The 72,089-nt window shown below is 37.8% G+C and overlaps 2 protein-coding genes, 1 long non-coding RNA gene and 3 pseudogenes across 3 annotated transcripts in view; all 6 read left to right on the top strand.

Moving 5' to 3' along the window:
* Window positions 1-913: 913 nt before the first annotated feature.
* Window positions 914-7,596, top strand: LOC131330665 (protein DETOXIFICATION 40-like). The gene is made up of 7 exons (XM_058364329.1): window positions 914-1,381; window positions 2,834-3,465; window positions 3,586-3,642; window positions 3,977-4,215; window positions 6,173-6,291; window positions 6,390-6,476; window positions 7,284-7,596. Exons 1-7 carry the CDS (start codon window positions 1,028-1,030, stop codon window positions 7,347-7,349), a joined length of 1,554 nt encoding a protein of 517 aa, XP_058220312.1. The 5' UTR covers window positions 914-1,027; the 3' UTR covers window positions 7,350-7,596.
* Window positions 7,597-15,516: 7,920 nt separating this feature from the next.
* LOC131330681 (protein DETOXIFICATION 40-like) lies at window positions 15,517-18,570 on the top strand (annotated as a pseudogene).
* Window positions 18,571-30,531: 11,961 nt separating this feature from the next.
* Window positions 30,532-37,743, top strand: LOC131328647 (protein DETOXIFICATION 40-like; annotated as a pseudogene).
* LOC131330707 (aconitate hydratase, cytoplasmic-like) lies at window positions 37,021-52,671 on the top strand (annotated as a pseudogene).
* Window positions 40,403-41,497, top strand: LOC131330712 (uncharacterized). Its single transcript, XR_009201173.1, has 2 exons — window positions 40,403-40,437; window positions 40,542-41,497. It is a non-coding gene; the product is annotated as an uncharacterized LOC131330712 (long non-coding RNA).
* Window positions 52,672-66,441: 13,770 nt separating the features above from the next.
* Window positions 66,442-72,089, top strand: part of LOC131330664 (protein DETOXIFICATION 40-like) — a 10,247-nt gene continuing 4,599 nt past the window's right edge. The window contains exons 1-4 of the mRNA XM_058364328.1: window positions 66,442-66,970; window positions 68,827-69,458; window positions 69,579-69,635; window positions 69,970-70,208. Coding sequence (XP_058220311.1) covers window positions 66,611-66,970; window positions 68,827-69,458; window positions 69,579-69,635; window positions 69,970-70,208 — 1,288 coding nt within the window. The 5' untranslated portion in view covers window positions 66,442-66,610. The remainder of the gene's footprint in view (window positions 66,971-68,826; window positions 69,459-69,578; window positions 69,636-69,969; window positions 70,209-72,089) is intronic.

Below are 72,089 nucleotides of genomic sequence, written 5' to 3'. Positions count from 1 at the left end.
CATATTGTAGACTTTTCCTTTCTTTTGTATACACAAACAAACTAGCTAGTGTTGTGTTGCTAGTGTTATGGTACGTATCACATGCAAAAATCAACAACCAACAAATGTCACAAGATTAAATATAAAATTACTGGTGATTCTCGATGTACGAAAATTAAAAAGACTTATAACGAATTAATAACTGGGACATAGCAGATACACTACAAACGTACGTATAAGTTCTATGTTATGAAAATAACAAATAGAATCACGCAAGCACACGAAAATTTACGTGACTTCGCTTAAGCTTAAAGCTGGAACATACTTCATTTACAGACAAAGGATGACGATAGTTTACCATATATGAACTAACTAAAGTGATTATAAAGAACCGACGATAATCTGTAAGTACTTTTGATTGAGGCCGCAATGACCAAGAAATAACCAAAATATACAGGATTTCATATCCGAAATAAACTGATTTCTAATCCGCAATTCTCGACTCCCGTACGGACGGCGGCAAGAACAAAATTCAAGGAATTCTTTAACATTCTACATGCAACTCCTATTTTTTAACAGTCCCATTCCCTCACTCCACTGTGTTAGTAATTATTACACTTGACTTGATATTCAATATTTAATCCACCACCAAGTCCTTACAATATTAAATTACTCCCTTCGTCCTATAATATTTGTTCAGTCCCCAAAACAGAGACATAAAAATAATACTATTTTGTAAGAAAAGTTGAAAAAAAATCAACAATTTACTAGATCTCGACGAGCTCTTTTAACTTATGAAAAAAATTTAAATTTTTTCTCGAAAGAAATGCATTATTTTGTAGTCCTCGTTTGGCGGACCGGACAAATATTATGGGACGGAGGGAGTATGTTGTTCTATATATAGCCATTATTATATACCACCGCATGAGTCACCAAAAGGTTCTACAACTTCCCAAGTACTTGTATATTCCCACCAGTACGCTTCGGTACTAGATCTCTCACAATATCACACTCTCCACCAAAACAGTACTGTAGTACTAGATCCACTATGGGATCACTCCACGGTCAGGACCTTCAAAAACCTTTGCTCCAATCCGAAGAAACGCCACCGCCGCCGACTTTGTTATCGGATCAATCATCAGATGGTCACAAAGAGGTGAGCGATGAGCTCGAGATGGTATTGTCTAGCGCAGACTTGCCGTTTCGTCAACGCATCCTGCCCGCAGTTCGGATAGAGCTGAAGCTCCTGTGGCAACTGGCTGCCCCTGCCGTGTTCGTTTACTTGGTGAACTACGTCATGTCCATGTCTACCCGGATTTTCTCCGGCCACCTTGGGAACCTCGAGCTCGCTGCCGCCTCCCTCGGTAACAGCGGCATCCAATCCTTTGCTTATGGTCTCATGGTATATCCGCATTTCTCTCTTTCTCACATTCATACATGAGAATTGGAATTAAAAATCAATTAATAGTAGGTATAGTAGTTTTTAGATTTTATTAATCAAGTTTGGATGATATAAATGAGCGATGTGAAATAAAATCTTGCCAACACAAATGTGTAGATTCCACCCAAAACGGGTGCCGAGAAAGAACCGGTGATGTGCTTGGGCGCCGAAAAATTTCTCGTTTGAAACCGTGTTTTATTTGTTGAATACTCCATAAGACATACTAATGGGTCCCAAAGGGCACAGACCCACTTGTGGATCTAAATTCATAAAATGTCTTCTTTTTTTTTTTTTGGGAGAATAGATGTTACTAGTCGTTTAGTTTGTCGATGTTAATTCATCAACTTGAACCCAACAAGAATTACTAGTGTGTGTGTGTATATATATATATATATATATATACCAAAAATGGTTCTATATATACGATTGAGCCAACTGTCTTGAACTAATTCCTGTTTTTTTTTTACCTGAGAAGGCATATGAAAACAAAATAAATCTACGAATCACTTCAATTAAAGAAGTTGCAAAATTTGCCAAATCTTAAATCTATAAAAAATTAATTTAAGGTTCACTATTGATGTTTGGACCAATGCCTAATCCACTAACATTTTTGACATGGGATTTGGGTCCATTATTGTAGTAATTTTTCAAGTGTGAGGTCCACTCTTTGTTTGTAATAGGACAAAAATACTTTTACGTAAAACTTTCCCGCCACATCGGAGGTCCATGGGGAAAGTCGCCGTCGCAGGCCATAGTGACTAGAGATGGGGAAGAAGATATTGACCGACAAAAATGTTGACCAATGAATGTGTTGACTATGTAATAAAAATAATTAAATGAAGTTTTACAGATTTGGACATATATCATTACCCGTTGATCTTGTTGGCCTAATACAGAGTCCAGATTTTCATATATAACCATATTTGTCTATATTATTGGCATGATATATATGAAGAATAGATCTGTATAGATATCATTACAGTTGATGTTATTGGCATAACACAGAGTCCAGATTTTCAAAGATGTCTGTGTTGTTGGCAAAATAAAGAGAACATATTTGGACAGATAGCATCATTTGATATTATAGGCACAAGACAGAGTCCAGATTTTAATCAATAACCATATATTCGTATTATCACGATTTTTTTTTATTTTAGTTTATCAAATTGTCACTATCACCGGTCAACATCTTATTCTCAATTGGTCAAACATTTTCTTTCCCACCAGTCACCATCTCTGGTGCCAACAACTTTTCCGGTCAATTTTCCGGCTCCGACCAATTTTCCCATAAATCTACACCATATATCTTCATTTCCCGAAATTGTTTTGTCACCGGAATTTCTTTCCAAACGTAACATTTTTTGTTTCTATTTTTCGAGTTTCATAAGGTTATGCTTTATTTGCTATCAACAGTTAGGAATGGGAAGTGCAGTGGAAACCCTATGCGGACAAGCATATGGAATTAAGAAGTACCAAATGTTAGGCATTTATCTCCAGAGATCAACCATTCTCCTTACTGCAACTGGGTTCCTTGTCTCTTTAATCTACGTGTCTTCCAAGCCCATTCTCATATTACTTGGCCAATCAACAGAGATCGCATCGATGGCCGCTATCTTCGTCTACGGCCTAATCCCTCAGATATTTGCGTACGCCGTGAATTTCCCGATACAAAAATTCCTGCAAGCTCAAAGCATCGTCAACCCAAGTGCCTACATTGCCGTAGCAACATTGGTTATTCATCTGGTTCTGAATTGGGTTGTGGTCTTCAAACTTGGGCTTGGGCTTTTGGGTGCGGCCCTGGTATTGAGTTTTTCTTGGTGGGTAGTTGTGATAGCCCAATTTATGTATATTGTGCTGAGTGAAAAGTGTAAGTACACTTGGGCTGGGTTTAGTGTAAAGGCTTTTTCAGGCTTGCCCGATTTCTTTAAGCTATCGGTTGCTTCGGCTGTAATGCTGTGCTTGGAGACTTGGTACTACCAGGTTATGGTGCTGATTGCTGGGCTGCTAGAAAATCCAGAATTGGCTTTGGATTCTCTCTCTATCTGGTGAGTTTGGGCCTTTTTCTTGCTTTTTGTCTAAATTATTTGAGGCTAATTCTGATAATTGCTTGAGTTTCAAGTTTTGTTTCAATCAAAGTTTTATTGTTTTGTGGTTGTCAATTGCAGTATGACAATTTCGGGATTCGTGATCATGATCTCGTTCGGATTCAATGCTGCAGCAAGGTTAGCCTAGTTTTCTTTCACTACACGGTTATGCTATTGATAGTCCACTGCATTGTCAATAAGACTAGAAGAATACAGAAAAACACAGTTTTCGATACACATTTCAAGGGCACTTTAACTCGTAGAAAACTGTGTTTTTCTGCCTTATCGATAGCCCATTAGGATGTTATTAGCATTTTTCTTTTCTATATATGAATCTTTTATCTTCACAAGTGTACCTCTATTTTGGCTCGCCTAAGATGCTTTTTCTTGCATGTTATACGCAAAAACTTTATCTTTTGCTGTTACACACAATGTGTAACGATTTTCTTTGATTAACTGTATGACTGACCAGTGTGAGAGTAAGCAACGAGCTAGGAGCAGGGCATCCGAAGTCAGCTGCATTTTCTGTAGTCGTTGTCAACATAGTCTCTTTCATTACATCTGCGGTGTTGGCAACTATTGTGATAGTGTTTAGGGATGTTATAAGCTATGCTTTCACGGAGGGTGAAGCTGTGGCCAATGCTGTCTCAGACCTTTGCCCGCTTCTCGCCATTACCCTCCTCCTCAATGGTATTCAACCTGTTTTGTCAGGTGAGCTTCTATGAATTTTCTTTTCCGAATCAGTCATCCAATCTCAATTATGATCTATGTATAAAATAAGGGTAGACCTATGGTACACACCCCTTAATAAGTGTGTATCGTACGCACTCTTTATATATTCCCTTGGATTTGAGATAATCTAATCTTAACCGTTCAATTTTTTAATTAAAAAAAGGCAACCTATCTAACCGGTCATCACTTATTTTATTGTTGAGTTTCTCTCTCTCTCTCTTCTATCTTTAATGTGCTTTCAAATGCGGTCCATTATCAAATTGGGTGGACTAGAAATTGGCATTTTTAAGAATATATATTTTTTACTTTCTAAACTATTAAATTTAAAATTATGAAAACAATAAAAATAATTTAAAACTAATTTAATAAACCGATAAAGTTAGACTGTTTGATATGATCAATTTTTTATTCCAATTTGATCAACATGACATTATTAAATTTTAATGTCTTCTGATACGTACTTGTCAATATCCGATAATCTTTTATTTTAGTAACAATGTTGAATATCATAAGACTTGATATTCTAACGGTTTAGATCGATCATCCTAACAAAAAAATAAAAAATAAAACTTAAGTTAAAAATTGGAGGGATTTTGATTTTTTGGATTAAATTTTTTATAGAGAGAATTTGATTTGGAGAAATATTTTGAGAAGAAATTGCAATTGTATTAAAAATTTTGGGTATAGTAATTACTTTTTGGTGAATTTCTTAGATGAAAATTTTGAGCGAGAATTTCATTTTTAGTTTAAAATTTTGAGATATTGTATAGGAAAAAAAATAAAATTTCAAAAAAATAATATGGATGGAATTGAAAATTAAGATAATATGGCAAAAAATTTTAAATTTTAAAAAAATAATGTGGCAAAAATTAAAAATAATTTTAGTTTAAATTTCGTATAACATATTGTGCTTAGGTAATGACAATGCACGTTATTGTTACTGAATTTGTGATTTTTTAGACATGTATTTTGCTTGGATATAATTATTATTGATTGTGGTAATACATATTTTGGTATTATTACCGAATATTTTAATCGATTTCTTTGGTAAGACACGTTGTGGTAAGAAAACATCAATTTGTAGTATTGTCATAACAATTGTGGTAATTATATAATTTGTGGTATTTACATAAGTTTTCTTTTGATACGTTGTGGTAAGAAAATGACAATTTTAGGTGTTTTCATAACAATTGTGGTTATTTTATAAAATTTATGGTATTTTACAAATATTTTTGGCTTGGGTATAATAATTGTTGATTCTGGTATGACATATTTTGATTTTGTTATGGAATATCATAAAAGTCAAAATTTTTTTGGTACAACTCATTGTGATAAGATAATGCCAATTTATGGTGTTGTTATATTTGGTTGGGGTATAAGTATTATGAATTCTGGTACGAATAATTATAGTTACATAATAACAATATTTTTTAACTATAGGTAACTTGCTAATGACCTGTTTAACAAGTAAATTTTAAAGTACAAATAATAACTAACATTAGAAATATGCATTAGAAAATCAAAAATCGGCATAATGAAAACCTATCATAGCTTTCTCCATAAAATAAACTTCAATTTCCTGACAAATGCGGAGCTCATTGCCATGACTTAGTACTGAACAGTTCGACTCATGGAGTTTACATCTCGTTTTGTTTATGCCAATTAACCACTAATTTAGAGTCTTTCTGACTAGATGAATTTAAACCAGCGCCTAGAAAATGAACAATCAAATCATCAAATCGAATCTGAATATGAGCGCTCACTGGGCCAACCATTCATTTCTCTCTGTTTTCTCTTTTATCTAGTTTTGTCTCTATTGCTCACCTAATTCTTGTTGTCCCTGTATGTTTCTGATTAATTAAGATATGTTAACATGAAGCTGTTAATTAATTTTTTTAAAATTGATGTCATATATGTGAACTGTGCACATGTGAAGGTGTGGCTGTTGGGTGTGGATGGCAAGCTTTTGTTGCTTACGTCAACGTCGGATGCTATTACATGGTTGGAGTCCCATTGGGTGTTTTACTTGGTTTTTACTTCAAATTGGAGGCTAGGGTAAGCAACAAAATTAGAATCTCACCATGCATTTGTACTATTTTATATGTGATGAATGTCAAGAAACTTGTTGTACTAATTATTTATGGAGTGTGCAGGGGATATGGACAGGGATGATAAGCGGAACAGTAATACAGACCTTCATTTTAATATGGGTCACCTTTCGAACAAATTGGACAAAAGAGGTAATTCTCAAGTCATTTTTTATTCCAAAGATTTAGTTAAATAATACTGTAGAGTCTTATATGATTTATTGTATGCTTGGGGATAGTACATGAGATTTGCACCTATATATGTGATATATTTAGATTAGGATGAGGTAAAGGTTTTTCAAGCATTACTTTTGGTTGTCGGAGAGAAAAGGTTAGATTATCAAAAGACAAGCTACTTCTAGGGCTATATTCAGCAAGGTGATATAGAATAGTATCCACGGATTTAAATATTGGCCGCTGCGTTGCGGTTGTACAGTTTATTGATAACGATACACCCTGCTATATCAGTGGTACAAAATATTCACACCCGTGTTGGCCGATTCCCGATATGTAACGCTTTGTATTCGGTTTTTTGTCCTCTTCAAGATCGCTACAGCTGCTTTAGGTTCCCTGGTGCCCTACATAATGTTAAAAAAAAATTCACAAACGTTATGTCTGATTCCTGCTGTGTATGTAAATGTTTGGGTGGTGGGTGGACTACATGAAATATCCCTCAAATAGTAAGCTTCACATGTTATTTGAATAGTGCTACGGTAAAACAATTCACACTAAGACTCTCGATATTCTTCAACCGCGCTACTACTTGTCCGAATGCTTTCATTAAAATTTTAAGTTTCTCAAACAGGAAATATATTTGGAAGGACAAGAATTTTATTGTTAGTAAAAGTCCATCAATTTGTTGTTGCTAATTTAGTGTCGTATTATTTGAAAAGAGCATGAATGATAATACTCCACATGAACAATAACTAGTTTTGGGTGAAAATTGGAAATCAATTGCAGGTGGAAGAAGCCATGAAGAGGTTGGATAAGTGGGAAGACAAGAAGGAACCAGTTTTGGTGAATTAAAAGACACATTTCTCATTGATCAACGCTTTCCTTGGATTTCACGATGGGACAACTAGCTTAATAAGTTAACAGTTTAAAAGGAAAAAAAGAGAGAAAATACACTATTTCATTTCGGTGTTGCATTTTTCTAGGCTTATCAATTGATTCGTTAGAAAAAAGGTATGTTAAGTGTGAGGTTATTGTTTGATGTACAAGAAACCAGAATAATTAAGGCAATGTAAATTCTCGTTGAGCGTCTTCGGTTGTTATTGTGATGTATGTGGTTTAAGTACTTGGTTAGTCATTTTTCAATTTCGTTTGACGAAATGCTTGTTAATCTGACACTGGTATTGATGACTAAAATATGAGAGGGAGAGGGGGAGAGAGAGCGGGGGGGGGGGGGGGGGGGGGGGGGGGGGGGGGGTGTGTGTGTAAAGATTTGTTTGATAAGGGTACTCGCATCCGGTTAGGGGATGGGATGTCCACTTCCTTCTGGTTTGATAATTGGACAGGTGAGGGTACTCTCAGATCCAAAATCTTTGGGCCTCTTACTCGCGATGAATCTAACCTCACAGTTAGAGAGTATTGGTCCCAGTTCCACAATGCTTGGAGTCTTGGCTCTCTTTCTTTCACCTTAATCGATGATATTAGGGGGAGCATGGTCCGGATTGATTCGCTTTTATAGTAAACAAAGAACCAAATTTGTAGGGAGGTATTCCCGAACAGGTAGATCTAGATGCCGAACACGTGATGTATAAAAGCACGTGAGAAATTGAACATGATTGATCGCCGGTCAGAGTATTGAACAGCAATAAGGGCCAATGACATAAGAAGTCATGGGTATAAACTGACTGCTTGGTGGATAGAGACATTCCGACTACAATGGACCAAGTTACATGTGAAGTAGCTGGTCCAAGCAGACTGTTCGACTATGATACAGCCGAACAAATGAAGTAAGAACCAAGCACGAGATACGAAGGATGACGGTTTGAAAGCAATGTAATTGATATCCGAACAAATGGTACGTGGGACCATAGTTAAAATATAGACAGGACAGTCATCGTGCTAGACAATGTTCGGCAATGAGGAGGTCGAACAGGAGGAGAGCTCCTTATAAAGGCAATGGTCCAAATTAAATCGATAAAGGACTAGTCACATGTGAAGTGATTGGTCCAAGCCGTCTGTTCGGCCAAGAGACGACCGAACAAAGAAAGAGCTCCAATTAAGAGTAGGAGCAGAGGGAATACTCTGGAAGATTTCAGAATAGTCATGTCCCGTAAAGGAATAAGATCCCGGGAATATAGGATCAGGTTAAGATACCCAATGGGAATGGGATATTCGGCCCGTAATGAAAAAGAATCCTGAAAGGACTTTTTTCCATAAACTGATAAAGGAAACGAGAATCCTTGATATCCTGGGTTTCCTATACGAGTTAGGAATCCTATGGCAACAGAGATGCTTGGGCAACAAGCATACGAAAAATCTATAAATATGAGATAAACCTTGAGGCAAGAGGTACGCAATACATTGCTTTCATATTGCTTTCCTACTGATAATTAGGGTTTGATTGCTAGTACGTGATACTAACTTTTGCATCGGAGGGCCTTTGCCACGAAAGGCAAAGGTGCACTCACCCCCCTGTCTATTTTGCAGATTAGGGTTCCGACGACGAATTAGTGTTCCGGTGAAAAGGCACGAATAAGCCGTTGCAACCCAGTTGATCCGAAGTATCAATTATTTTCATCCCCCTACAAAATTAATTCCTACGGATTACCAATTCCTGTCCATTAATTGCTTGACGATTTCCTAGTCATAAATTAATGGATTTCCACAAGCGTAGGGCGGAGACCGACTCAGCATATTATCCGGTAAGTCCGAAGTCGAATCCACAGAGACAGTGATGTGTACTGACTAAAAACTTAGGTTCTACTAATTTAACGGGCTCTTTGGTAGCCACCCCTTGTCGATTGATTGAGATTTAATTAAGCTAAGAAATAACAAGTTCTTTCCGAGAATTAAAAAGGAGGTATGGTCGTAGGGTTCATAGCTTTCGTAACCAGTTCGGATTAACCTGCTCCATTCGGTGTTTTCTTAAAAATGTTCAATTTTAGATTGAAAAAGATACCCCGTAAGATGCGAAATCTTAGGGTCGCCGTTTATCTATGTGCAACGGAGAATGAGTTTTGGACCCCCATTCCCCCGTTCACACATGGGTCCGACAATGCCCGGGTTCGTCTACGGGAAGTATTTTTCCAATCTAAAATTATTTTTTTATTGTTGAAAAAAGGAGCAGTGCCCGAACTGGCTACGATGTGTTAATCACCCCGTGACCCTACCTATACGACTACTCACTAATTATTATACATGAAAAAGAAGAAATCCTAATTTGAATCATACTTCTATTTCTTGAGATGGAAAAATAAATGAAAGATTTGAACTAAGCAAGCACAACCGAATAATTTTAATTAAGAACAAAAGTTGAAACGAGTTACCGAATACTCGAATACTTGAACAAATGTTGAAAACTTCAAAGGAATAGCTCTTGAAAGAAAAATGAACGTCTAAAAACTGCCACAATAAAATCCGAACCCTAAAAATGGAGTTTTTAAGGGTATTTATTCATGACCCCTCAAATTCGGATTTAAGAAAACGATGAAAACAATTTTTTCTCGCTATGAACTTCGGTATCGATACAGCCCTAGCCTGTATCGATACCCATTTCTTTGCCTCGGCTCTGGATCACATTGTATCGATATAGCTCTTAGCTGTATCGATACCGCTTGCATTAGTGGCAAATCTTTGAGTATTGCATGAGATTTTGGCCACCCGACGCTTCAATGACGTCACCCGATGCCACATGCCCCGGCTTTGACTCCCCGGTGACATTCAAGTCGGCCTCAAGGCCACGCATTCCAACCTTGGCGCTAAATCCGCCTTATTAACTGCAAAAATAACCAAAAATACAAAACACGGGAAAACACGTCATCAAGTAGTAAATTGAATAAAACGCGCCTCTAAAGCGCTAATTTGCCCTACTTAGGCGCTTATATCCATGATATCACGCTCCTATCATTAATCCCTTTTTCAGAGTCTACTGGTACATTTTCCTCTGGTTCTGGTCCAACTTTGGACTTATCAGCTTGTCTTCTAAGTTTTGGAGCCATATTCAACACCTTAGTGGGTCTCATCGGGTTTGCCAAAAAATTGTTTGGCTGGAATTTTTGGTTACTTTGGAAATATGATTGTGTGCGAGCATGCCAAAAAAGATTTTTAATTATCCTTTCTAGATTTAACTTATAAAAAAGCCAAACTTAATCAGGCGATTGTGATGTTGGTTCAATTACCTCAATGTAAAAGATTTTTCTTTGAAGTATTGAAACGGCACAACGATTCACTAGAAATTCCGCAATCAAAGAGAAACAAGATACCTTCATGAATTCAAAACAACTTGCTTTCCAAATGATTCTTCAACTTCAAAATAACACGAATAGATTACAATGTAACTACTATAAACTACTCCTAGCTACTTCGAACTAAGTCTAAGTTCCTAATTTACTGCCTATGGACAAACCAAGTATAGCATAGCTGTTTGTTGATGATTTGTCTGGGGGTTCTTCCTTCTACAATTTCTTCTATTTATAAGTAAACTCTTGGGTTTTCTTAACGGCTTCCAATCTCCCTCCAAGTTGCCTTTAAAGTCACTCTTGTTTTTGAATTTAAATTTTCTCTCCAAAGCTCTTGCTTGCAACCGTTCCATAGTTGTTCAGTTAATCCACTATCTTCACTTCCCTTGATTGCATCGTGTCTGATTTGGGTGGTTTCATGCCCAAATCTCAACTTCCTTGATCGTGCTCAATGAACATAACCGCTATTGTTTAAATGACACCATTTATGTCTCTGGGATTCGAACCGCATATTTTTTCTTATTCATTCTTTGAGTGACACCTAGCAATGATTGCCTTTTCCCATAAAACAACATTGAATTAGCTAAAACACCATTGTTCTTTTAAGTGCATGATTCTATGCATTTCAATCCACACGTGTTCTGTTTTGTTCACTGAAAATGGCCACTTGTCACTTTTTGATTGGGGCAATGAATTTCTCATGCAAACAGTACCACTAAGCGGCCTATGGATGGGACAAGCCCAAAGAGCATCAATCACGACACCAAATACTCGCATTCCTGATGAGAATCAAACCCTCGATTCACCTTCCATGTGGAAGAGGTGAGGAAGTGACTACAAGCCTGTTGGCAATATGTAACCTTCCTCTCCAGATATTTAGAAATAAGATGAACTAACATAGTGGAATACCTTATAAATAGATATTTAGGAATAAGATGAACTAACATGGTGGAATGCCTTTTAAACAGTTACACTCCTGAATTTAAAAATCCGGGCTCCGTTGTATCATAATATCTTGATTTCTTTGCAAGCTTATGCTACATATTAAGTTATAGTATATGACCAATGCTCCAAATCATGTTCTTAGATGCGAGACGAAACCTTGGCATGTACATTTTGGATTTTGAGTTAGTTCTTTTGGGGTAATAAATGAAGAGAGATAGATAGAGAAATGAGAGTTAAAATGTTTTAAGGACCAAAGAAAAAAGTTTGGGTCTAGAGTCCCAAAACAAACATGGTATCTATCTGCGGCCAAATAAAAAAGAAAAAGAAAAAAGGAAAATCCATGAATTAATGCAGAGGTATGTAGGTAGTAGTATTAGTCAAGTCAACTTATTTGTCCTTTTATCCTTTAGTTTGCACCAATGAAAGTGATTTGGCAAGGTTGTCGTCCTTTGAGGCCCATCTCTCTTTTTTCAACCAATTACAATGGAAAATTTCACGCAGACACCTGACTTTTTACACAAATCACACATAAACATTTGATCTTTCTTAAATTTCATATAAACACTTAAGCTTTCTAAAAACTCATTAATTCAGCACCTGACCTTTCTTAAATTTCATATAAACACCTGAACTTTCTAAAAACTCATCAATTCAATACCTGCCGTCACTCCACCGTCTAAAACAAAATGGAAAAAAAGTTAAGTACTCCAATTTTTTATTTGTTTGAACCAGTGCTAAGATCTTATTTTTTTAATTATTTTATCCTAAAGAATCATAATTAATTTTTGACTCTAAAGCTCTCGTTAGTTAGCCCTAAGAGATATTTGATTCTCTTAGGGCTAACTAACGAGAGCCTTAGAGTCAAAAATTAATTATGATTCTTTAGGATAAAACTATTAGAAAAATAAAATCTTCACACTGATTTAAACGTATTAAAAATTGGAGTAATTAATTTTTCAACTATGTATAAACCGTTTATATATTAAAAAATATGGTTAAAAAATGAGGTGCTCCAATTTTCAATCCGTTTAAACCAGTGCGAATATCTTATTTCTCCGATCATTTTATCCTAATAAATCATAATTAATTTTTGACTCTAAAGCTCTCGTTAGTCAACCTTAAGAAAGTCGTAGAATCAAATATTTCTTAGAGCTAACTAACGAAAGCCTTAGAGTCAAAAATTAATTATGACCCTTTAGAATAAAATAAACAGAGAAATAAGATCTTCACATCGGTTCAAACGAATTGAAAATTGGAACAATTAATTTTTCAACCATGTATAGATCGTTTATATATTAAAAAATAAGGTTAAAAAACTAAGTGCTCTAATTTTCAATCCGTTTAAACCAGTATGAAGATCTTATTTCTCTAATCATCTGGGCACCGTCATGTGGTGCTTCGGGTTCTTTTTCCACCACACATCTGGGACGGGATTAAAGACAAATGTGTAAATTTCACCCCAAATGTAAGCCGACACTGCTGAGAAAGGGCCGGTGGTGTGCCTTGGGCCCCGATTAATAATGGGGAATTTTTAGGCCGGTCCTAAAAATTAGGTTCGAACTTAATTTAGTCCTGTACAATTATTTATATTTTTTATTCCAACCATGCCCCTTCACGTGCAGCAGCGCACTGAACTAGAGAGCATTTAGTATAGAAAGATTATCCAATGCTCCATGAGTATTGGTGCACCATTAAAACATTGTTTAAATTTCAAAAAGTAATATCTTTTGTTGTAGCTATTCATTTTTTAAAAAAAATTATATTTTTGGAACCTATTCGACGATATCTACCAAACAAGATCCATATTGAATATGAAATTATGTAAGATTAAAAAAAATATCATTTTCTATAAGAACTCTCTATGAGAACTGTTTCTATGATAATTGTCTCCATGAGAACTGTTTCTATGATAATTGTCTCCATGAGAACTGTCTATGAGAATTATTTCTACGAGAACCATTCCTATGAAAACTGTCTTTATGAAAACTGTTTCGGACAAAAATATCCTTGGCTATGTGAACTGGCTATGAGAATTGTCAATTCTCATAGTCAGTTCTATGAGAATTATATGAAATAACTATGTGAACTGAAAAATACACAGTTCAAATAGTCTTACCACACACTTAAATAGACAGTTCTCATAGAAAATACACATTTGTTATAGAAAATACACAGTTCTCATAGATAGTTGTCATGAACAATATACAGTTCTCATAGAAAAATATACAGTTCTCATAGAAAAATACACAGTTCTTATAGAAAAATACACAGTTCTCATAAAAAAATACAATGTTTCCATAGAAAATACATAGTTCTCATAGACAGTTCTCATGTATAATATACAGTTCTCAAAGAAAAATACAATGTTCTCATATAAAATACACAGTTCTCATAGACAATTCTTACCCTTGGCTATGTGAATTGGTTATGAGAACTGTCAATTCTCATAGTCAGTTCTATGAGAACTATGTGAAAATGGTTATATGAACTGAAAATATACAGTTCAAATAGTCTCACCATACACTTAATACACAGTTCTCATAGAAAATATGTAGTTGTCATAGAAAATACACAGTTCTCATGGACAATACTCAATTCTCATAGAAAATACACAGTTTTCATAAATAATTGTTATGGACAATACACAGTTCTCATAAAAAATATACAATTCTCATAGAAAAATACACAATTCTCATAGAAAAATACAATGTTCCAATAGAAAATACACGGTTCTCATAGACAGTTCTCATATATAATACACAGTTTTCATAGAAAAATACAATGCTCTCATATAAAGTACACAGTTCTCATAAACAGCTCTTACAGAAAATACACAATTCTCATAGAAAAATATATGGTTCTCATAACGTTCAAATATAACAGATTCATTGACTTGTAGTCAAACACCACCTTAGAATTCAAAAATCAACAAATTAACTTACAACTCCAAGGATCCCTCCAACGATTTCGACGATGATCTTGATACACACTAAACACACAGTCTTAATACACACTAAACACACAGTTCATGTAGGCTCATCCCACACCAAAACAATTTTATCATCACAAAAAGAGATTTCAATTTCCAAAACCCACTTATATGTACTGCACCATCACAAAAACATAAAAAGAAAAAAAAATGCATCTGATTGATATATACATGCCTTTCTTCCTCTATATATCTAATCACTCTGTACATACACACATCTATTACTCCAGTATAATATATACAACTTTCGTAATTACTCCGTGCCGTGGATTTTGCATCGAGTTAGTTTGGTTCAATCTGAGATTTGATTACCGTGATGGAGGTCAGAGTGGACTCGCCGAAGGCCGGCAGGGTGTCCGGAGTCATGATGGAGTTCCCCGCCATCGACGATGCTTAATTCCTTCTCGCCGCCTCGCATGCTGCGGCGGTGGCGGAGGCTTTTGCATGTCAGAGGAGAAGGCATAGCCTCGACTGTAGAGGAAATTGAGGGCGCCAAGCTCAGAGACGTTGATGAGATTGTGGGATTGGTGGTCTTGGAGTGAGAACTGGTGGTGGAGAGGCGGTGCGTAAGCGGTCTCAGAATGAGATCGAGAGAGAGGATTTGTTGTTGATGGCAAGAAGGAGTGACGAGCGGAATAAAAAGGCCAAAAAAGTCATGACATAATATATCCAAGCCTGTGCAAGTTTGGGAATAATATTCTGGGTTGGATTCAAACTGAGCCTAAAAAGGAGGACCGGCCTCTAATTATCTAATTAATAATCACTCTTTTGTTTTATTTGTTGAACATATGACATACTTGTGGGTTCCAAAGGGCACTGACACACTTGTGGATCTAAATTCACAGGGAGTGCAGTGGAAACCCTATGCGGACAAGCATATGGAGCTAAGAAGTACCCAATGTTAGGCATTTATCTCCAGAGATCTACCATCCTTCTCACTGCAACCGGGTTCCTTGTCGCTTTAATCTACGTGTTTTCCAAGCCCATTCTCATATTACTCGGCCAATCAACAGAGATCGCATCGATGGCCGCGATCTTCGTCTATGGCCTAATCCCTCAGATATTCACGTACGCCGTGAATTTCCCGATACAAAAATTCCTTCAGGCTCAAACCATCGTCAACCCAAGTGCTTACATTGCAGCAGCAACATTAGTCATCCATCTGGTTCTGAGTTGGGTAGTGGTCTTCAAACTTGGGCTCGGGCTTTTGGGTGCAGCCTTGATGCTGAGTTTTTCTTGGTGGGTAATTGTGATAGCCCAATTTGTCTACATTGTGATGAGTGAAAAGTGTAAGTACACTTGGTCTGGGTTTAGCGTACAGGCTTTTTCGGGCTTGCCCGGTTTCTTTAAGCTATCTATTGCTTCGGCTGTAATGCTGTGTTTGGAGATTTGGTACTACCAGATCATGGTGTTGATTGCTGGGCTGCTAAAAAATCCAGAATTGGCTTTGGACTCTCTGTCTATCTGGTGGGTTTGTTTATTTGGGCCTATTTCTTGCTTTTTATCTAATTTATTTGAGGCTAATTCTGATAATTGCTTAAATCTCACAGTTTGTTTCAATCGAAAATTTATAGTTTTGTGGTTGTCAATTGCAGTATGACAATTTCGGGATTCGCGATCATGATCTCGTTCGGATTCAATGCTACCGCAAGGTTAGCCTTAGTTTCTTTCTCTATAGGGTTATGCTATTGACAATTCACTATGTTGTCAATACGGCAAGAAGAATATAGAAAAATACAGTTTTTGATACACATTTCAAGGCACTTTAACGCGTAGAAAACTGTGTTTTTCTGCTCTATCGATGGCCCATTAGGATGTTACTGGCAATTTTCTTCTCTATATACGAATCTTTCTTCTTTACGAGTGTGCCTCTGTTTTGGTTTGCCTAAGGTGCTTTTTCTTGCATGTTATACGCAAACTCTATCTTTTGCTGTTACACACATTGTGTAACGATTTTCTTTGATGAATATATAATACGAGTGACCAGTGTGAGAGTAAGCAACGAGCTAGGAGCAGGGCATCCAAAGTCAGCAGCATTTTCTGTAGTGGTGGTCAACATAGTCTCTTTCATTATCTTTGCGGTGTTGGCAACTCTAGTAATGGTATTTAGGCATGTTAAGCTACGCTTTCACGGAGGGTGAAGCTGTGGCCAATGCTCTCTGCCCGCTTCTCGCCATTACCCTCCTCCTCAATGAAATTCAACCTGTTTTGTCTGGTAAGCTTCTATGAATTTTCTTTTCCTGATCAGTAATCCAATCTCAATTACGATCTTTGTTTAAAATAAACTTCAATCTCCCAATATAATGCGGGAAGAATCATCACCTTATAAAAAAAATCTCACCATATTTAGAGTCTTTCTGACTAGATGAATTTAAACCAGCGCCTAGAAAATGAACAATCAAATCATCAAATCGAATCTACATAGGAGCGCCCACAGGGCCAATCGTTCATTTCTCTCTGTTTTCTCCTGTATCTAATTTTGACCCTATCGCACACCTAATTCTTGTTGTCTCTGTATGTTTCTGGTTGATTAAGATATGTTAACATGGACTTGTTAATTTATTCAAAATTGATGTCATCTATGTGAACTATGCACATGTGAAGGTGTGGCTGTTGGGTGTGGATGGCAAGCTTTTGTTGCTTACGTCAACGTTGGATGCTATTACATGATTGGAGTCTCATTGGGTGTTTTACTTGGTTTTTACTTCAAATTGGAGGCTAAGGTAATTAGTAACAAAATTAGAACCTCATTATTTGTACTATTTTATATGTGATGAATGACAAGAAACTTCTTGTACTAATTATTTATGGGGTGTGCAGGGGATATGGACAGGAATGATAGGCGGAACAATAATGCAGACCTTCATTTTAATATGGGTCACCTTTCGAACAAATTGGACAAAAGAGGTAATTTACGAGTCATTTTTTATTCCAAAGATTTAGTTAAATAATACTTGTAGAGTCTATATATGTGATATATTTGGATTAGGATGAGGTACAGGTTTTTCGATTATTATTTTTGGCTGTCGGAGAGAAAAAGTTAGGTTATCAAAAGACAAGCTACTTTCGGGGCTATTTTCAGCACGGTGATATAGAATAGTACCCACGGTTTTAAATATTGGACGATGCGTTGCGATTGTATGGTTTATTGATAACGATACACCTTGCTATATCAGTGGTACAAAATATTCACACCCGTGTCGGCCGATCCCCGATATGTAATGCTTTGTATTAGTTTTTTTTGTGCTCTTCAAGACCGCTACAACTGCTTTAGGTTCTCTGGTGCCCTAAATAATGTTAAAAAAATTCACAAACGTTATGTCTGAATCCTGCTATATATGTATCATTCGATATTCCCGCTACTGCTATACCGGTATGCAGGCCGCTACAGCTATTTAAATTTGATAGTCTCCCATTTGAAACCATTATCAGTCGGGTGTTTATAATCTAATTCTTGAGTAAATGTTTGGGTGGTGGGTGGACTACATGAAATATCCCTCAAATAGTAAGTTTCACATGTTATTTGAATCGTGCCACGGCAAAACAATTCACACTAAGCCTACCGCGCTACTGCTTGTCCGAATGCTTTAATTAAAATTTTAAGGTTCTCAAACAGGAAATATATTGGGAAGGACAAGAATTTTATTGTTAAGTAAAAGTTCATCAATTTGTTGTTGCTAATTTAGTGTCGTATGATTGTAAAAGAGCTCTAGTAAATACTCCATATGAATAACTAGTTATGGGTGGAAATCGGAAATCAATTACAGGTGGAAGAAGCCATGAAGAGGTTGGATAAGTGGGACGACAAGAAGGAACCGGTTTTGGTGAACTAAAAGACACATTTCTCATTGATCAACGCTTTCCTTGGATTCCACGGTTGGGCAACTAGCTTAATTAAGGCAATGTAAATTCTCGTTGAGCGTCTTCGGTTGATATTGTGATGTATGTGGCTTAAGTACTTGGTTAGTCATTTTTCAATTTCTTTTGATGAAATTAATCTAACACTGGTATTGATGACTAAAATAAGAGAGAGAGAGAGAGAGAGAGAGAGAGAGAGAGAGAGAGAGAGAGAGAGAGAGGGAGAGGGGCTGGTAAAGATTTGTTTGATAAGTGTACTCGCCTCCGGTTATGGGATGGGATCTCCACTTCCTTCTGGTTTGATAATTGGACGGGTGAGGGTACTCTCAGATCCAAAATCTTTGCCAATCCCACAATGCTTGGAGTCTTGGCTCTCTTTCTTTCTCCTTAACCGATGATATCCTGTCTATAATCCACAAAACCACTCTTTAGTGGTACAATCCTGGCCCCGACAACCTTATCTGGAACCCCACTACTAACGGGGATTTCAGCTGCAAGTCTGCTATTCCCTTCTCCCTTCTCATAACATCCTCCCTCCGGGCACCAATTGGAAATGGATATGGTGTCTCCCTTATTCTTACCGCATCCAACATATTAACGGATATCACCCACTGGAACAAAATCAATCCCATTACGGCAGGAACTCTATTCAAAGGCAACCATCTATTAGGATCAATTATTACCTTTATTGTAGGAGACTTATTCTCCTAATTATTTTCCTTCCATATTGGTTGTATCCGTTTCCTATATGTATGGTTGTATTCTTCCATTGAAACTTAAGGAAATAAAAACAATTCATTCAGTTTTTATCATGGTATCAAAGCGTGGTTCACGTTCTTTCTTTTTTTCTTCCTCATAAAAAAAAAAACGTTCTTCACAAACTGGAAGAAGATAGGAGCTTCAATCTTCAGGCCATATTCACCGACATGGCTGACGCTCAGGAAAAGGTCCAGAAACTAATTTCTGACCTATCTTCTCCCTACTTTCTACACTCGGCTGATCACCCCCGTACCCCTCTTGTTGATATTGCCTTGACCCACACCAACTATGGGTCTTGGAGTCGTGCAATCACCATGGCACTTTGCGCGAAAAATAAACTAGGCTTCATTGACAACTCAGTGCCATGTCCATCAGACCCGGATATTCAGCCTCTTTGGAAACGCGTGTCAACGATGGTCCTCTCCTGGATGCTTAATAGCATCAGCAACACGATCACACCGAGTCTAGCCAGTTGCCGCACGCCGTATGAACTATGGTGTGATCTTGAGTCAAGGTTCACTCAGGGCAACCATGCTACAATCTTCAAAATCCAAAAGGAAACCTCCAACCTTCAGCAAGGTAATCTCGATATTACCAATTATTACAACACATTCAAGACGCTTTGGGATCAACTTGATGGTATAGATCCGCCTCCGGCTTGTACGTGTGGCACCGCTAAGGCATGGCATACAAGAATATCGAATGAACGTGTATATCTGCTCTTAATGGGCATCAACGAACCATACCACGTTCTTCGAACTCAGATTCTCGCCATGGACCCAATTCCCGACCTTGGGAAGGTTTACGGCTTATTAATCTCGGAAGAACAAACCAAAAGTTCTCCGCTCGTCGTCACTACCCCACACATGCAGGAGGACTCGGCAATGACAATGATCAGTCAAAGTTTTCAACCTCAACAAAATAAATCAAAACACAAGGATGGGCAGCAGCACAACTCTCAAGGTCAGTGGTTTTCTTCATCAAATCAGCCGAGGGTCCAGCAAACTAGACAACTGCCCCCTGCTCATGGCGACCAGCCACGCCAACCACAGAAGGTCCAGCCTCCCAACCCACGAACTCGACCAGGCTACGATCCGAACGCACTATGTAGTCATTGCAACCGTACGGGTCATTATAAGTCGGGTTGTTTTAAGCTTATTGGGTATCCTGACTGGTTTTTCAATCGTCTTCCCAACCAATCATCTGGTCGGTCCAATTATGCAGCCGTCATGGAATCCAATCTTCACTCGAGTCCTGCCGAGACGTCCCAAGCACATGACTTTTACGCCAATCCATCTGCTTTTTATACCGGTAATACCAATTTAATTTCCCATGATTGGATTATTGATAGTGGGGCGACAACCCATATGACACCTCATCTATCCCTTTTTAACTCATATACAGCTACAAAAAAAATTTTACCCGTTAAATCCGCTTCTGGTTCTACTCATACTATCTCACATATTGGCAATATCACTGTCACCCCTTCTATCACATTAGTTGGTGTATCACATGTCCCTAGTTTTCATTTCAATTTGCTATCTGTCCAACAATTATCCCGTGATCTCAAGTGCATTGTGTTTTTCTTTCCTAATTTCTGTCTTTTTCAGGACCTCAAATCGAAGACTGTGATTGGAACGGGCGAGGCACGCAATGGCTTGTACTACCTCCGCAACTCATCCTCCACTGCCCTCGCCACTCCGTCCGATGATTCCAGCCTATGGCACCAACGCTTAGGTCACCCAGCAACCACTAGTTTACCTCGATCTTTTAATTACCGTCATGCTACTATTTCACCTTGTGATGCCTGTTTACGTGGCAAACATACTCGCCTCCCTTTTAATTTAGTTCTCAATAAAAGTAATATTCCTTTTGATCGTATATTTGTAGACACTTGGGGTGCTTATCATACTGTTTCTACTTGTGGGGCACGTTATTTTCTTACCATCGTTGATGATTGCACACGCACTACTTGGGTGTACTTATTGCGTTACAAATCGGATGCTCTTTACAAAATCCAATTTTTCCTCAATATGGTCAAAACACAGTTCAATGCCAACGTCAAATGTTTTCGGTCAGATAATGCCCTTGAATTTTTATCCCGTCCAATTCTCAAGTTATTTCATGACCATGGGATTTTACAAGAATTAACTTGTGTTGATACCCCTCAACAAAATGGCGTGGCCGAACGTAAACATCGCCACATCTTAAACGTGGCACGATGCTTACGCTTTCATGCTCACCTTCCCATCAAATTTTGGGGCGAGTGTATCCTAACCGCAGTTTATCTCATTAACCGCACCCCCTCACAAACTTTAAAAAACGTCTCCCCTTATGAAAGACTTTTTCACAAAACCCCCAATTACAAATATTTACGTGTTTTTGGATGTCTTTGTTATGCACAAACATCCCGTGTCGGCCGTGACAAATTTCAAACCCGTGGTGTTCCTTGTGTTTTTTTGGGATACCCCCCACGCCACGGTGGCTACCGTCTTTTCAATCTCGACACGAACACTTTTTTTATCTCTAGGGATGTCACTTTTTTTGAGACTATTTTTCCCTTTCACATCCAAAGCCCCCATTATATCCCGCCCCCCGCAACTCCACCGCCTAGCCTTACTGACTTATATTCAATTGAACCACTTAGCTCTCTCAACCAACCCAACCCCCCTCCTTCCGCTACCTCTAATATCATCCATCCTAGCCCACCTCCCTCACCTGATCCATCCCCTACCGACCTGCCTCCACTCCCCATTAATCCTCTATCCTCAGACTCCTCTTCCCCCGCCATTCCTTCTCGGCCAACCCGCACTCATCTGCCCCCGAGCTACCTTCAGGACTATATATGCCCCACTCTCCCCTCAGCCACTGCTGCCTCCACCTCTGCTCCGACTCAGTCTTCAGGTACGGTCTATCCACTTAGTAATTTCATTTCTTATTCCCATCTTTCACCATCCCACTTCGCGTTTATCTCCGCTTTATCTAATTCTCATGATCCCTCTTCGTATAATCAGGCCATCAAGCATGCCCACTGGCGTGCTGCTATTTCTAATGAACTCAATGCACTTGAACAAACCAAAACATGGGTACTTGCTTCTCTTCCCCCTGGAAAAAAATCAATTGGCTGTAAATGGGTTTTTAAAACTAAATTAAAAGCAGATGGATCCATAGAACGTTACAAAGCCCGCTTGGTCGCCAAAGGCTATACTCAAGTTGAGGGCTTGGACTATCATGACACCTTTGCTCCTGTCGCAAAATTGGTCACTGTCCGCTGTGTGTTGGCTATTGCCGCTACTCGTAACTGGCATCTACACCAATTAGACGTTAACAATGCCTTCTTGCATGGAGACCTTGACGAGGATGTTTACATGTCTCTTCCTTCAGGATATGGTCGACAGGGGGAGACCCGTGTCTGTCACTTACAAAAGTCCCTCTATGGACTCAAACAGGCATCTCGTAATTGGTACTCTAAACTGTCCACAGTACTTCTATCGGATGGTTTTACACAATCCCAAGCTGATCACTCTCTATTTACTCGGCAAACTGGCTCTATTATTCTCGTTGTTCTTGTTTATGTTGATGATTTGCTTGTTACAGGCAATGACTTACCATCCATTCGCCGCTTACAACAATTCTTGTCGAGTAAATTTCAGTTAAAGGATCTTGGGAAGCTCAAATATTTTTTAGGCATTGAAGTGGCTCGCTCTGCCAAAGGTATTTTCATTAATCAGCGCAAATATGTTCTTGACATCCTCGCCGACGCGGGGCAATCCGGCTGCCGTCCAGCCTCTTCTCCTATGGAACAACATCTTAAGCTCTCGGCTGATTCCGGTGATCCCATCTCAGACTCGAGCTCCTACCGCCGGCTCATCGGGCGCCTAATATATCTCACCATTTCGCGCCCCGATATCACGTTCGCCGTCAATTTACTCAGCCAGTTCATGCATACACCTCGGGTTCCTCACTTTGATGCTGCCATTCGCATACTTCGCTACCTCAAGGGCTCCGTCTCTCATGGCCTACTCTTCTCTTCCAGTTCGGCCCTCACTCTTACTGGCTACACTGACTCGGATTGGGCTAGTTGTCCCATGACTCGTCGCTCCACCACCGGTTATTTCATTACTCTTGGTACCAGCCCCGTTTCATGGCGCACAAAAAAGCAAAGTGTCGTGTCCCGCTCTTCCGCTGAAGCCGAATATCGGGCCATGGCCTCGACCACTTGCGAATTGTTATGGCTTCGCACTTTGCTTCACGATTTAGCAGTTCCAGTATCCTCCCCAATTACTCTACATTGTGACAATCAAGCAGCCTTACATATCGCCCGGAATCCGGTCTTCCATGAGCGCTCCAAACACATTGAAATCGACTGCCATCTCATTCGTGAACGGGTTCAACAAGGTCTTCTTCACCTTCAACACATTGCCTCAGCTGCCCAATTAGCCGATGTTTTCACTAAGGCCTTGGGTGTTGATCATTTCCGTATTTTGACGTCCAAGCTGGGCATTACGTCCCTCCATGCTCCATCTTGAGGGGGAGTATTAACGGATATCACCCACTGGAACAAAATCAATCCCATTACGGCAGGAACTCTATTCAAAGGCAACCATCTATTAGGATCAATTATTACCTTTATTGTAGGAGACTTATTCTCCTAATTATTTTCCTTCCATATTGGTTGTATCCGTTTCCTATATGTATGGTTGTATTCTTCCATTGAAACTTAAGGAAATAAAAACAATTCATTCAGTTTTTATCACAACACTTCGTTTGGCTTGCATCGCAAGACCCGCTACAACCTCTTTCTACGCCATATCATTACCTGCCCCTTTTGTGTGTGGTGTCCCTCTGAGATAGAAAATGTTTGTCATGTGTTACGTGACTGCGGTCGTGCTTTTGCCATCTGGAATCTCCTCCAATTCCCTTTTTCAAATCATTCAGATAATCCTTTCGATTGGATCTTGGCGAACTCAGCGTTAAGGGGTACTCACCACTCGGGTATTCCTTTCAACATCATCTTCCTTTTTGCCATTTGGCCTAGATGGAATGATCATAATCGCTGCATCTTTGAGCATAATTCCTACTCGAATTTCTCGGACCCCTCCCTGATTGTCAAAACAATCATGAGCAAAGCTTCAGAATGGTTCTTTATGGTCCGACACAAATCCATCACTTGTAAATTTATTCTTTAATGGGGTTAGATGATTAGCACCCTTCATTATGCTAGGGTCTAGCACTATCATGATTATCAATACAAACATTAAGCGGAAACTAAATAAACAAGAATGGCGTACCTGGATCCAGTAATGCGGAACTCTAGCGATCCGATAAGTGATTGTAGCGACCATGATTTTACTAGACCATTAAGGCCTAAGTGGAAGACGAGTTTCTCTCCCTTGCCTTTCTTTCTAGCCTCTTAGTATATCTCGTTAAATTGATAGAACCTTAGATGCTCATTTTATAGGCAGAGAGAGGACTGGTTTCCTTATTAAACGTTATACTTAAAATAGAGCCTATTTAGGAAACAACTTTTTTATTTGACCAATAGAATAGAATAAAGATATGGAAAATCTTATTAAATTCATAATCAATATGTGCCATATAAAATATGTGGGCCACCACAATGACTAAATCAAAATTCAGTCTTACATCACTCAGAAAAGGGACGTCCTAGTAGGCTGGGTTCCACCTGGCACTAACCGGTTCAAATTAAATACCGATGGAGCTTTCACCTTGAAAACATGGGCTGCCTCCACTGGAGGGCTTATTCGAGACCACCATGGCCATTGGGTTGGCTGTTTCCACAGGAATATGGTTGCAACCTCCAGTCTCATGGCGGAATGCTGGGCCTTGAGGGATGGGTTAGCTTTAGCAAAGGAGGAAAATATTCATAATATTGAAGTTGAAGTTGATGCACTGACTGTTACTGATCTTATCAAAGATAACAATACCGAAAATCACCCGCTTGGTAACATATTGAATGATTGCAGGTCTTTGATGCATGAGCTTGAGGTGTTCGGCATCAATCATATCTATCGAGAAGCTAATAGCTGTGTGGATGCGTTGGCAAATTACTCACCGATGTCGGTGGGAGATTTACATATCTACCTTTATCCTCCTAGTTGTATTGCGACTTTATTATATGCGGATTTGATTGGGGTTGCATACCTTAAAATTGTAAACGCTTAATTTTAATTATTGAATCGTCTTTTGCCAAAAATAGAGAGGCCGGTGTTGGATTTGCTGAGTTACTGTTCATTTGGACACTTTACCGAGCTGTATTTGAGACTCTTGGAGAGCCCGTTTTGGATTTTTGGCTATCTAAAACAGCCAAAGTATTGTTTGTCAAAACTGCAACTCTTTTTTTTTTTTTCCTCTCGGCAAACGAAACTTTTATAAACTCGAAAGGGGTACATCAAGGGAGAACAAGATAAGTACATGAACTTACACGAAAGAAAAGGAAAGTAAAACAAACATCTAACAGAAAATTGGATGTAAAGACACCTAAACAAGAATTACAATTTCACCTTACGGATTCCATCAAGATATTCCTTAAAGTCCTCCATATTTTAGGATTCCACTTTTGTATAAATACAAGAGCCTATGTACATATTATTATTGAATTCAATATATATAACTCTGATACTATATTCTAACAGTGGCGTTGTTGAAAACATAGTCATTCCTGATCACCAACCATAAGGACCAAAGTGTAGCAAAGAAAGATACTTCCCAAATGTGTTTCTCCAGATTACTGAATCTATTATCAAACCACCAGGTAGATAGGCCGCCAAAGATGATAGGCAAACCCACTTCACATGCCACCAATCCAAAATCAATGACCAAACATCCGAAGCGAATTGACAAAAGATTGTCTTGAAAACTATTCCAGTTAGCCTCTTTTGGACTAATTGGAATGTTAGAAATGAAATGGTATTCCAAGGGGTTTATCAAAAATGGCAAAGGGTTTTGGATCTAGACCATTCGCTTTCATTTACAGCTCATCGTGTACAATAGTACTATTTTACAAATTAAAAATTACGTTGATTGGATACTGTAACTCAAAATTCCATTTGTTCCTAATAAATGAACAACAAGTATACTTTTGAAAACAACATTAAAATAATTTAGTTCAATAATTTTCTTATGCACATGGAAACAGGAACGGAGGTAGCTAGTGGGGATGGGGTAGGTGCCACCCCACCCCCCATTTCTAGCCATTTTGTTTTTATGTTTACGATAAGGTAATTCGGTTATGGACTTTATGGTATTCGGACAAACTCATAATTGTTACAGATATTGTGAATGATTTTTTTAATTTTTTTTAAAAATAATTGATTTGGATGATAGCCGTGATATCACACCGCCTTATTTGTGAAGAGATTTTAGAAAAAATCCAATCTTACTGTTCATTGATACAAAAGAAACCCTTTTATACAATGGGAACTCTTAACCGACTTACTTCATACAACTGGCATCTAACTCCACTAACTATTATTCCACTAACCAACTAATTACTCCACTAACTATTATTCCACTAACCAACTGATTACAACAGAAATATACTCAGGTGTGAGCTAATCATATAGAATTAGAGTGTGTACTGCTCAGGTGAACTCATACTCTTATCATCCCCCCTCAAACGGATGGGTGATGGAATCACCAGAAGTTTGCTCTTGAGATACTAGAAGCGAGTAATAGGTAAAGTTTTTGTAAAGACATCTGCCAGCTGATCGGAAGTAGGAATGTAATGAAGAGACAAAGTGCGAGCTGCAACACGACCACGAATATAATGGCAATCAATTTCAATATGCTTCGACCGGGCGTGAAAAACAGGGTTATTGGCCAATGCAATGGCAAAGGTGTTATCACACCAAAGGATAGGAGTAGGGCCAGCAGAAATATGCAAATCACGGAGAAGCATTTGAATCCAGCTTAGCTCGGCAGCAGCGTGAGCAAGAGAACGATACTCAGCCTTGGTGGAAGAACGAGAGACTGTGGATTGTTTCTTGGCAGACCAAGAGAATAGGTTAGCTCCAAGAAAAACACAGTAACCAGAAGATGACTTGCGATCAGTACAATACCCTGCCCAATCAGAGTCAAAAAAGGCCTGAATCTCAAAAGAAGAAGGCTGGTAAATTAAACCATGATCAAGGGTACCCTTAAGATATCGGAGTAACCGCTTGACCGCTGCAAAATCACCATTAGTGGGAGATTGCATGTGCTGACAAGCTTGATTGACAGCGAATGCAAGATCTGGGCGTGTAATGGTAAGGTACTGAAGAGCTCTTTACAACGCTCCTAAAAAGATTGAGAGAAAACGGCAAGGAGGATTCAGTAGTGGATGTAGTCTAGATCACAGAAGGAGAGATACAAGGCTTACAATCAGCCAAACCTGCCTTGTGTAAGATTTCCATTGCATATTTAGACTGCTTCAGGAACAAACCTTGGGCACAAGGTTGTACAGAAATGCCCAGAAAATAAGATAGAGACCCAAGCTCCTTCATAGAGAATGCAGAGTGCATTTGAGCAAACAAATGATCAATATGTGAGGTAGAATTTCCAGTGAGAATGATATCAACATAGACTAATAGGATAGTTAGGACATCAGCTGTCTTGTACACAAAAAGAGAGGTGTCACAATGACTATTGATAAATCCATGTTGGAGAAGGAAAGAAGAAAAAGTAGAATACCATGCCCGAGGGGCTTGTTTAAGTCCATACGGGGCTTTATGTAGTTTACAGACATGTTTGGGTTGAGTTGAATCAACAAAGCCTGGCGGTTGACTCATATAGACCTCTTCTTCAAGTTTGCCATGGAGAAAAGCATTCGAAATGTCTAACTATTTTAGTGGCCAGTTATAATGCAGGGCTAAACATAATAGAATTCGAACCATTGGCTGTTTAGCCACGGCTGAAAGTTTCTTGAAAATCCACCCCTTCTTCCTGCAAATACCCCTTAGCAACCAACCGGGCTTAATGTCAAGCAATACTGCCATCAGAATTTTTCTTGAGCTTATAAACCCACTTGCAACCAATGACATGTTTACCAAATGGTAAGGGCACCAAGGACCAAGTCTGCTGGGTCCGTAAGGCCTGAAACTCATCATGCATAGCCTGAGTCCAAGCAGGAGTTTGAAAAGCTTCTTGGTAAGTAGATGGTTCAAGAAACTCAGAAGGAGAAGTAGTAACTGCTAGACAGTGAGGATTGGTTATCTGATTTTTGGCTTTAGACCTAGTAAACATAGGATGAGGAAGAGATGGCTTTTTGGTTGGTGGAGGTAAAGATGGAAGATGAATTTCTAAGGACTGAATTGGTATAGCAGGAGAAGAGGAGTTGAAAGGTAAAGAATCAGGACAAGATATTGAAGAAAAAGTGAGAGAAAAAGGTAAAGAATCAAGATAAGGAATTCCTGGGATTCTGGGAAGGAAAAGGAGTAGGTGGGATAATTGGGAGTGGGTGGGGTAATTGTTGGTAGAAAAATGGGCCACGTAGGAGGAGAAAAATGTGACTGGGAACAATTGGGTTATGGTGGAAAATAATACACACATTAAGAAAATTACTTGTTGGACACGCGTGCGCACACATTTTTTATAAGGCCACATAGAATAATACTCAAAATTTTATGGATATTTTTCTAAATTTTTGTGAAACCCAGAATGGGTCCGAACTCATTTTTTCTTACGTGATTTCTTGTAAATATTTCTTGCAAATAGCAGGGCTCGGGAAAAAAACCTATTGATGGTATTTGTGTAATATTGAAAGAGTGAGGGTACATTTTAAGAGTAGGAGAACACATGCCAACTCTTGGATTAATTCAATCAATCCTAGCTATTGCAACAACTTATCTTTTGGGAGACCTTACACTTTTTGTTTTGTATTCTTACTGGTGATTTTTGATGTACAAAAATTTAAAAACATATAACAAATTAATAATTGGGAAATAGCAGATTCCCTCAGGTGGTGTTCTGGCTAAATAAGCCACTCGGCTTATTTTTTTGTTTTTGAATTTGTTAGTTTCACGTTAAATTTTTATGGATTATTCGGTCGTTTTAATGAGAGGAATCACATAAGTAAAATGTTATAGTCTAGACTTAATTTTTTTTTTAATAAAGAGACAAAAATCAACTAAAAAGCCAAAAATTTTGGCTTTATTAAAAAAAGTTGAGTTTGGATCACAATTTTTTACTTTTCTGATTCCTTTCGTCGAGACGAACTAATAATTCACAAAAATTTGGCGTGAACTTACAAATGCGAATAAAATTAGAATAAAAACAAAACAATAATCCAAGTAGACTTATTTAGCCAAAACACCCGGTACGTCATGTACGTATAAGTTCTATGTTATGATAAACATGTACATAAGAACAAACAGTAAAGCGAATCATGCAAGAACATGGAGATTGTGGTTTTCCGCTCAAGTTCAAAGCAAGAAAATACTTCACGTACAAGGGATGACGAGAATTTACTATGAACTAAAGAGATTTTGAAGAGCCAACAATAATCGGCAACTCTTGAATCATGAGGCCACGGCATCAAGAAATAACCAAAAAAGGAGGCCGAAAATCCCCTAGATGTTTTCTATTTTATTATAGGAGAGCACAAAATTGGATTTCATGTCCGAAATAAATTGAGTGGTCCCGTTCCGTTAAATTTCTTATTTTTTAAGCACTTATTTCCTGTTTTACAGGATATGTTATATATTCTCTCATAATACATCACATTTAATTCAAAAAATAAGTACTCATTTAAAAAATAAATACTTATTTTTCTTAGCAGAATGAGGGGCTCATTTAGAATATGCAATTCTCGTCCTAACAGATGCGTACATTCAATTTGGAAACATTAGCCAATCAATCGCATCTTGTGACATTGGAAATAATAGTAATCTATATTTGATTTTTCATTTCTTCTTCTTCTTTCGAAGTCGATTTCTACTTAATTCCAAACAAAATTCAAGGAATTCTTTAACATTCTACTACTTCTCCTATTAATTTCTTTTTTTACTACCTCACTCCACTGTATAAGTATCACACTTCATATTCTTTAGTACTCGCCCAGCCCACCAACCATCCACGATTCCACCATCAAGTCCTTATTTACACTTCATATTCGTTACAAGTTTAGAACCCCACCCACCATCCACGTCCACCGTCAAGTCGTTGCATGAGTCACCAAAGGTTCGATCTAGAACTAACTAAAAATTTACTTTTCCCACCAGTACTACGCTTCGCCAGATCTCTCACTATAACAATCACACTCTCCACCAAAACAGTACTGTGCTAGCTAGCTAGATCCAATATGGGATCACTCCACGACCAGGACCTTCTTCAAAGACCTTTGCTCCAATCCGAAGAAACACTGCCACCGCCACCGACTTTGTTATCGGATCAGTCATCAGATAATCACAAACAGGTGAGCGATGAGCTCGACATGGCATTGTCAAACGCAGACTTGCCGTTTTGGCAACGCATCTGGCCTGCAATTTGGATAGAGCTGAAGCTCCTGCGCCAATTGGCCGCCCCTGCCGTGTTCGTTTACGTGGTGAACTATGTCTTGTCCATGTCTACCCGGATTTTCTGTGGCCACCTTGGAAGCCTTGACCTTGCCGCCGCCTCCCTCGGTAACAGCGGCATCCAATCCTTCGCTTATGGTCTCATGGTACGTATATCCGTATTTCTCTCTTTCTCACATGCATGAATTGGGGGGTCAATTTTAAAAATGTCTTGGATACCGTTGTGTTTTGTCAGGGCCCCAGGACCATACCAATAAAAACAGAAAACAAATTGAGGTGGATCCATTCACGGAGCTGCTATAAACAGGCTGTCAACAGAACTGTGCGATCTGGGCTGCCCGTTTAGGCTTTGGACGGTCCGGATATAAATGAAACTTTTTGAGAAAAAGTTCAATTTTTCTATGGAAAAGTTTTATTAAAATCCAGACCGTCCGAAATACTTTGGACGCTCGAGATTCACCTTTCGTAAACAACTATTCACGGAAAGCTTCGTAAAAAAGTTCTTCTCGAATTATGTTCATTCTGGCCGGTGTACTAATCTATTTTCAAAATATGCTTCATACACACCTTTTAAACTCATATTAACATACACTCTTCCTGCAATAATATTATTCAATACTCTTAGACACCGTCATATGGTGATTCAGATTCCTTTTCCACCACACAATTGGGATGGGACTAAAGACAAAAGTGTAGATCCCCCGCATGTGTGCTGAGAAAGGGCCGACGGTGTGCCTTGGGTGCCGAATAATCTCTCGTTTGAAACCGTGTTTTATTAATTTGTTGACTATATGACATACTAGTAATGGGTCCCAAAGGGCACAGACACTCTTGTGGATCTATTCATAAATTCTCTCGTTTTTTAGTGGGAGATTAGTAGTTTAGTTTGCTAGATAATTACTGTTGCGAGTGCCGATGTTAATTCATCCACTTGAACCCAACAAGAATTGCTAGTATATATATACCAAAAATGGTTCTATATATACGATTGAGCCGACTGCCTTGTCAAAATTCAAAATTTGTCACAAGCTACCACATTATTTTAGACCCCTTAATTTGAACTTATTCCTGTTTTTCACCTAAGAAGGCATGTGAAAACAAAATAAATCTATGAATCATTTCAATTAAACGAGTTGCAAAATCCGTCAAATTTTAAATCTATAAAAAATTAGTCTAAGGTCTACTACAGATGATTGGACCAAGGCCTAGTCCGCTAACATTTCTTACAAGGCTTAGGGTCCATCAGGTAATTTCAAAAGTGCGAGGTCCATTCTTTATTTGTAATAGGACAAAAATATCATCACAAAAAATTATCTTGCTACATCATCATCGGAAAGTTTGCCGAAAATTTGGCCGGTGCCGAGAAGTTGGGCGGAAAAGTCACTGGCGTCGGAGGTCCACCATGAAAGTCGCCGGGCGCCGGCCATAGTGACCGGAGTTGGGGTAGAAGATGTTGACCAACGAAAATCTTGACCAATAAATATGTTGACTATGTAATGAAAATAAATAAATGAAGTTTAACAGATTTGGAAAAATATTATTATTTGTTGATTTTATTGGCATAACATAGAGTCTAGATTTCCATTTATAATCATATTTGTCAGTATTGTTGGCATGATATGAAAAACAAATCTGTACAGATATCATTATTTGTTGATGGTGTTGGCAAAACACAAAATTTAGATTTACACATATGTCTTTGTTGTTGGCAAATATAGAAAATAGTTTTGGACAGATAGTATTATCTGATATTATTGGCATAAGACAGAATCCAGATTTTCATAGATAACCATATTTATGTATCATAACCATTATATGTTTTTTAACAAATAGTTACCATCATTGGTCAACATTTTATTTTAAATCGGTCAAATATCTTCTTTTCCACCGAGTCACCATCTCCGGGCATCATCTCATTCTCCGGTGCTGACGACTTTTTCGATCAATTTTCCAGTGCTGACCAATTTTCCCATAAATCTACACCATATATCTTCATTTCCCAAAATACTTTTGTCTCTGGAATTTCTTTACAATGTAATATCTTTTTGTTTCTATTTTTTTCGTAAGGTTATGCTTTATTTGCTATCAACAGTTAGGAATGGGAAGTGCGGTGGAAACCCTATGCAGACAAGCATATGGAATTAAGAAGTACCATATGTTAGGCATTTATCTTCAGAGATCAACCATTCTTCTTACTGCAACTGGGTTCCTTGTCACTTTAATCTATGCATTTTCCAAGCCCATTCTCATATTACTCGGCGAATCAACAGAGATCGCGTCGATGGCTGCGATCTACGTCTACGGCCTAATCCCTCAGATATTTGCGTACGCCGTGAATTTCCCGATACAAAAATTTCTACAGGCTCAAAGCATCATCAACCCAAGTGCTTACATTTCAGCAGCAACATTAGTTATCCATCTGGTTCTGAGTTGGGTTGTGGTCTTCAAACTTGGGCTTGGGGTTTTGGGTGGATCCCAGATGTTGAGTTTTTCTTGGTGGGTAGTTGTGATATCCCAGGTTTTGTATATAGTGCTGAGTGATAAGTGTAAGTACACTTGGTTCGGGTTCAGTGTACAGGCCTTTTTGGGCTTGCCCGGTTTCTTTAAGCTATCGGTTGCTTCGGCTGTGATGCTGTGTTTGGAGACTTGGTACTACCAGGGTATGGTGTTGATTGTTGGGTTGCTAGAAAATCCGGAAGTGGCTTTGGACTCTCTATCTATCTGGTGAGTTTGTTTATTTCGGCCTGTTTCTTGCTTTTTTCTAAATTATTCGAGGTTAATTCTGGTGATTGCTTGGATCTCAAGTTTTGTTTCAATCGAAAATTTATTGTTTTGTGGGTTTCAATTGCAGTATGACAATTTCGGGATTCGGGATTCGTGATTATGATTTCGTTTGGATTCAATGCTGCGGCAAGGTTAGCCCTATTTACTTTCTCTATACGGTACTGTGTTGTCAATAAGGCAAGAAAATTACAAAAAAAACACACGATTTCTGATTCACATTCCAAGGCACTTTAGCATGTAGAAAGCTGTGTTTTCTTTTCTTTACCGACAACCCATTAGGATGTTATTAACATGTTTTTTTCTCTATACATGAATCTTTTAGGGGAGTGATTTTGCCACTCCCCAAATTGTTAAGAGCACTCACCTAGGAGTTCCAAAATTTACTCACATTGATTTTGCCATTCCTCAAAAGTTAACAATTTGGAGAGTGACAAAGTCAATCTAGGAGTGTCCTTTTTGGGAAAGCGTGTCATTTTCAATTGCTTATATATTTCAATGTGAATGTCAAAAAATATGCAATATGGATCTTATTTGATAGATTATAATTAGTTATATTAAACAAAGTTTTCAAAATCACATAAAACTTCATAAATCGAAAGATATAAGCATTTGAAAATGACACGAAATCACAAAAATGTCACTCATTTTGGAGCGGAGGGAATAATATTTTCTTCCCGACAATATCTTAATTTTGATAAAAACATACATATCTCTATTTGTACCAAAGATAGTCAGTTGATTGATGGGAGTAGTTATTGCGAAAGATATGGAGCCTTTCATCTCTCTGTGGGCCGGGAGCCTAGCTAGCTAACATAGTCCCTGCCCTAATAAGGTTAGAGCATCTGCACGAGGCTCGCCTCCTCCATCTTTAAACTAAATTAACGAGCAAAAACCTTCAAAACACTAAAAAAAGCCCCAACATCAGACTTAACAAATTCATCACCAAATTACAAAATTTATGAAATTGCTACAGTTACTCGGCTGATCAAACGAGTCCCTATTCACTCGTTTTCTAATAAATCCCAATATTTTATTGGGGAGACGGTGGAGCCGAGGACCTTGCTGAACCCATGCCTATTGCTCCTATCACTTTCAATTGCTGAAGTTGAAGGATCTTTAGAGATGGAGTCGATTGACCTTGATGATCAATCTTCAGCTTCGTGTTCCTGGTAGAGAGAGAGAGAGAGAGAGAGAGCAGTTTGGTATATGCTCTGTTCGTCTTTGGGAAGGATATTTGGCAGGCCGGGCGGCCTTTCGGTGTCTTTCAATGGGGAGCAGTGAGGGCACGTGGAACAAGATGGGCTTTGGAACAACTAATTGAAGGGCTGAGATGAATTACTTCTTTCAGTGGTGAGGGCACGTGGAGCCGATTGTGATTGGGTCCGGTGTACACTGTGATTAAGTGTGAATATTTTATTAAGAAGAGAGTGAGAATAAAGAGTCTGATTTTGTATGATTATGTGAAAGTCACTGGCTAAAGTAAAAAAAGTAAGTTTTGAGGATTAATTTGGTCCAAAATTTATTGAGTCTGTTGCGGATGCTCTAAATCCATATATTGAAGCCATGATACCTCCCGCTGGTCAAGGAGATCTGTCTGTCCTAGGCAGTAATGACACGTGACAAAATCATGTTTGACATAGCCAATGGACAATTTACATAGGTGGAGACACGTGGTAATATGTGAGAATATATGTAATTCCTTCAAGTAAAGAAAAATGGGTGGTTGTTGCAAATATTTAGATATTGGGGTTCTATAACAAACACTTTTAGGTCATATTTAATAATCATTCTATTTTCTGCTTTCATTTTCAGAATTCTTAAAAATTAATTTTGAAAATTTGTTTGGTTCACTACTTCCATTAGTACTGTCAGAAGACTCATGACCCGACATTTAACAACTCTCAATTGAAAAAATCAAAAGGGAAACATTGGGGGAAGAAAAAAGAGATCACCTTTTTTCTTGATCATTAGAGATCACCTTATCACCATCTTTTTCCTACGTACTTTCTTTTAACATTTCACCCATTTAAAAGGGCATTTATGTCCTGGAATTCTGACTCCACCAATTACAGGTAACATTACTTTGTCTTTAAACGTAACAAATAGTATTTCTTCTTGCATGATTATTCCATGTCCCTCGCTATCTTTTAAGAGAGAGAAACTTATTCACCAACGGAGTCGTGATCAAGTTTTTCGTGGATTCATGCAATCACAGTCGTTCGTTTCTGAAATCAATGGTTGAGATTGCTTTTCAATTTTGACTGGTAAAAAAAATTAATTTTTTACTTGTCAAAATTGGTTTTCAATCTGTTGAATTATATTCCATGCCCTGCCCTGCTCAGTAGCTTTTGGTAGGTTTTCTGGATTAATTCAATTGCTCTTATTTAGTACTTGTAGCATCTTATGGTTTCTATTCAATTAGTGACCGTATACTGAAGTTTTTTTCCCCTGGTGTTGCGAATGATGTAAGAACGATTAGGGCGGACAAATGAACAAAATTGCTCGGGTTTGAGTTTGTGTCTGTTTGTTAAAAGCTCGCTTGAGATTGGTTTGTTAAATAAACAAACCAAGCTTGAACTTCTTTTTGAAACTAGTTAAAGCTTTCAAACCAAGCTTCGACCAGCTGCTACTTGGCTCATTGGACTTGTGATGTTTAAAATTTGAAGCTACTCGTGATCAGCTTGGTTAAAGCTTGTTTGAGATCGGTTCGTGTTATAAAGAAGCTATGCTCGAACGGATTTTTACAGCTTATTAAGTTTTTAAACCAAGCTTGTCAACTATCAAATGTTCAGCTTGTTAGGTTTGTTTATCACCCCTACTTACAGTTGAGATTTTGGTGATATGAGTGGTCAAACGGAGCATATATAGTAGTCATGATGGACCGGGGCTCCCGACCCCAACTTATAAAAGACTTAATTGTTATGCCTGTATTTAATAGACATTATTTCAGGTGATATAATTAGCCCTTAATATTTTCCAAAAAGTACTATTTACGAAATATTTATAATCCTGTGTTATTCCATCATGGTACCATTTAGGTTTTAGTGCATGTCGAAATAGATGGCCTAGCAAGAGATCATTTCTTTTTTTCACTTCATGATAAAGTGCTTCTTTTTAACTGGTGGGTTTGGATTGTAAAACCAATCTCAGGTTGTTTTGAATACTATTGAAAAGCAAAGGAACTAAAAGTTACTGGACAGAAAGTAAAGATTACAGGCAGTTTGAATTCCTTGTTTTCTGTTGAACAATGGGTTTTGCGCTCTTTTGCTACTCACTTTAACGTTATTTTGAATTTTTAGTTGGGTTACAGTTTCATTGTCCTTTTACTGTCCAAACATTAACAATTTGACATTGTGTTTATAGAGTGAATCATCCACCTTTGAAAGTTGTGATTAACAAGTATGGAAATCTTATTATTCATCTGTATGAATGCAGCGTCTGGGAATGCTTTCAAAGGAATTCTGACCAGTCTTCCCAAGCAGGGAGGTGGGGAGTTTGGAAAGTTCTATAGCCTGCCAGCTTTGAATGATCCAAGGATTGGTAAATCTCTTAATACCTCTTTTTATGGAGAAAATCACTACATGATATAGTTCTGATATCAAAAGGGAAAATAAAGAACAGGTTGCACTTGTTATTAGACACCACCTCACTCTTAATTAAGTGATATACTATGGTGCATAAGATAACATTTGAAATCATTTCTCATATCTTCTTCCCTTTCACATACTGCATGCATTAGTTTCCAGTTGTATAAATTACTTTTCTTGATTTTAAACCAGGTTTGCTCTTTGTTTATATTGGTTTCTTAAGTTTTGTATACAGCTGGGATGTCTTTAGAATGCCTTGCAGACATCTTTCTCATAGATTTAACATTACAAAGTTGTCTTCTGTTGTACGCCACTAATCAAATGTTTCTTTGTTCCACATTTCTGCATAACAGATAAGCTGCCATACTCTATTAGGATCCTTCTTGAATCAGTGATCCGTAACTGCGACAACTTCCAAATCACCAAGGAGGATGTGGAGAAGATAATCGACTGGGAAACTACTTCTCCAAAGCAAGTTGAAATTCCATTCAAGCCTGCTCGTGTTCTCCTGCAGGTACGGGTCATGACAAATTTACATTGGCTCATGGATTTAATGGACATGTATTCTAGTTCTAATGAAACTGCTTTCTCCAGGATTTTACTGGTGTACCAGCTGTGGTCGACCTTGCTTGTATGCGTGATGCCATGAACAAGCTTGGTAGCGATTCTAAGAAGATCAATCCTTTGGTGAGCATCATTCTCGTAAACTGCCTTTGTGTTCTCTAAGAATTGGGCTTATTGAATTCCTCCAGGATGTTTAACCCACACATTCGTCAACCTTCTTATCCCAAGAGCGATCCAGTAGTATCTATGTGGCCCAGGAACTTAAAGAATTTAGATCATTAACTTGTATGTGATGTTTTTCCTAATCCCTCTCTCCCACTGTGCATTAACTCTGTAATTTCTGGTCAAGAGTTCTGTGGAATCCTTGAAATCTCCATGAAATGTAATCTTACAAGACTAAACTTGGTGCCATTCTACAAATGCATTTCTTACCAGTTGTGTCCAAAAAAATCATGTTCCAGAACATCAACTTTGTATTTCAGGTCAATAGTTCCGAGGAATCCTTGAATCTTGATGAATTGTTAATTTACAGGAATAGCTTGGTGTCATTCTGCAAATGCATTCATTCCAGTTTTGTCCCAAACAACTATGTTCCTGTACCATGGCATTACCATTGGGATATTGTTTGTCCTGCTTCATTTTTCCTTTAACAGGAGGTGTTGACAGAGTATCTTGCATGTAGGTTCCTGTTGATCTTGTCATTGATCATTCAGTACAAGTTGATGTCACAAGATCAGAAAATGCAGTGCAGGCAAATATGGAACTTGAATTCCAAAGGAACAAGGAAAGATTTGCTTTTCTGAAATGGGGGTCAAATGCTTTCACAAATATGCTTGTTGTTCCTCCGGGTTCTGGTATTGTGCATCAGGTATGGGGAACGCAGCATCTTTTACAAATTTTAGGTTCAAAGTTCAAACTATGGAATTGTTTCTCTCTCTCTCTCTCTCTCTCTCTCTCTCTCTATATATATATATATATATATATATATATATATATATATATTGTCTTGCGGTAATTTTGAACACCATTTTCTTGTTTTTGTTTCAGCTTTTGTTTTAACACCATTTTCTTGTTTTTGTTTCAGCTTTTGTTTTGATATAATGGTTTTTGTTTCATATATTTTGATAGCGGGAAGTGACCTTTCATAATTTTAGTTGTCTCATGCTTTTCAGTTGTCTCGCCATTTGTTTTCATACTAAATGTTGTGACATTACTTTCTGATTTTGTAATGTATTCAGGTTAATCTTGAATATCTTGGCCGAGTTGTATTTAACAGAGATGGCATGCTCTATCCGGATAGTGTGGTTGGAACTGATTCCCACACTACTATGATAGACGGTTTAGGAGTTGCTGGCTGGGGAGTTGGAGGTATTGAAGCAGAGGCAGCTATGCTTGGCCAGGTAAAATAGTTTCATTCATGTGATGAAACTCTAGGAAGGTTTGTTTTTCCAGTCCTAGGATTGAAGATTGATGGTTTGTCTTGATTTGCTTATGACCTAGCCATCACCATGCTACCTTGTTTATGAATTATGATGGTTGTGGCTGTTGTATAAGCATGTGAGTACATGCATTTTCCTAGTTAAGGGGTGATGTAGCACCTGATGAGATATGACTGAAATAGCATATGCTTATTGTCAACAATACAGCTTATGGCCACACATGCTTGAAGTTATAATTTCCTGCATTCCATATTGCTTATACTCTAATACTCTTAAGAACACGGATAGGGAGCCGGACACGAGATTGGGGAGACATGGGACATTTTTGATATTCTCAAAACATCAGGACGACTGACATTCAAAAAATATTGATGGTCAATTTGTAATAGGGCAGGAGGATTTATTTCTTGCTGCCCCTCTTCCTTTGGGAAGGGCAGCCGGCCAGGATAATTGTTTAGGCCTTCGTGGGTTCAGTCTTAACGATAAACTTTCCTGCTGTATTAAGCAGATTTTCACTTATTGGTATCTTGAATAAGAATCATAGAAATACATATGACGGGTCATATATGTGCTAGGTAGGTTGGGGTGGTGTTCTTAAAGCTGAGGTGTTTTGGCCTTTTTAGTCAAGAACTTTTTTTTTCCACGGATTTTTAGTTAAGAACTTAATAACAATATATTGCTGCTTCTAATCATGTTGAAGTTAGGCCCCTCCCTTCTTTCAGGTCTTTTAAAGGCACTCACTTGTAGAGGAACACCTTTTAGCCTTTTGTTAGCATCTGATGCTCTGAAGGTTATTTATGCATTAAACTGTTCTTACTGTGGCCTTCCTTTTTTGTATTAGTATACTAATCTAGTAATACGGACTCTGTACGCCCAATTTAACTGTTTAGACTAATGTTTAAATGCATGACGAGAATCATTGTGGGGGGCTGAAATTCACCCTTGACCCTTCTTCCCCTTGTTGAACAGTGAGGGTGCTCACTGAATCTGGAGAGGTTTCTGCTTCACCTGGAGAGGTTTCTACCGAGCCCAGGGAAGTTTCCACGGAGCCTGGGAGGTTCCCACCGAGCTTCACCGAGCTTAGGGAGGTGGCCACTGAGCTTGGGAAGGAGTTTGCTAAGCTGTGGAGAGGAGCTTGCCGAGCTTGGGGAGGTGCCCACCGAACTTGGGGAGGTGCCCACAGAGCTTCACCGAGCTTGGGGAGATGCCCGCCGAGCTTAGGGAGGTTGGCACCGAACTTGAGGAGGAGCTCGCCGAGCTTGGGAAGGTTGCCACCGAGCTTGGGGAGATGCCCACCGAGCTTCACCGAGCTTAGGGAGGTTGACACCGAGCTTGGGGAGGAGCTTGCCGAGCTTCACCGAGCTTAGGAAGATCTCTACCGAGCCTGGCCACCGAACCTGGTACCTGCAAACTGGAGGGGGGTGTTCCTCCGGGGAGAAGCTCCGACGAACAAGTCAGTAAGTGGAGAAAAGAGAAGTTTAGTAAGAGCGTATGGGGAGAAAGAGAGAGAGAGAGGCATGTTCCTCTTCTCTTTTTCTAGACCCTTTCATATGAGGGGGTGGTCTTGTATTTATAAGCAAGGCTTAGAGTGTTGAACCGGTAGGCGGTACACCCACGTGCATCGTACTGTTCGGATGACGTCACATGTCCAAAGATTTGTTTTATCACACCTGTCCGCCACCTGTTCATAGAAGCACTACAAGAAATTTGATCAACACCAGCGCTTTTTCTACCAGCGCTTGCAAAAAGCGCTACAACAGGAGGTCTATGCCAGCGTTTTTCTTAGCCGCTGCTAGAATGGGGATTTTCCAGCGTTCAAATCAAAAGCGCTGGAATAGACCGACCCTTTTCTAGCGCCCAAGCAAAAGCGCTGGCATAGGCCCATCATTTACCAGCGTTTAGAAAAAGCGCTGGAATAGACTCCTTATTTCCCAGCGTCCCAGGAAAAAGCGTGGGAGTAGACCCAATAAAAAAATAAATTGATTGACAAAAATCTAATAATATTACTATATGTTATACATTTTTAATACTCTTCGATCAAATGTGTAGCGATACTCGATCAACTTCATTCTTGGTACGATCGATGAATTACGTAATATGTAAAAGACGAACAGTTCGGATCGAAAAATAAGACTCTTGTGGGGGTTGGGTTGCGATCTAATACTTTAATGCCTAGGGATGCATCAAATGTTGTCCGATTAGGCGGTCGTCGATATCCAATGATCTCCGATTTTGGTGACAATGACGGAATAAATGAGACGTGAAATCCTAATGGTTCAGATCGACCACTGTAAAAATTGATTTGGTAACGACCTTTAAATTCTATACATTCAATGCAACTGTTAATAAACTAAGTCTTGTGTTGTACTTGAACGTATGGTAGCCATCCAACCGCAACACAATTACGACAACACAGACCGTTGATTTTGTTTTTCCTGTTGATTTTATCATTCTCATTAAAAAAATATTTCAATTGGGTTTAGAAAGCTTCTTTATCGAGACACAATTTCATTAACAAAATGGGTTTTTTTTTCCAATCAAGTGTGTAGTGATACCCGATTAACTTTTTTCTTGGTAAGAATGATGAACTCCGTAATATGTAAAAATAGACAATTCAAATAAAAAATAAATACTTTGGTGGGGGTCGGAATGCATCTAACACTTTAATGCCTCGATCACGACACAATCATGATGATCCAATCCGTTGATTTTGTTGTCCTTGTTGATTAAATCATTTCCGTAAAATTTTGCCTCAATTGAAATAAGCAATATTCCCATTAGATGCATTATTTGGGGTCGTGGTGGTAGTGGTTGATAAGCACCCAATAATGCATATTCTTGGTGCTTAAGTCCTCTAGTATGTTGTGTTTGTACATATATGTTGTCGTTTTTATTTGATATTGCACGTAAGGTAGGTTTTTTGTGTTTTTCAGGTAATTCGTATAAATAAGGCGCGTTTGAACACCATGGACATGCCTCGAGGGAGTCCGAGCTTCCAAGACCAAGTGGCGAAGTGCCACCATTCTCTAATGAGCAAGATACGAAGCATCGGGTGAAGTTCGGAAGCGTCGGGTGCCAAGTTTTAAAGCTAGAGGCCATTTCTGCAGTTAACAAGGCGGTATCCATACAACCGTTTTGGTTGTATCCATACGGTGGCCTTATATTTTGGACAGATTCCTGCGTATCCATACACCGTTTTGGTTGTATCCATACAGCTCTTCTACGGAGCATTTCCAACACAGGTGTAACAGCACGGTATCCATACAACCGTTTTGGTTGTATGGATACAGATTGCTTACTGACAGTTTTTCACAGTTTTTCAACCTTCCATATTTGGAAACTTGCTACTTGTAGTATCCTTTTAAGATATTTTGAGAGAGGAAGTTGGTTTTTGTATAAATATCCCTCTCCTCTCTCATAGGAAAGAGTAGTTAGCTTGTAGTTAGTTTTAGGTTAGTCTTTTTCTCTAGGAACTCCATTGTTATGCTTTCAAGCTTTTGTCTTTAATTTGTCAAGAACTCAAGTAAGTATTCGTCTTATATTAATTTCTCGTTTATTAAAGTTGTTCGTATGCTTTAGATCTTTAATGATATCAAGTTTGTTTTTGAATTTGTCGGTTAAATCTTATGTCTTATTTTTCTAGCATGCTTCATCTTCCTGCTATGTGTGAGTAGTCGATAAGGCTTGGCCATGGGGTGAATAACGTCGTGTGACTTTCGTTAATCTTGCCTTTCTCAACTTAAGACTTGAGGTTTGGTTTGGAAATGTGTGTGGTTCACCTTTTATGTAACAAAACTTGTCGATGTTAACCTCTGGTGATCATATGCTCGTACATATGGTTCCGTGAGCTATGTCTCGCCTCGTGTTTGCCAAAAGAACCAAAGAACTTGCTCGCTTTCCAAACCATGCTTCTAGTTCTTGACCTTGATATTTAGTTTGAATGCAAGTCTTGGCGTTGTTAATCTCCGGTGATCATGTGCTCGCTCACATGGTTCCGGGAGCGATGTCACGCCTTGTGTTTAGCTTGTTATTCAAACTCTATATCAAGTCTAACCATTTTCATAGCTAAATCTTCCGGTTGATAGCCTATGCCGTGCGATTCAACCGTGTTTTCGTTGAGAATTGTTGGATGACCTAAGTTACGGGCGTTAGTAACTCCATTGCCTTGCCATTTTTAATTCTTAGTTCAAACTCTTTTTCTAGTCATTTTCATAAGGGCAATTCTCACATTTCAAAGGAAAACTAAAAGTTGGCCGTCTAAACGCCGGAAACCCTTACATCCAATCCGAACAAGCTATATTTGAACTCCCTGTGGATCGACTCGGACTTCCTCACTATACTATGCAAATCTTTAGTTGTAGTCCGGTTAATAAATAATTGAATTTGATGGCCGTTTGGTAAACTTCAACGACAACCGAATGGGCTGTGATCAGTGGTTGGAAAAGATCCTGTAAAATACAAATATAAAAATTACTAAAATAAAGCTTTTGAAATGTTAGTGGAACAAAAATAGAGCATAGAACATAAAAAAATAATTCTCACGGGAGGAATGATTCACCTTTTTATAATAATATAATAATCTACCAAATAGTTAACCAAAAAAAAGATGTTAAACATATGTTATATAATAAATATTTCAAAACATGTAACGGAAATGATGTTTGGTGCAGTGGCTGGAGAAGGTACACGCAGGCGACGGTGAGTTGAAGCTCCAGAGTTCAAAACCTAGTAACGGCAGAGGTGCTCCCCGCCTTTCCCATTTTGGTTTTTGGTAAAGGGGGTCTATTTTTGGTAAGGGGGGTCTATGCCAGCGCTTTATAGCGCTGGGAAACAAAGCGCTGGGAAAAATTAATCTATACCAACGCCCACAAAAAGCGCTGGTACAGTGCTATTGCGGCGGTCATGCATCAGCGCTTTACTTAAGCGCTGGTATAGGACACAAGGGTCTATAGCAGCGCTTTGCGACACCTTTGCCAACACTTTTGGCCGCTGGCATATCCCGTTTTTCTTGTAGTGAAGCTTCCAAAAACTTCTAAACCGACCTTTGGATATTTGTTAGATCTTTAGGGAGTAGAATTCAGTTGAACGTTAGGGAATTGATCGCCTAACGTTAGGGACAAATGACTTCCGAACGTTAGGGAAATGACATCCGAACGATAGCAACGTTAGGGAAAGACGTTAGGGAAAAGACATCCGAACGATAGCAACGCTAAGGAAAAGACATCTGAACGTTAGGAACGTTTGGGAAAAGACATCCGAACGATAGCAACGTTAGGGAAAAGACGTTAAGGAAAAGACATCCGAACGATAGCAACGCTAGGGAAAAGACATCCGAATGTTAGGAACGTTAGGGAAAAGACATCCGAACGATAGCAACGTTAGGGAAAAGACGTTAGGGAAAAGACATCCGAACGATAGCAACGTTAGGGAAAAGACTTCCGAACGATAGTAACGCTAGGGAAAAGACATCCGAACGTTAGGAACGTTAGGGAAGGGTTTTACCAAACCTGAGGAGGTTGCCACCGAGCTTGGGGAGGTCTCCACCGAGCTTGCCGAGCCATGGAGAGAAGCTTGCCGAGCCTGGCCACCGAGCCCGGGGAGGTTGCCTCCGAACCCGGTGCTCCCTGCAGCTTCAGGTGCGAATGGGACCATGAAGTGACGTGTCCACAGCAAAAAGTGAATTGGTCCGCGACCCCTTTGGATGTTCCGAAATTGCGGATTTTTCGGCCCACTATAGTCTTCAAAGTTCAAATTCAAACTAACGGGTCACAGTGGTCTTGTGCATGCTTTCGAAAATGAAGGTATTAATGAGTTCTGTATTTCAGTTCTAATTCTATATCTAACGCACATGCAGCCAATGAGTATGGTGTTACCTGGCGTGGTTGGATTCAAGTTGTCTGGAAAATTACCCAATGGTGTCACAGCTACTGATTTGGTTTTAACTGTGACCCAAATGCTGAGGAAGCATGGTGTTGTTGGCAAATTTGTTGAGTTCTATGGTAATCAAAATTGACCTTTAGTAATTTTCCTCTGCCATGTTTCCATCAATTAGCGATCTAGTGCTCTAAAATATGCTTTATGCAGGTGAGGGCGTGGGTAAAATATCATTAGCTGACAGGGCCACTATTGCCAATATGTCTCCCGAGTATGGTGCAACAATGGGGTTCTTTCCAGTAGATCATGTTACTTTGCAATATCTAAAATTAACTGGAAGAAGTGATGAAACTGTGAGTATTTTCAACATTCATGTGTGGGAATACAACTGATGATCTAGACGCTGATATTGATAATGTATGTTTCATATTCTTGCTTGTACTAGTAGTTTTTACGTGGTAGTTTTCTCTTTTGATAAAACTCAGGTGGCAATGATTGAAGCATATTTGCGTGCAAATAACATGTTTGTCGACTATAGTGAGGTAAGACTTTATGGGTTTGTCTGTCCTTTTACCATTTTAACTTTTTAGTACCAGTTGGGAATCTAACTATTTTTCCCCTGATCTCAGCCTCAACAAGAAAGAGTTTACTCTTCGTATCTACAACTAGACCTTGCTGAGGTTGAACCCTGTATTTCCGGGCCAAAGAGGTACTTGATTTGTGCTACCAGTTGGGAATCTAACTATTTTCCCCCTGATCTCAGCCTCAACAAGAAAGAGTTTACTCTTCCTATCTACAACTAGACCTTGCTGAGGTTGAACCCTGTATTTCCGGGCCAAAGAGGTACTTGATTTGTGCTTCTTCAAACTAGCATTCATCACCTCACAAATTATGTTACTATTTTGATCTGACTACGATTGTTGTTATTCAGACCTCATGATCGGGTTCCTTTGAAAGAAATGAAGGCTGATTGGCATTCTTGTCTCGACAACAAAGTTGGATTCAAAAATGCTTCGTTCGCTCCGATATAAGAGATAACGCTCCAAGCGTAGGGCCTAATATGTCAGTTAAAGCATGATAATTCGGAAATCCGGGATCGTACCCAAAGGAATAATTAATACGGCTTTGCTGGATTTGTAGATGCAAGCAAGGGCTTTCGGCTTTTAGACAGCCAACTTGGTTTTACGTGTGTAGTGGAAATTAAAAGGGCTAAATTGAAAAGCTAATAAACTAAGATAAAAGACAGGTTAGGTTTAGGAATTACTAACACTCACGACTCAAGTTAAAATTGCATTTCTTACCCAAATACGCAATTCAGGATACACAATTAAGGTTCCCGAATCGGAAAATAGAATGGTTCGATCATCAAGTTAGCTCTAAAATCTATTTAGCAAATGCCTCGTGCGTCAGAGCCCCAAGTATCATGTGTGGTAGGTAGGCAATGCTCCTACCTACACATGATCAAGGAGATTAACACCTTAGCGATTTGACAAATAAATCCGAACTCCACATCAATGATCGAATCCAAAGATTTAAACTTTATGGTGAAAAACGCAATTCTATTTGAGCCATGAGGTGTTAATCACCCCATGACCTAACCTTGAAAAACTACTCACCCATATCTATTGAGATAGGAGCAAGTGAAAATCTACTTAACATAATGAAATAACAAAACTTGAAATAAACCAGAGATTAAGATAGATCGGGAGTAAAGAAACAACTTTAATTAAAGCGACAATATCAAAAACTAACAACTAAAGGCAGAAATTAAAATATTTAAAACTGAAAATGAAGAACACTCAAGAACAATTTGAATTGCAATGAAATCTAATCTAGATCTAGAAATTGTACTAAAAAACGTCCTTTACAAAATGATGTCACTCCTATTTATGTCAGCCGCCATCGTGCACGGAATATTCCCAAAATGCTCTGAAAATCCACCTCTAAGCCCCTCGGCATCGATGGCAACGGCCTTAGAGTGCTTCACTATCATGCTCGGCATCGATGGAATGTTTCACCTTACATCAATGCCGAGGCCTTAGCACTGATCCTCTTAAGTGCTTCGGCATCGATGGACTTCCATTCTTCCCATCGATGCCAAGCCCCATAGCTCCATCGCTCTGGCCTGCTTCTTGCCTTGGCAATTCTGCTTCTGCTTTGGCTGGGTAACTTCTGCCTTGGCTGTGCCTTGGCCGTCGGGTCATTTACAGGCCATGACATGCCTTAGGCCTCGAAAACTCCCCTATTTGGCGATTCACCTACAAAACAGAACTAGAACACTCTACAAGCAAACAACGTTAACAAAAACTAATTAGTACTTAAATTAAACTAAAACTAGACACTAACGCACCCTACAATACATTCTCGGGTGCTTATCAGTGACTTTTAAAACTTTAGTAGAAATGAGCTTCTTGTCATGTCATTCCTTAATGAATAACAAATGATTTATTTTGAGCAGTGCAATTTGTTATTTTTTAGATGTTATTTTCAATATTTAATTTCAAATATAGTTTTGGCTTAGCAAGCTCGAATCAATTATGTCATTACTCATTAGTAGGTGTAGGTGATTTAGTGATGATGGCAGAACAGTGTATCGTTCATTACCTAAGGAAATATGAGATAGCTTTAGATGTGCAATGCTAAACTTGTTTTTTAGTTCTTTTGCTAGCTCCATATCCATTGTCAAATCCTGAAATTGCAAGCTTACTCAATCTTTAATTATGATGTAGGGCTTCGCTGTACCAAAAGAGGCACAAGACAAGGAGGCGAAATTCTCGTTCCATGGACAGCCTGCAGAGCTTAAGCATGGTAGTGTCGTGATTGTTGCTATCACCAGCTGCACAAATACGTCGAACCCTAGTGTCATGCTTGGGGCTGGTCTTGTCGCCAAAAAGACTTGTGAACTGGGTCTGCAGGTTAGACTGGGCAGCAGGGTCTTTTGAACTTCTGTTTTGTTAGTTGCCGAGTTCCCTCTTATGCTCAACTCCGATTGGTTTGCAATTGCAATAAGATGATATTGAAGCTCTTTCAGTATTTGTTTCACATTTGTTTAAATGCTAATTCGCCAGGTCAAGCCATGGGTAAAAACAAGCCCCGCCCCAGGTTCTGGAGTTGTTACAAAATATTTACTCCAAAGGTATTTCTTGTAATTTTTGCAGAATCAAGCTTTTTCAACATTCATTTTATCTGATTTGATATTGTTTCCCCATTGGATAAGATAAATACTGTTTTTCTTTTTTGATTTATGTAGTGGGCTGCAGAAGTATTTAAATGAGCAGGGCTTCCATATTGTTGGATATGGCTGCACAACCTGTATTGGTAACTCTGGGGACTTGGATGAATCAGTTGCTTCTGCCATATCAGAGAATGGTATAGTTTCCTTTTGTTTATATTCGAATGCGCACATAAATTTGAGCATCTCACTGCGGCACTGCCTGATTGTCCCTTGTAGTTTCCTTTTGTTTATATTCGACTGCGCACATAAATTTAAGCATCTCACTGCCTACTTTTCCCTGTTGCATGGTTAGTGAATTAATTGACCAAAAGTTCTAATTTAGTAGTGATCCCCTTATGCAGATATTGTTGCAGCTGGAGTTTTATCTGGGAACCGGAATTTCGAGGGTCGCGTTCATGCCCTGACAAGAGCTAACTACCTTGCTTCACCTCCTTTGGTCGTTGCTTATGCCCTTGCTGGATCTGTAAGTAACAATTACAAAATTTCCAAGTTTGTTTTGTTTGTTGTTACATGTGAGCAATCTATTGCAAGTAGGGGTAGGGGGTGGAATCAAAACCAAAATCTTAAGCTTGTTCTTCACTGCAGATAAATATGCACTTGACAATACAACTTGACTAACAGAGATACAATCAATGGGAAACATGAGCTTAAGGAAGAGCATCCTAAGTGCCGAAAGAAGCTTAATTTGAATGCATGAACAGTTAGACAATAAAATAGATATAGTATTTAATCGGCTGTAAGTCAAGTCACACATGATTTTTTCATCGCCCTTTTGGTCAACTGCCTTTTAGTTTCCATGGACGGCCAATGATAAAGTTACGCTGATGCATAGCCTTCCACTCTTGACTATTGCATTGCTGCACTGAGGGTGTTGTTTTAGATGCGTGTATGCTGCACAGAGGAGATGTGTGCTTTAGTTTCACTTCGCTGGCGATAACTCCAGTTTGGCTTCTATGTAGTCTTAACTCTTTTCACTTTTGCATTGGTGACTGTGTAAGTGTTAATAATGTAGAGTTCAAATAAAGAGCATTTAATCAGCACTGAACATTTTGGATGTTTTCGGACACTTGTGCCCATGAAAAGGCTTTTCTGATCTTGTATATGCTGTTTCACTTCTCACGCACAACCCAGCAAGCGAAACATCTGCTGCCTTTTCCATAATGCTTTCATCTAAGGTGAGAATATGATAGCAATAGCGACAGAGGCAGGATTAGTGAGTATGAAGTTGCTAAAACCTGTAAATTATACTCTCTCCGTCCAAAAGTTTTGGTCCACCTTTCCTTTTTTAGATGTCCCATAATTCTTGTCCAGTCAAGGAGAAAAAATGCGACCATTTCCTTATTTGCCTTTCATCCCCATATTCAAATTCAAACACAAAATTGTGGAGGGAAAAATGAATTAGAGTTTAAAAAGTAATGATTGCATTTCAAAAACAAGGGTAGTTTTGGAAACTTATATGTTTTGAAGATTAATGATTGAGTCCCCTTAAAAAGTCCGATTCCCAAAGAGGGATCAAATTTTTGGGAGAGAGGGAGTAGCTTTAAATGACATGATTATCGATTCGGTGTATGTTGTTCTGTAGCGATGCGAAGGGGAGCAGCGATGACTTGTCATATCTAATTCTGCATGCATTTGGTGTTCTAATTTTTCCTTGTTTACAAAGATTTCCCTGTGTTGTGACATGTTTGTACATGTCAATTTTATTTCTATTGTCAACTATAAGGATATTGTAGTGTAGGAAATAGCTAATGTGGTTTCCTGGAAAGAAATAGTGCGTTTTGGCTCATGAGTTGGTCACCTCGTATTATAACTCAAAGAGGCTGGAAGACTCTGATTATCCCACTTTGCATGTATCAGATTTAGGTTTTGTAATGTATTTGGTTGAATCAACCTGCACTTTCTCTCCCTTGAGTAAACTTATATTTATCATCTTAATGGACATCTGTGGTTCTTTTCCTCCTTGTTCGTGCAATAATTCTTCTTGGTACTAGTAATGACCCTTTGGCAGTTAGCTTAACATATGCTGATGTGGAATTTGTTTTCAGGTTGACATTGACTTTGATAAGGAGCCGATTGGAGTTGGAAAGGACGGAAAGGATGTTTATTTCAGGGATATCTGGCCGTCAACGGAAGAAATTGCAGAGGTACATATGGCCTTGAGCTATAATTTTTTGAATTTTTTGGCAAAGTTGCTATGCTGTAAACTATGTTAACTTGGGCTGGCTGATCAGGTTGTTCAATCCAGTGTATTGCCTGCTATGTTCAAGAGCACTTACGAGGCTATCACTAAGGGAAATCCCATGTGGAATCAGTTCCAGAATCCCAACTGTACTCATGGGACTCTGATTCTACCTACATCCATGAGCCGCCATATTTCAAGGACATGACTATGGATCCTCCAGGTCCTAGCGGAGTGAAGGATGCCTACTGCATTCTGAATTTTGGCGACAGTATTTCCACTGATCACATATCCCCAGCAGGAAGCATTCACAAGGATAGTCCAGCTGCAAAGTTCCTCCTTGAGCGTGGGGTGGATCGCAGGGACTTCAATTCTTATGGCAGCCGTCGGGTAATGATGAAATAATGGCGAGAGGAACTTTTGCAAATATCCGTCTTGTTAACAAGCTACTAAATGGGGAAGTTGGTGCAAAGACAATCCATATTCCTACTGGAGAGAAACTTTATGTGTTTGATGCAGCTATGGTGAGTTCCTCATTTCAACTTTGGGGTCATGCTTTATTCCTGATTATTTCTCTCTTTCTGAGTTTTGTGCCTGGGTAATTTATTAGTTAACTCTGATAAGATTAATTACAGCTGTTTTTAATCTGGCAAATGAATTCGTTATTTCTCCATAATGCTGTGCAAAATAACAGAAAATTTGTTGGTATTCAAGTTCTGGATCAGAGTCTATGCATGAGCTCATAATGGGAGCCCTATTGGCTCAATGTATTGGATTACTTGCTTCATCAACATGCAAACTGGAAGCATTATTATAACAGAAGTGCTACTTGTTTCTTGCGGTGGTGCTACCTTCTTTGAACACACAGATAATCCCACTTTGTTTAGTGTAGGTTATTATATCCTAGGAATTGAAGTTTTTTCTTGTGAAGTAGAGAGCAACAATATAACGTATTGAGATGTTACTGATAATGCCATTCCAGAATTTACTTTCGGGCACTAATATTTTTTGGTTCAATCTGCTTTTTCAGAAGTACAAGAATGCTGCACAGGATACTATTGTCCTGGCTAGAGCAGAGTACGGCAGTGGGAGCTCACGCGACTGGGCTGCTAAAGGTCCAATGTTGTTGGTGAGTCTATAACCTCCTATTATTTCACTTGCTGTTTTCATTGGGCTTCTCTTGTTTCACCTCATGACCTCTTTCGCAACCACTGGAATGTAACAGGGAGTTAAGGCTGTGATTGCAAAAAGCTTTGAGAGGATCCATCGCAGTTATTTGGTAGGAATGGGAATTGTGCCGCTTTGCTTCAAAGCTGGTGAGGATGCAGATTCACTGGGATTGACTGGTCATGAGCGTTTTACCATTGACCCTCCGAGCAAAATTAGTGAGATTAGGCCTGGACAAGATGTTACTGTCAGGACTGACAATGGAAAATCTTTCACCTGCACTGTTCGCTTTGACACTGAGGTAGTCCCTACGCCCCTCGTCTCTTAAGGTTTTCTCTGAGTGAGTCGGTGCTATGAATAAGATAAGCCTTATCTTAGGGGACAATTAGACGAACATAATATTACCTCTGCAGGTAAATTGGAGACAAGCTTTTGATGTTTTTTCTTACTGTAAAGTCCTTGATCCGCAACATTAGTGTTTTAAAAAAAAAAAAATTCCAAGTACAGAAGTTTATACAAGTTCATAACTTATAGTTAACCATCAATTGACACGGTCTAGTTTCCAAAATATAAAGGAATTTCTTGTAGGTTCAAATCGGCAGCTGAATTTTGCCATTGCCCTGAACCTTTTTTGTGTCCCTTACTTTCTATTTCTGGGCTCTATTAGGAAGTTGTAAGAGTATTATTCCAAACTAAATACTGAAGATCCTCTCATTTCATTTACAGGTGGAATTGGAGTATTTCAACCATGGAGGCATACTTCCTTACATTATTCGGCAACTGAGTAAACAATAACTCACCCATTCTGCAGCTGAACCTTTGCTGGCTTGCTCCTTCATTGTGCTCTTTGAATCCTCATACTAGAGAAGAGAATAAAACATTAGACAAAAGAAATTATATCCCTTGCTAGGGATCGGAATTTTCCAATTTGTTCCACGTGATTGGCGAGTCCGCTTGCCGAGGGAAAATAGTACTATTTTCCATTAAAAGACAACTTTTGGAATACATTTACAAAAATGTGGAGTGCAAAAATAGTTCTCCTGAAATTTGTTTGCACTATTGCTGGATGGCATGTTTTCCTCAGTGTTTGCCTATCCTTCGTTCTCGAAATTGATATGTACCTGTGCAACCGATATCCCTTTCTCAGCATTTTGCATTTTGGGATCATGGAAGTCCTAAATTCCTTCAAAATACTTCTGCTTATGCTAGTGCTTGTGCATCCAGTCCTTTCCCCAGTTTTACTTGTCATTGGTTATACACTCTCGGCAATTTGAATAAAAAAGTTTAGTAATGAAATAATCTGGTTTAACATAATGCTATTTAATCAAAAACCTTACCATTTGAAATTCAGCTTCATATATTTCCTCCATGTTTATTGACATTTGTTTCTATCGAATCAAAAACCTTTTACGGGTTCATCCTTTGTGAACAATAGATTATGTCATCTCTAAATGAAAGCGCGATTATACCCACTTCAGTTGAAAGATTGGCACATGACTATCACGGCGGGCCTAAATGAGTAGACCTTTTTTCTTGCTAGGTAGGACACCACTACAGAAGTGCTTTGTGCCATTTCTCTCTCACATACTACTCAACCATCCTCGCTAGCCCTTGTATCAACAAAGTTGTTATATATCCGCTGCAACTGAGTCAAATTCGAATAGTAGTAATTTACATGCAAAATTTCATTCCTATTACTTGTTAGTATATAAGATTATACATGTATTTCTTATGATCATTTGCTCAAGGCTTTTAAGAGTCGAGATTAAAAGAGAACCCATGTGTTTTAATGTGACAACCGATGAAGATATTACCCGCATATCAGTCGATTTATTTCACAGAACATGAAACTTAAATTCCCTTGGGTGATGCAGTGTTGATAATCCACAAGCTACGGTCGAGATTATTAGACTACATATGTTAAAAAAAAAAAAAACCATTCTGGCCGCCAAGAGGTCTTTCCCAAATCCTAATGATATCATGAGCATGATGAAGGAGGTCAAGGGTCCACTCATTTTTTAAGTTCTGATCACTATTTTAATAAAACTAATTTCGCTGAATGAATTATAAAAAATAAAAATAAAAAACCTTTGTGGCCACTGTAGGTCCACTTGGTTGTTAAGTTAGCATGCCCCTAAGTTTTTTTTTTGTTTTTTTTGATCCTTACTTGGTTGTTAAGTTCAAAGTCCTGAAATTTGTCCACACCTTTTTATCTATAGTGTTTTTTATATACAATATGAATCTTGTTTGATTAATCCAAATTAATTCTATAATGCAAAATTTTAAAATCCTTAAAAAATATTACAAGTTGAAAGATATAAGAAATTTTGTAAGTGGCACGACTAGCGAAAAAGGACACTTATGCTTAAGGTCCCTATAAAAAATTAGTTCAACCTGATATCAGTAAGAGCTTTAACGAAATATTCAACTTTTGTTCTGATAATATTTTGAACAAAATGACCGATTTCGATTATGTTTGTGAAACCCGAGACGAGTCCCAAAACCGTCTATACATTGGATCTATTCTACTAAGTCTGTGCCAATAGCATTAGGCCGAGTTCTTCTAAACTTAACTTATTTGTTCGTTTTGTGTGTTTTGTTCATTTTTTCTGAATTTTGGTCAAATTTGTGTGTTTTTTTTTGGATTAATCATCTGTCTCGATGATAGGAGTTTAAAAAGTAAAAAATTATTACCATAAACAAAAAAAAATTCACTAAAAATAAAAAAGTATCAAATAACTGTTTTTTGGAGTTTAAGTGTTGTCTTATTTGAATTATTTCAATATCGGTTCATATTTTTATACTTTTTCGATTCGTCTCGTCTCGACGAACGATTCCCCCTAAAATTACGTTGAAAAACTAAAAAAAAAAAAAACAAGGTTACAAAAGTTAAAAAATACCGAAATATATTCCTAACTTATGAGTTCAAAAAAATGCAGCCTACTACGCTACGAAAACGAAGTGGGATTTGGCATAGGGTGGTAGCTTTGCTTTGCTGCATTTGTTGGATACGAGAGAGGGAAAAGGATTTGTTAAATGGTCTTGTTATTGTCAGCCTATTAAATTGACGAAAAACACACTAAAAAGATTAAAAAAAAAATTTTATTTTTATTTACTTTTTATACTATTTACTCCCTCCGTTCCTTTTTAAATGTCCTACTTCGTAACTCTAACTTATTAAAAAAACATCATCATTATACATTTCGCATCAATTTTTTTTTCCGTTTTCCCTACTTACCCATCATCATTACATTTTTTACTCACTAACTTTTTAAAATAAAATATACTTTTAGGGACAAAATAGATAATGTACCAACTTTTACCTACTAACTTTACCAAATAGACACTTATTAAGGGACAGCTCAAAATAAAATATTAAACTATAATAAAGGGACGGAAGGAGTAATATGCATTCATACCCTCACTAGGACTGATTTTAAAATTTTCCATTGTTAAAAGCAAAATGAAAGACAAAAGGCTAAAATTGTATATTTATCCTCTTACCGTTAAGGCTTGTCAACGACCAGATTTTGACAACACATCTTGTCATAGATAAAGTAAAAAGGTCAAATTAGGAACACGTGGCTTCATATTGGACCGATTGGCCGGACCGTTTCAAAAAAGAAAAGCTTTCTTTTAACCAAACATCAAAATGATTAAGGGGTGTCACTGTCAAAGTGTCAAATTATTGAGTTAGGTTTCACGTGGGATCGAATTGCAAACTCTCTCGGTCTCAATTGCGTGTTTGGTTGAGAGTTTAGTTTAATTTAATTTTGATAGTAAATGAAGAGAGAAATAAAGTAATGATTAAAAATAGGGATAATGATTGAAAAGAAATAGAAAGAGATGTAAAAGTAATAATTAAAAAAATAAAATAATAATTAAAAAAAATAAAATAATAATTAAAAAACAAAACAAAAACAAAATTAAAATGGCAAACATATCGGTCCCGCTCTGTCGCTTTGTAAAATGACATTTTGCAATTATAACTGATGTATGTCCCAGGCCACTAACGTGAATGTCAGAGTCGGAGATCACTAGTGTAGGAAAATGCAAATGAAAGAAAAAAGTGACATCATCATCGGTCACTTGGCAGCAATTTTTAGGCATGGGTAGTTACAGAATTTTAATTTAACGGTGATAAAAAAATGAATTAAATATTTTTTTGTATATGAAACATTTACGTAGAACAAATATATTTATTTTGATTGAGGGTCTATTAGGCTTGATTTATTTTATTTTATTGAGTTATATTATGTACTTGCTCACAAATCTAAATGAATTTTCAGTAACTTTGACTTTACACCAATTATCCCAACCAATTGTTCAAAAATTTTAAATTATATGTACAAAAAATATGAAAACTTAGTGAATTTTTTGAACCCCCTCAAACCTATGAACAACCGCCCCTGTTCTTAGGGCCACCTCATAAGTGCAGAAAGGATTGTGAGAGGAATTATAACGATTAGTCTGAGGTGGGTATAAGCTAGTTTGGAACATTTTACATTGCAAAAAAAAAAAACCCCGAGAAAAGTGAGGTTGAAACAAATGAATTTGAGGAGCCCACTCTCGTATGAATTTGAAACGTTGATGGAGTATTGATCATCCCGTTACCCCAAGGCCGGAAAACTACAGCGCAAAAGCAGGCCGAAAACATGCATGCATTATGCATAATTGTCGGCATGAGGACCAGCGAGAACATTATTAGAATGCGTTCAATCATGTTTTCGGTGGTCCAAAGCACTGGATGGGAAATCCTGTAGTGGGGCTTTCTGTAAAACACCACGTATGATGCATTTGAACCGTCTATCTCGGCAAACAATAGTTCAGATATTTTTATTATTTTTGACCTGTAATATATTGTAGTATATATATTTTACTGAACCGTTCAATAAAAAACTGTTCGGATCAAGTCATTTCCGATTTTTTTTTTGCTGATTTCTCTTGGATACTTTTAAAATCACGTTCTGATCACTTTGAATGACTCGGATCGTCGAAATTGGCTCGGGAAAGGGGAGTCCCGCACGGTAGCACCGTGCAGAATCCCTTATGGGATCCGGACTGTGTGTATGTGTGTATATATATATATATATATATACATATATGTATATATATATACATATATGTATATATATATACATATACAGTCTGGTTCAAGTTCAAACCTCTTTCCGTCCATACCCGTTCGCACCTCCCCTTTTCCGATCGAATTTCGATGATTTGAGCCGCTCAATGTGTTCAAAACATGATTTTAAGAGTACCCGCAAGAAATTGGCAAAAAAAAACAAAAACATCGGGAAGGGCTTGATTTGAATAGTTTTTTATTGAATCATTTAATAAAATACAAACAAAAACTATTCGGATGAAGTCCTTCTCGGTGTTTTTTTTGCCAATTTTTCACAAGTATCCTTAAAATCACATTTTGATTATATTGAACGGCTCGGATCATCAAAATTCGATCGGGACATGAGAGGTGCGGACGGTATGGACGAGAAGAGGTTTGGACTTGATCCAGATTATGTGTGTGTGTATATATATATATGGACGATTCGGATGCGCCCTATAAGGTAGCCTGCTCTACAGGATCCTTAGAAGCACATTCGGATCACATGATTCACGTCACATCTAAACCAAATTATTCACTAACGACAAGCAGGGCTCATTAATTAGTACTGCTTAATGCTGATGAGTGACGGCGATCTCCCTCGTTCTTGAGTACTAGTGCTTGTCGTTAGTGCTAATTCACAAGGGGAATGCTAGGTACAAAGAAAATTTATCCCGAAAGTATCCCGAAAATAGCAATCAATGGTTGAGAATCACTTTGATGATTGTATCACACACATCAAAGTGAATCTCAACCACTAGTTTATCTTTTCGGGATAGTTTCGGGATAAATTTTCTTTGTCCCTAGCATTTCTGAATTCACAATGATGGAGATCGATTGTCTTCAGTCATCAGCATCGTGGCTTGTTTGGTACGACGTCTAATGGGTGAATAAGCAAATAAGGCACAATTTGCGTTAAGATTTATTAAGATTTAAGAAAATAAAGTACTCCAATTAAGATGCTGTACCAAACGAGCTCTCAATATACCAAAAGACCCTTGGTTTCATCTCATTTTAGCCTCTTTGAAATTCCTCAACCCTGGGATACAACAAATGAAAGAAATCTTCGATGGAAAACTCTTTTACACATTCAGAAATCAGCCATGAAGATAGTTTAGGGTGTGACAAACTAATCACTAACCTATAGACTGAGGGTCTTTTGTTTGTGTATTAAAAATCATTTAAAAAAAAAACAAAACGTTTAACTCAAAATAAAATCAATTATAAATGCACAAGAACTACTCATTTGCCACAAAATAGTGCCTGCAAGTAAAAGATAAAGAAATCTCAGTATTATTGTTGTCTGAAAAGAACTACTCATTTGCCACAAAATAGTACCTGCAAGTAAAAGATAAAGAAATTTCAGTATTATTGTTGTCTGAAAAGAACTACTCATTTGCCACAAAATAGTGCCTGCAAGTAAAAGATAAAGAAATCTTAGTATTATTGTTGTCTGAAAAGAACTACTCATTTGCCACAAAATAGTGCCTACAAGTAAAAGATAAAGAAATCTCAGTATTATTGTTGTCTGAAAAGTCGTATTCATAAGTGATCGATGGGGTACTAGTACTCCCTCCGTTTCAAAAAGAGTGTCCTTTTTGGGAAAAATGTGTCATTTTCAATTGCTTATATTTTTCAATGTGAATGTCAAAAAATATGCAATATGTATCTTATTTGATAGATTATAATTAGTTCTATTAAACAAAATTTTCAAAATCACATAAAACTTCATAAATCGAAAGATATAAGCATTTGAAAATGACACAGAATCACAAAAATGTCACTCATTTTGAAGCGGAGGGAGTAATATTTTCTTCCCGACAATATCTTAATTTTGATAAAACCATACATATCTCTATTTGTACCGAAGATAGTCAGTTGATTGATGGGAGTAGTTATTGTGAAAGATATGGAGCCTTTCATCTTTCTGTGGGCCGGGAGCCTAGCTAGCTAACATTGTCCCTGCCCTAATAAGGTGCTAAGAGCATCCGCACGAGGCTCGCCTCCTCTTTCTTTAAACTAAATTAACGAGTAAAAGCCTTCAAAACATTCAAAAAAGCCCCAACATCAGACTCAACAAATTCATCACCAAATTACAAAATTTATGAAATTGCTACAGTTACTCGGCTGATCAAACGAGTCCCTATTCACTCATTTTCTAATAAATCCCAATATTTTATTGGGGAGACGGTGGAGCCGAGGACCTTGCTGAACCCATGCCTATTGCTCCTATTACTTTCAATTGCTGAAGTTGATGGATCTTTAGAGATGGAGTCGATTGACCTTGATGATCAATCTTCAGCTTCGTGTTCTTGGTAGGTAGAGAGAGAGAGAGAGAGAGAGCAGTTTGGTATATGCTCTGTTCTTCTTTGGGAAGGATATTTGGCAGGCCGGGCGGCCTTCCGGTGTCTTTCAATGGGGAGCGGTGAGGGCACGTGGAACAAGATGGGCTTTGGAACAACTAATTGAAGGGCTGAGATGAATTACTTCTTTCAGTGGTGAGGGCACGTGGAGCCGATTGTGATTGGGTCCGGTGTACATTGTGATTAAGTGTGGATATTTTATTAAGAAGAGAGTGAGAATAAAGAGTCTGATTTTGTATGATTATGTGAAAGTCACTGGCTAACGTAAAAAAAGTAAGTTTTGAGGATAAATTTGGTCCAAAATTTGTTGAGCGTGGTGCGGATGCTCTAAATCCATATATTGAAGCCATGATACCTCCCGCTGGTCAAGGAGATCTGTCTGTCCAGGCAGTAATGACACGTGACAAAATCATGTTTGACATAGCCAATGGACAATTTACATAGGTGGAGACACGTGGTAATATGTGAGAGTATATGTAATTCCTTCAAGTAAAGAAAAATGGGTGGTTGTTGCAAATATTTAGATATTGGGGTTCTATAACAAATACTTTTAGGTCATGTTTAGTAATCATTCTATTTTCTGCTTTCATTTTTAGAATTCTTAAAAATTAATTTTGAAAGTTTGTTTGGTGCACTACTTCCATTTCCAAATTATGGTAATCATTTTTACTATTTTCATAATTTGAAAAAGTAACAAAACCTAACTTTCACTATTTTAGAAACAAAAAATTATGGAGGTCCCCTCTCTCTCTCTCTCTCTCTCTCTCTCCAAATTAATATAGCTCTCAAACAACCCACTCCTTCACTCTCTTCCAAATACACACAAAGAGAACTTGTAAAAGCCTATTTCGGATGGGAGCCTTTGGAGCTTCAAAACCCTTGAGAAGCGAGCGGATAACTTGAGTCAACGCCCGGAACCAGCGGGCTGTATTTTTTTTTTTTGTTAAAAAAGTGAGAGAGAAGACAACAAATCTTCAAATCTTTAAGCAAATTTAGCTGCCTATACATGGATTTGATGGCAATTCTGAGGACAATATATGTTAGTTGGAGCGTAGATAAGCAAATTTAATATTGTTATGCGTCACTGTTCACGTATCAACTAATTTGCTTCCTTATTTATTTATTTAATTTTTGAAAAAAAGTTAACACAAACATGTTTTCCGCTTCGAAACAGAGCCTTAGTACCTGATGAGTAGCTTACTTGCAATTACGCCTCACAAAGAGTGGACAACATGGAACATGTGTCACTTGGGGAAGCCACACGTACTAAGGTAGGATCTCCACACATTAAGACTAGTAGTGGAAGAATGTCTCTTCCATAAATAAAGTAAAGACTTGTGCAAACAAAAATGGGGTCCAGTACACCACACAATCAACTTGTCCATTTCCAATTTCAAGCTCCGGCTTCTATGTATTTTTGATCATCTCTACGTACTATTTACTTAGTTGGATTTCTCATGTAGTAATTTCCATTCAATACAGTCAGTTAATTAGCTAATCTCTTGTTAAAAATTTGAAGTCCTCTTAAATGAGGAAGACAAGTCCTATTTTTCCTTAGGCTGTGCAGAATGCTTGTCTGAAAGGAGGTTTAGATTAAGCGAGACATCACCATCAAATTTGGAAAAGATCAGTTCCAGCATGCCCGCAATTTCTCCAGCACCCGCTAGGAGACGTACACTTGCACGCTAATTTGTATGTTAAGCTCTTTTCTCGCGTTTATCGAGAAAAAGGGTCGACAATTTCTCATCGAGATAATCTTGTCGAAATACTTCTTGGTTTCTGAAGAAGAAATTGGTCCCGCTTCCTATTAAAGATTATTGGTCCATTTGTCCATATTGTTAGGTAGATATTCATTCCCGATTGGTTCAGATTCCAGCTTCTAAGAGGGATGGGTTTGTAGAGAGGCCACTTTCTGTTTTGGTCCCTTCAGGGACCTCCAATTAATGGGAAAGAGACAAGTCTCCTTTTTTTTTTTTTTTTTTATAAAAAGTTTGATGTCCTATAAGTACTAGTTTTAATTACTTACACAATTTTTTTAATCGTCACGAGCGCTCGAAAATATGTTTAGCCCCATGTAGCATCTATAGAAGCTTAAAAGTAAGTAAAGTAAGTATTTATCAGCGAGGAACTCCAAATAATTACCCAGTCCAAATTATCTTTTCTTATTTACCTTGTGAGTGGAAAACACTAAGACAATTCGGAGATTAAATAATTAAGTCGATCGATTATAGAAGAGCTCCCCAGAAGGGAGGGAGAGAGGCCTCCACGCACAGACTACAGAGGGCCACAAACCTCTACACCGGGAGGATTCAATATCGATTAATTTTCAATCACGAAAAATTAATTTAACATGCTTAAATTTTCTTGAATATCCCGATTCCCGAGTAATATAAAAAACAAACTAGTGCAACGTTTGACCAAGAGGCAAGCCGGCGTTGGTTGTGGCTGCAGCTAGAGATGAATTTGGTGCAATGAATAATCTCTCCTCACCAACACGTGCCGAGGCTTTAATTAGGATTGAATTTGTGGACCATTAGTACTGTCAGAAGACTCATCATGACCCGACATTTAACAACTCTCAATTGAAAAAATCGAAAGGGAAACATTGGGGGAAGAAAAAAGAGATAACCTTTTTTTTTGATCATTACAGATCACCTTATCACCATCTTTTTCCTACGTACTTTCTTTTAACATTTCACCCATTTAAAAGGGCTTTTATGTCCTGGAATTCTGACTCCACCAATTACAGGTAACATTACTTTGTCTTTAAACGTAACAAATAGTATTTCATCTTGCATGATTATTCCATGTCCCTCGCTATCTTTTAAGAGAGAGAAACTTATTCACCAACGGAGTCGTGATCAAGTTTTTTGTGGATTCGTACAATCACAGTCGTTCGTTTTCGAAATCAATGGTTGAGATTGCTTTTCAATTTTGACTGGTAAAAAAAATTAATTTTTTACTTGTCAAAATTGGTTTTCAATCTGGACCGTCGAATAACACTTTAATTTAGACACACGCGATTGGGTTGATAGATTTCACGGTATCCTTCGAAAAAAAGATACTCATCTTTTAGTTATAATGTTTAATTTTTCTTGCTGATCAAAAAAAAATGTTTAATTTTCTCTACGTGTGTACGTGTCCAAAGATTCACTAACATAATTTTTCAAGAACTGTGCTATTCACACAAGACAAATACTACATAGATCATCCACAAATTAATTTTGTGAGGGGTACACCACAGGTTCCGCAAAGGATGATGCAAAACTTGCATTCCTTTTAACAAATCTATAAGTTTGTGGCAATATTATTTGATAATATGAATATCCACACAACCTTTCCCTCCAGATTCTTACAGACTAGCGAAACAAAACACACTAACGAAAGCGTAGTGTTCCATTAAACAGCGCCACTCCCGAATTTACAACCTGGTTCTGCCGCTGGATGTGGGCCTATTATTGGAGAGAGATCGACAACGGTGGAACTGAATTGTTTGAAGACCCAGGGGACAAGCGTACAAACTTGAAACCAAAATTATTGGAGAGATAAGAGTGAGATTTGGCAACTCCAATATTAATGGAACCGCAAAACCAAAAGCTATCACATGCAGCATTAATGAAGAATCGAGCGAGATTCCTCAGGTCGACCAAGAAGATCCTGACAAGTGATGCAGCTGGCCCAAAGGCAGCTAAGTTTTTTTTTTTTTTTTTTGCGATAGTCGAGATATAGTTCTCATCCGTTGCTATTTTCTCGAAATTGCCTTTGAAGTCTTAACAATTGGGAATTTTTATGCGCCCCGGGGTAGGGATGTGGGTTTGGTGTGCCATTAAAATTTTAGGACAAAGAGAAATAAAACTATAAAACACTAAATCCATTTAACGAAAGGTGGAAGTTTATTACTTGAATATTCACAATGTTAACCCTCTAGTTTTATATTTTGTTATATTTTAACCCTTAGCTTTCAGTAATTAATGTTGATATCCTCGTATTTCGAAGGTTACTATTATATATTTTTTTCCAAAATTCTGCACAGGGCGAGTAACCCTTTTTTTCTCTTTTTTTTTTCCACTCAATAGATATGTAGCCTACTCCTAAGAAAATGTATGGTAGGGGTACCACTAGGTGGTCTACGAGCGAGGCAAGCCTAAAAAGCATCAACCACCACACCAAATACTCGTGCTCCTAGTGAGAATCAAATTCTCAATACACCTTTCGTATTTAGAAAGTGAGGAAGTGGCATTGGGCTATGAGCCCGTTGGCAATATAAAAGTAACGTAGTGGATTTTCTTTAAACAGTGACGATACTCCTGAATTTAAATCCTGGCTCCGTTATATCATAATATCTTGAGATGCGAGACGAAACCATTTAAGTGGGGTATGGTCGGAGTTCCATAATATTCAAGTTTTTTTTTTCCCAATCAATAATGGTATTATTAATTACTGCATAACAGAAACATCAAACAAAGCTTTCCGATCCAGCTCGGAAAGTTCCGTTACCAAGTTAATGGGGCCTGCAGCCAAATAAAAAGGAAAAAGAAAAAGAGAAAAAGGAAAATCCGTGAATCAGTGCGGAGGTAGCTAGTCAATCAACTTCTTTGTCCTTTTATCCTTTATTTGCATTAATCAATTAGCGTGGTTTGGCAAGGCTGTCGTCCTTTGAGGGCCGGCCAGCTCTCTTTGCCAACCAAGCATAATTGGGTGCACGCATGTGGATATTAGAAGAGAGTTGTACTACGAGTATCACGTGGTTATAAATCAACCATGAATCATGAATCGACAGCTCGGAACGATCGATATTATTATTATTTTTTTGATAAGTCAAACAACGGAACGATTCGATATGAAAGCTTCATTTTTGTTCACACTCGTAACAATATCACAACACACATGATTATATGAATCCAAAATGTTGGTAGTGGGCGAGCATTCTGCTAATGCTGGTCGAACCGTGGCATTTGGAGTTTGTTATGCTTTGATATAAGAAAATAGAGTTGCGCTTTTACCACTACCTGCTACAGGTAGGGGGGGTGAGATTGTTGGTCGCGGACCAGCATCCTGTCAATGCGGGTCGAACTGTGGCGCTTGGAACATGCTATGCTTTGGTATAAGAAAATAGAGTTGCGCCTTTATCACTACTTGCGAATTTCAATAAAATGATAAACGCTTGATCCTATACAAAGTTTAAGATCCATCATGCGACAAGCATTTTATGGAGACAGAAAACCCAATAGGAGTATTTGAGAGTGAATTATCGGATCTTTCTTTTGCATGTGTAAACAAACAAACAAACTAGCTAGTATTGTGGTTACGGGAAGTGCTACAATACACATCCTTTATTTGGATGTGTATCATATGCACCTTCATTAAAATACACCAAAATGTTATGAATCCCAAAATGTTACGAATCTATTGCTAAAAAGTTACGAATCATATTGTTGAAAAGTTACGAATTTTTAGTATAAAAGTTACGATACGAAATAAAATGTTATGAATGACCGGTCCTACAAGTAATTTTTTATGAGGTGGCACAATATGAACCACACAATAGGTGCATATGATACACACCTTAAAGGGGTGTGTATTGAAGACTTTCCCTTGTGTTACTAGTGTTATGGTACTCGTATCACACAAAAATCAACAACCGACAAATGTCACACGAATTACATACTCCCTCCGTCCCTATTTAAGTGTCCCGCTTCGTAACTCCAACTTATTAAAAAAACATTATCATTACACCTCTCACGTCAACTTTTACCTCCACTTTCCCTACTTACCCTCTATGGAGACATCATCATTACATTTTTACTCACTAACTTTTCAAAAAAGAATCTCCTTTTAGGGGCAAAATGGGAAATATATCCACTTTTACCCACTAACTTTACAAAATGGACACTTATTAAGGGACAGCCCAAAATAAAATACTGGATATTAAAAAGGGGACGGAGGGAGTATAAAATTATTGGTGATTCTCGATTTTCGAAAATTAAAAAGACTTATAACGAGTTAATAACTTAATATATATATAACTGGGAAATAGCGGATGTACTGTAAACGTAAGTATAAGTTCTATGTTATGAAAATCACGAATAGAATCACGCAAGCACAGGAAAATTTACGTGGTCCCGCTCAAGTTTAAAGCTAGAACATACTTCACTCACGGGCAAAGGATGACGATACTTTACCATACATGAACTAACTACAGTGATTACAAAGAACCAACAAACTCTTGAATATTGAGAGTGCAATATCAAGAAATAACCAAAATATATAGGATTTCACATCCGAAATAAACTGATTTCTAATCCGCAATTCTCGATTCCCGTACCGACGGCGGCAAGAACAAAATTCAAGGAATTCTTTAACATATATTCTACAGCAAATTGGTCTAAAGTCCAAAAGAAGAGGTCCCAAACTATATTTAGTCCAGCTTAAGTTTCAGTGATGTGTAAAGTCCATTAATGAAAATATTTTAGAGTTTAAGGTCCGTGAAAAAACCAAATTGCCTTTAATGAGACAAGGGCCTTGTTTGGCTAATACAAAAAATGTCTTTTTTAATTTAAATGATCTTAAATGAGACAAGGGCTTTGTTTGGCTAATACAAAATATGTCTTTTTTCGTGTTTTTCGATCTTGTTGCACTTTCATAGGGTACCCTAGAATTTTAGGCACTTTCATAGGGTACCCTAAGGTTTTAGGCACTTTTATAGGATTTTAGGGTTCATTTTCCTATTATAGGGTTTTAGCGGTTTAGGCACTTTCATAGGGTACCCTAGGGTTTTAGGCACTTTCATATATAAGGTATCCTAAAATTTTAGGCACTTTCATATGGTACCCCAGGGTTTTAGGCACTTTTATAGGGTTTTAGGGTTCATTTTCCTATTATAGGGTTTTAGCGGTTTAGGCACTTTCATAGGGTACCTTAGGGTTTTAGGCACTTTCATATATAGGGTACCCGAAGATTTTAGGCACTTTCATAGGGTACCCTAGGGTTTTAGGCACTTTCAATACCGGTCAACCTTGGTCAACGCTGGTCAACGCCAATCAACGCCGGTCAATGTCAGTCAACGCCGGTCAACTTTGGTCAACGCCGGTCAACCTTGGTCAACTCCGGTCAACTTTGGACGGGGTTATTTGTAAATCTTGGACAAAATGTCCTTTAAACTTTAGAGGAAAATATTTTTATCCTTATCATTGCAAAAACCCTTATAGTATGTCCTCCTACTCAATTTACCCTATATTCTACTACTACTATTTTTTTTACACTCCCAATCCCTCACTCCACTGTATTATTACGCTTGACTTGCTATTCAATATTAGTCCCCCACCTACCATCCACCATAAAGTCCTTACAAATATTAAATTATGTTGTGCTATATATAGTCATTATTATACCACGGCATGAGTCACCCAAAGGTTCTACAACTAAATTCCCAAGTACTTATTCCCACCAGTACGCTTCACTAGATCTCTCACAATATCACACTCTCCACCAAAACAGTACTGTAGTACTAGATCCACTATGGGATCACTCCGCGGTCAAGACCTTCAAAAACCTTTGCTCCAATCAGAAGAAACGCCACCGCCACAGCCACCGACTTTGTTATCAGATCAATCATCAGATGATCACAGAGAGGTGAGTGATGAGCTTGAGACGGTATTGTCAAACACAGACTTGCCGTTTTGTCAACGGGTTCGGCCGGCAATTTGTATAGAGCTGAAGCTCCTATGGCAACTAGCTGCCCCTGCCGTGTTCGTTTACATGGTGAACTACGTCATGTCCATGTCTACCCGGATTTTCTCCGGCCACCTGGGGAACCTTGAGCTCGCTGCCGCCTCCCTCGGTAACAGCGGCATCCAATCCTTTGCTTATGGTCTCATGGTATATCTGCATTTCTCTCTTTCTCACATTCATACGTGAGAATTGGAATTAAAAACCAATTAACAGTAGGTGTAGTAGTTTCTAGATTTTATTAATCAAGTTTAGATGATTCAGATGAGCGATATGAGATAAAATCTAGTAAAACACAAATGTGCAGATTCCACCCAAAATATGTGCTGATAAGAAAGGGCCGGTGATGTGCTTGTGCGCCGAATAATCTTTCGTTTGAAACCGTGATATATTTTGTTGAAGTTTGTGAGTCCTGCTACGAGCAAGGACAATCCGCAGGGACAAACGCATTTGGCCTCATTTGGATCCCGAAAAAATCTAAAAAAATATTCATAAATTTTTGAATATTCTTTTATGGGGCACTGTAAAAAATCAGCTCCAGTGAATATCGGTAAGTATTACTTTTGGATAAGTAGGGGCGAATTGACAGTTTTGCCCCTATTTATCCAAAAGTAATACTTACTGATATCTACTAGAGCTGATTTTTTACAGGGCCCCATAAAATAATATTCAAAAATTTATAGATATTTTTTTTAGATTTTTTCGGAATCCAAATGGGGCCAAACGCTTTTGTCCCTACGGATTGTCTCTGCTCTTAGTTTTTTTGTTTGTTGAATACTCCATATGACATACTAATGGGTCCCAAAGGGCACAGACCCACTTGTGGATCTAAATTCATAAAATGTCTTGGGTTTTTTTTTTTGAGAGATTAGATGTTACTAGTCGTTTAGTTTGCCGATGTTAATTCATCAACTTGAACCCAAAAAGTATTGCTAGTATATACCAAAAATGGTTCTATATATATACGATTGAGCCGACTGCCTTGAACTTATTCCTGTTTTTTTAAACCTAAGAAGGCATATGAAAACAAAATAAATTTATGAATCACTTCAATTAAAGTAGTTGCAAAATTCGCCAAACCTTAAATCTATAAAAATTAGTTTAAGATCCACTATAGATGTTTGGACCAATGTCTAGTCCGCTAACATTTTCTACATGGGATTTGGGTCCATTATTTGGTAGTAATTTTTAAAGTATGAGGTCCACTCTTCATTTGTAATAGGACAAAAATACTCTTAGGTAAAATTTTCCTGCCACATCATCAAGTTCGCCGGAATTGGGTTGATGCCGAGAAGTTGGCCGGAAAAGTCACCGACATCGGAGGTCCACCGGGAAAGTCGCCGTCGCCGGCCATAGTGACCGGAAATGGGGAAGAAGATATTGACTGACAAAAATGTTGACCAATGAATGTGTTGACTATGTAATACAAATAATTAAATGAAGTTTTACAGATTTGGACATATATCTTACCCGTTGATCTTATTGGCCTAACACAGAGTCTAGATTTTCATATATAATCATATTTGTTTGTATTATTGGCATGATATGAAGAATAGATCTGTACAGATATCATTACTGTTGATGTTATTCGCATAATACAGAGTCAAGATTTTTAAAGATGTCTGTGTTGTTGGCAAAATATAGAGAACAGATTTGGACAAATAGCATTATCCGATATTATTGGCACAAGACAGAGTCCAGATTGTAATTGATAACCATATGTCCGTATTATCACGATTTATTTTATTTTATTTATCAAATTGGCAATATTACCGGTCAACATATTATTCTCAATTGGTTAAACATCTTCTTTTCCACCAGTCACCATCTTCGGTGCCGACGACTTTTTCGGTCAATTTTTCGGCTCCAACCAATTTTCCCATAAATCAACATCATATATCTTCATTTCCCGAAATTGTTTTGTCACCGGAATTTCTTTCCAACGTAACATTTTTTGTTTCTATTTTTCGAGTTTCATAAGGTTATGCTTTATTTGCTATCAACAGTTAGGAATGGGAAGTGCAGTGGAAACCCTATGCGGACAAGCATATGGAATTAAGAAGTACCAAATGTTAGGCATTTATCTCCAGAGATCAACCATTCTCCTTACTATAACCGGGTTCCTTATCGCTTTAATCTACGTATTTTCCAAGCCCATTCTCATATTACTTGGCCAATCAACAGAGATCGCATCGATGGCGGCTATCTTCGTCTACGGTCTAATCCCTCAGATATTCGCCTACGCCATGAATTTTCCGATACAAAAATTCCTGCAGGCTCAAAGCATTGTCAACCCAAGTGCCTACATTGCAGCAGCAACATTGGTTATGCATTTGGTTCTGAGTTGGGTTGTGGTCTTCAAACTTGGGCTTGGGCTTTTGGGTGCGGCCCTGGTGTTGAGTTTTTCTTGGTGGGTAGTTGTGATAGCCCAGTTTATGTATATTGTGTTGAGTGAAAAGTGTAAGTACACTTGGGCTGGGTTTAGTGTACAGGCTTTTTCAGGCTTGCCCGGTTTCTTTAAGCTATCGGTTGCTTCGGCTGTAATGCTGTGCTTGGAGACTTGGTACTACCAGGTTATGGTGCTGATTGCTGGGCTGCTAGAAAATCCGGAATTGGCTTTGGATTCTCTATCTATCTGGTGAGTTTGGGCCTTTTTCTTGCTTTTTGTGTAAATTATTCGAGACTAATTCTGATAATTGCTTGAGTTTCAAGTTTTGTTTCAATCAAAGTTTTATTGTTTTGTGGTTGTCAATTGCAGTATGACAATTTCGGGATTCGTGATCATGATCTCGTTCGGATTCAATGCTGCAGCAAGGTTAGCCTAGTTTTCTTTCACTACACGGTTATGCTATTGATAGTCCACTGTGTTGTCAATAAGACAAGAAGAATACAGAAAGACACAGTTTTTGATACACATTTCAAGGGCACTTTAACTCGCAAAAAACTGTGTTTTTCTGCCCTATCGATAGCCCATTAGGATGTTATTAGCATTTTTCTTTTCTATATATGAATCTTTTATCTTCACAAGTGTACCTCTATTTTGGCTCGCCTAAGATGCTTTTTCTTGCATGTTATACGCCAAAACTTTATCTTTTGTTGTTACACACAATGTGTAACGATTTTGTTTGATGAACTATATGATTGACCAGTGTGAGAGTAAGCAACGAGCTAGGAGCAGGGCATCCGAAGTCAGCTGCATTTTCTGTAGTCGTTGTCAGCATAGTCTCTTTCATTACCTCTGTGGTGTTGGCAACTATTGTATTAGTGTTTAGGGATGTTATAAGCTATGCTTTCACGGAGGGTGAAGCTGTGGCCAATGCTGTCTCGGACCTTTGCCCGCTTCTCGCCATTACCCTCCTCCTCAATGGTATTCAACCTGTTTTGTCCGGTGAGCTTCTATAAATTTTCTTTTCCGAATCAGTCATCCAATCTCAATTATGATCTATGTATAAAATAAGGGTAGACCTATGGTACACACCCCTTAATATATGTGTATCGTACACACCCTCTATATATTCCATTGGATTTGAGTTAATCTAATCTTAACTGTTTAATTTTTTAATTAAAAAAAAAAGCAACTTGTCTAACCAGTCATCACTTATTCTATTGTTGACTCTCTCTCTCTCTCTCTCTCTCTCTCTCTCTCTCTCTCTCTCTCTCTCTCTCTCTCTTTAATGTGCTTTCAAATGCGGTCCAATATCAATTTGGGTGGACTAGAAATTGGTGTTTTTAAGAATATATTTTTTACTTTCTAAACTATTAAATTTAAAATTATGAAAACAATAAAATAATTTAAAACTAATTTAATAAACCAATAAAGTTAGACTGTTTGATATGATCAATTTTTTATTCCTATTTGATCAACATGACATTATTAAATTTTAATGTCTTTTTGATATGTACTTGTCAATATCCGATAATCTTTGATTTTAGTAATAATGTTGAATATCGTAAGATTTGATATTCTAATGGTTTAGATCGATCATCCTAACAAAAAAATAAAAAATAAAACTTAAGTTAAAATTGGTTATACTTTTGACAGTCATACTCAACTTATTTCACCTGAAAGGTCGAATCCAAATCTTTATCTTGAGACAGTTGAATAATTAATTTTTAGTGAACTCTCATTTATCCATGAAAAATTGGAGGGATTTTGATTTTTTGGATTAAATTTTTTAGAGAGAGAATTTGATTTGGAGAAATATTTTGAGAGGAAATTGCAATTGTATTAAAATTTTTGGGTATAGTAATTACTTTTTGTAGAATTTCTTGGATGAAAATTTTGAGTGAGAATTTCATTTTTAGTTTAAATTTTTGAGGTACTATATAGGAAACAAATTAAAATTTCAAAAAAATAATATGGATGGAATTGAAAATTAAGATAATATAGCAGAAATTTTTAAATTTTTAAAAAATAATGTGGCAAAAATTAAAAATAATTTTAGTTTAAATTTCATACAACACATTGTGCTAAGGTAACGACAATGCACGGTATTGTTACTGAATTTGTGGTTTTTTAGACATGTATTTTGCTTGGGTATAATTATTATTGATTGTGGTACGACATATTTTGGTCTTATTACCGAATATTTTAATCGATTTCCTTTGGTACGACATGTTGTGGTAAGAAAAAGGTCAATTTATGGTATTGTCATAACAATTGTGGTTGTTATATAATTTGTGGTATTTACATAAGTTTTCTTTTGATATGACACATTGTGGTAAGAAAATGACAATTTTAGGTATTTTCATAACAATTGTGGTTATTTTATAAAATTTGTGGAATTTTACAAATATTTTTGGCTTGGGTATAATAATTGTTGATTTTGGTATGACATATTTTGATTTTGTTACGGAATATCATAAGAGTCAAAGAATTTTTGGTACGACTCATTGTGATAAGATAATGCCAATTTATGGTGTTGTTATAACATTTGTGGGTAGCATTATTTAATTTTTGATATTATACGCATATATTTGGTTGGGGTACAAGTATTATGAATTCTGATACGAATAATTATAGTTACATAATAACAATATTTTTTAACTATGGGTAACTTGCTAATGACCTGTTTAACAGGTAAATTTTAAAGTACAAGTCATAACTAACATCATAAATATGCATTAGAAAATCAAAAATCGGCATAATAAAAATCACAGATTGTCATAATTTAAACATACGGTATACCCTGTGTACCATAGTTTTCTCCATAAAATAAACTTCAATTTCCTAACAAATATGGAGCTCACTGCCTTGACTTAGTACTGA

This window comes from Rhododendron vialii, chromosome 6a (assembly GCF_030253575.1).
Source record: "Rhododendron vialii isolate Sample 1 chromosome 6a, ASM3025357v1".
Classification (NCBI taxonomy): Eukaryota; Viridiplantae; Streptophyta; class Magnoliopsida; order Ericales; family Ericaceae; genus Rhododendron; species Rhododendron vialii.
The sequence above is the reverse complement of the archived record's forward strand: the minus strand, read 5'-3'. Positions and strand labels throughout refer to the sequence as shown.

Bases quoted from the DNA above. Each gene is read 5' to 3' on its own strand.
- LOC131330665 (XM_058364329.1), top strand. From the start codon at position 1,028: ATGGGATCACTCCACGGTCAGGACCTTCAAAAACCTTTGCTCCAATCC. The intron at 1,382-2,833 runs GTATATCCGCAT...TGCTATCAACAG, and splicing joins CCTTTGCTTATGGTCTCATG to TTAGGAATGGGAAGTGCAGT. The intron at 3,466-3,585 runs GTGAGTTTGGGC...TGTCAATTGCAG, and splicing joins TTGGATTCTCTCTCTATCTG to TATGACAATTTCGGGATTCG.